This window comes from Balaenoptera borealis, assembly GCF_965194805.1.
Source record: "Balaenoptera borealis genome assembly, chromosome: 15".
NCBI lineage: Eukaryota > Metazoa > Chordata > Mammalia > Artiodactyla > Balaenopteridae > Balaenoptera > Balaenoptera borealis.
In genome coordinates this window covers 69,059,612-69,129,544 of record NC_138871.1, presented here as the reverse complement: position 1 = coordinate 69,129,544, position 69,933 = coordinate 69,059,612, and the positions used below count along the sequence as shown (strand labels likewise).

The 69,933-nt window shown below is 51.3% G+C and overlaps 1 protein-coding gene across 4 annotated transcripts; it reads left to right on the top strand.

The window, feature by feature from the left end:
• Window positions 1-11,995: 11,995 nt before the first annotated feature.
• TOGARAM2 (TOG array regulator of axonemal microtubules 2) lies at window positions 11,996-68,916 on the top strand. 4 transcript variants are annotated; one of them, XM_082356702.1, is made up of 21 exons: window positions 12,221-12,306; window positions 23,527-23,666; window positions 24,539-24,652; window positions 25,082-25,363; window positions 25,941-26,152; window positions 26,879-27,069; window positions 32,112-32,158; window positions 35,132-35,165; window positions 35,238-35,298; window positions 37,781-37,925; window positions 38,152-38,316; window positions 40,465-40,618; window positions 41,243-41,348; window positions 45,724-45,959; window positions 47,933-48,091; window positions 52,713-52,830; window positions 53,227-53,321; window positions 55,174-55,366; window positions 56,280-56,496; window positions 64,211-64,297; window positions 68,437-68,916. In XM_082356702.1, the coding sequence occupies exons 2-21, from the start codon at window positions 23,639-23,641 to the stop codon at window positions 68,691-68,693; spliced, it is 2,901 nt and encodes a 966-aa protein (XP_082212828.1). In that variant the 5' UTR covers window positions 12,221-12,306; window positions 23,527-23,638; the 3' UTR covers window positions 68,694-68,916. The 4 variants fall into 4 exon arrangements, with proteins under 4 accessions (XP_082212830.1, XP_082212828.1, XP_082212829.1 ...); XM_082356704.1 differs by having other exon boundaries at window positions 11,996-12,306; window positions 35,132-35,298; XM_082356703.1 differs by having other exon boundaries at window positions 35,132-35,298; window positions 56,280-56,528; window positions 68,437-68,552.
• The last annotated feature ends 1,017 nt before the right edge of the window (window positions 68,917-69,933 follow it).

The following is a 69,933-nucleotide window of genomic DNA, read 5'->3' as shown; positions in this document are numbered from 1 at the left end:
GAATGTGCCTCCAGGCAGAAAGCTAGGATTCCTGCCAGCCTCACTGCATCTGTTTCCTTCCTCTCAGGAATCACGGTGCTACCTGTTGTCCATTGTCTGAAAATAATTGTTTCATATATTTTATCTGGTTTTCTAATTGTTTATTGTGGGAGAGTAAATCCGGTCTATGTTATTACATCATGTCAGAAGAAGTCTCATTTAACTTTTGATTATTGATCTTTTTTATGTGGCTACACAGTCTTTATTATAGTAATTTAAAAATGCATATAAATAATCTATGTTCATAGCAGAAAACCTTGAAATATGAACTGAAGTAAAAATCATCCATAATCCCCTCCATCCTGAAGCAAGCAGAAATAATGTTTTAGCATATATCTTTCCAGACTTTTCTATGTGCATGTGTATCTATAAATACAAAAATAAGACTATACTACCCCCATCACAACGATGGTTTATAATGGCTGTCTAGTTCCCAAGAACACAGGAGAAATGGCTCCTATTTTTCGTCCACATTATGACAGTTCATGAGTTTTACAGGAGAGCCTCCTACATTTCACAGACGTTTGCAAGACTCCGGATTTGAAATTTTTCATGTGTAAAAGAAACCCATATATATATACATATATGTATGTGTGTGTGTGTATATATATATATTGAAGTCTGCAAATGTAAAATTTTGAAAGAGAAAGAATTTTATTTAACCAAAAAAAGAGAGAGGGAGAGAGAGAGAAAGAGAGAAAGAAGGAAAGAGAAAGAAAAGCGGCAGATTCAACATTACATTTTTAGGCCCCAAAAGGGCTTGTCATCAAATGCACTGTTTGAGTGGGCAAAGACAGAACATTTTTTTTATGGATTGTCAGATTTCAAGAATTTTGTCCAAGTCTGGACTGTTAATAATTTGGATCTTTTAAAGATAAAAAGAAAAAAACCAAATAGGCCACTCTGCTAAAAAATAAAAAGTACAAATTAAAGCTCTGTAGCTCTTTTCGTGACATGCCCTACACTAGCCCTGTCAGAGGTGGCCACTCATCAGCATAGAGTGTCTTTTCCTACAAGGAAACTGGGCATGGCAAAAGCTTTGGAGTTAGAGTGGTGAGGACCCCTACCACCGACTCTGTGACCTTTGGCAATTTCCTCTTCCACAAAATGAAGATAAGTGCAACTCCGAGGGTGGTTGTGAAGATGAAATAAAATAAAATTTGTAATGTGGCCAGTGACCAAAACCACACAGGTGTTCAGTAAAAAAAAACTCGGAGGTGTTACAAAGCCAGCTCCAGACCATAGAGCCAGCAGAGCACAAGTACAGTTACCTTCTCCAGCCCTCAGCACATTTATTCCCTCTATCTTCATACATTTTCCAGCTCAAGTCTCTCTTTTTTAATAGTTTAGTTGTCATTTTTTCCCATAACACTGCAAATTCTATCTGTGACCACCTTGGCTTCTACACTCAGATGTGCTCAGCTGTCATAGATATTTTCTCTCTGTCTCTCTCCCTTCCCTCCCCTCCCTGAGTCTGCACTTCTCCTCTGTGTGTCTCTTTGGTGGAGGTGAAGCCATCTTGGTCCTTTACACCTTTGTCCCCCTCCTCCAACAACAGGCACCCTAAGAAAAGCATGCACACTGGATGTGCTTCTGGGGGAAGCACCCCCGTGTCTCCCACACGGTCCTTAGAACGCCACCGCGTCTGCTGTGGTCCAATCAGCCTTTCAGAGGGCCTCCCCCTGCAGGCTCACCCTGCCTCTGGGATGGATGAGGCCGCCTCCTGGCAGCACTGTGAGCTCCAGGAAGGTCAGCATGAGAGGAATACAGGATATTCGCTCCTTGATCTCACCAGAAGAATGTGCCATCACTCTTTGAGGCAAGAATGATGAAGCGTCAGGATACTCTGTGCACAGATGGTTTTGGGGGGTTCTAGCTGGGCTACGGGAACTTCACAAGGTCTGTGGTGCAGGCCACCTCCAGGGGTTGAGATTGGCTGCGCAAACTTCAGTTGTGGTTTAGTGCCATTGAAAGGTGAGAATATTGGGTCTGTAACTGCCTGGCAGTGGGGAGGAGCCATGGGTACCTCAGAGGACTCAGAGGCAAGGTGTCTTGGCCTGGGGCAGCCACCTTCCCGAGTGCTAAAGTCAGAAACTGCAGCCTTTCTGTGAACAGTGAGGCTGGACATGCCCACACCAGTGGGGCAGAGATTAGACGATTAGGGTCCCAAGGAGACCTGGGTTATTAATGCTGATGGGTTCTTTCTGTACCCATGGCATCTTGGTGTACAAAAACAAACAGTAAAACATAAAAACCACAAGTTTTGGAACCAGATAGACCTCTGTTCAAATCCAGAGTCTTGGGCTTCCTGTCTATGAGGTCTTTGACATGTGGCTTTCCCCTTGGGTTCCTTGTCTTTCTTGCAGAATTAGAGATAAGCCATTGTAAGTAAAAATGTAACTGCATGGCACGTAGTAGATGATCACTGAAAGTTAATTTCCTTTCTTTTTTTCTTTCCTAAATTTGGATTACCTTTGACATTATTCTTATAACAGTCCTAGGACATAAGCAGGGAGAATATTTTTATTCCTATTTTAGAAATGAGAAGATGGGATTTGCATGAGGCCACAGGGACAGGGCTGGGTCTGGATCCCAGAAATTGATGCTACAGTAGAACTGCTATAGAACTAGACAAGCTGGGCTTTCATCCTGGTCCTACCACTGCTAGCTGGGTGACCTCTCTGAGCCTCATCTGTAGAGTGGGGATAATAAGAGTGTCTACCTCCAAATGTTGTTGGGAGGATAAGTGAGCTAATATTTATAAACTGCTTAGACTGGCCAGTAATAAATGGTAGCTCTGATTATTAAATGAGCCTTACAAGGCCCTTTCTCAGGGGCTTATTTTTGGACATTTTCTTGGGGCATTCCAGGAAAGTGTCCTTTAGAGTTCTGGGTGTCCTGAATGGTAATGAGCGGTAAAGGGAGTTAATCAGCATCCATCTATGTCCAGTTACTTCCCCCTGACAGGAGCGCGTGTTGCGGGGGCCCGTGCATGTGTGTCATGTTAGAAACCAGGGTGGGTTCCCCAGAGTAGGCGTCTGCTGGCGTCCACTCGGGCAGCAGACGTGAGTTCGCCGTCAGTCGCCATCTCCCTTGTGTGTCTCTGCGTGACAGTAGTTCAGGGAAAGCTCGCTCTTTATATTCAACTGGCAACTGACAGGCACCAAAAATTGATTTATATCCGTGGTAACTGTCACCCGGAGGAACAGTGAGAAACAGGAGTCTTTTCTTTCCAACCACATCAAACAGAGCCAGTGCCCAGAGACCATCCGTCCTGACTCTCCTTCTGGCCGGCCCTGGCTTGTCTCTCTGGAGAGGATGCGTGTGTCTCCTCCTCGTTTCTCCCTCCCGGGGTGCCCCGGCTGATGGCTCAAGGCTGCTGGGACCAGCAGGCCTGGGGGCAGCAGAACCGGGACCGGGACTTCCTACCTTTGAAAACTCCCCTGAAACCTGGCCCCTCAGGTGCCGTGTGGGAGGCTTGGGGAATCAGTCATATTCTGGAGGAGGCTGAATTGCTCAAAAAGCTTGCATTTGTGGTAGTTGATAGTTTTGCTAGAAGAGACTGGTGGTGGTGGAGGTGGAGAGATCCTCAACCGACTTTCTGGTGGCGGGAAGACGCTGTCCCTCTCTCTCCTCACCCAAGGCTGCTATTATATTCTTCTCTGAGGTATTTTTTTATGGGCAGGAGCTTTCTTCCTCATCTGCTTCTGATGACTTTCCTGGAGGGAAGTAATGATGTTCTGGTACCAGCTGGAAAGGGAGAGCCACATGTTGACTGATCTGGACACCTTTCTTGAGATCTGATTTGTCTTGATGGTCCCAAGAGGTAAAATATAATTTGAATTGAATTATAAATTTGTTATTCAGTTGGGCTTAAGGAACACTTAAGTGTTTTTAGTAGGATTGGTGTTGGAAGCTGGAAAGAATGAAAAGTGCCCACTGAACTGGGAGGGTATCTTGAGATGGAAAAATGAGGCAGACAGCTCCATATAAGCGATGGCTCAGTTTATTACAGGATAATTTACTCACAGGGTCAGATTGGATGGACAACTATCCAGAAGCTGCACAATTTTATAGTTAACCTAAGGTAGGGCAGTAGGTGCCTGGAAACAGGACGTGCATTCCTAAGATTTATGATGGGTGACGTGTCTCGTGGGTGCTGGGAATACATCAGCAAAGGTCTTCATCATTGTCTGGGGACTAACAGAGCATAGAGGCCACCTGGTTCTAATGATTATTAAACAACATCCATTAACTATAAAGCCCTTGCCAACAGAGAAGTGATTTCCTGCACAGTACAGTCCTGGGGAGGGTCAGTGGAAGGACAAGTGGAACTGAATGGGCCCAAGATTGTGTCATTTACGCTCCCAGCCATACAGGTTGGGGAATGGGAGCCTGGGTGGGACAGCCTGGAAGGGTGATGTCAGGCTTCTCATCACATATGCTTAGGGGTGGAGACTTCACTGCCAAAAATGGGAGCCATTTTTGACTGTTAGGAAGCTCACCTTCCTGTACATCCATAAAGTAGTGTCCCAGCCTCTGGAACTGTGGAGCCGAGCCCAGTCCACTGTGGCTTGTTATCCCGTCAGTGGCTCAGTGGAGCCCTCATGTTCCCCTCTGGCTCCTTTTCCTCTATGTCTTCTCCATTGCTTACGTAATGTGGTCAAGAGCTCCTCACCATCATGTTCCCATTCCTCGAGATGGGCTGTGTGTGGTTTGCTGATATCCTTCCCATGGTGTGGTGAGGAGAAGCAGATATGAACACAGACTGAGCATTTCCTTCTGAGCAGTGCCTGCCCCCAGTCTCTGGCCCAGAAGGGTCAAGTCTGTTCTCACCTGCTTGCCTCTCTCCTCGGGTAGCAACTCTTATGTGTTGGAGAAATATTCCTTGATTAGCCTGTCCATGCCACACAGGTCCACACTAAGGCTGTGATTTGTGTTCACGTGGGTTGAATTAGGTATCGCCCTAGTGAGGAGGGTTGGTTGAGGCTTTCTGTTTTAGTCATTACATTCTCCTCAGTACAAGGGTCTTTGGATAGGAAGCCTCAGTTGCCTTATCAGTTAGGATTCTGTCAGCTGCAAGTGATAGAAAACCCTCCTCAAAATGTCTTAAACAGTAAAGGACCTTTATAAGCACACTAGCTGGCATTCAGCAGTAGCTCAACATGCCTCAAATATACTCTTTCACTTTGTCCCTTGATAGTGCCCAATTGTGTGAGCTTTGCCTGGGGATTTCTAAGCCTTTGGGACACTCTGTTTCATCCTATGTGCCTTCCCTGCTCCAGAGAGGAAAAGAATAGCTTATTACATTTACCCATATTTTTACTCTTTCCTTGTTTTTCATTGTTCCTGACATCTCAAGTTTCCCTCTTTTATAATTTCCTTTCTGTTTGAAGAATTTCCCTTAGCCATTCTTTTACAATAGATCTGATGATGACAAATTCTCTTAGTTTCTTTTGTCTATGGATGTCTTGATTTCATCTTTATTCCCAAGGGATATTTTTGCTAGATATAGAATTCTAGGTTGATGGTTTTTTTCTTTCAAGTTTTTTTTGTTTCTCTGTCTTTAGTATTCTGAACTTTATGATACATATTGAAGTGGATTTCTTTGGGTTTATTTTGTTTGGAATCGGCTCTACAGTTTCTTGAATCTGTAGATTAACGTTTTTCACTAAATTTGGGAGGTTTTCAGCCATAATTTCTTGGAATACTTTTTTAGCCCCACACTCTTTCTCCTCTTCACCCAATAGTACACATGTTACATCTTTGGTTATAATCCCCCAGGTCCCTGAAACTCTGTTCATTTCTTTTCAGTTTATTTTCTCTCAGTCATTCACATTTGATAATTTCTATTGTTCTATCTTTAAGTTTACTGATTCTTTCCTCTGCCATAGTCATATTCACATTGAGTTGTTTATTTCAGTTGTATTTTTCAGTTCTAAATTTCCAGTTGGCTCTTCTTTATATCTTCTATTTTCTGCTGAGACTTTCTATTTTTTTATGTTTCAAGCATGTTCATAATTGCTCATCAAAGCATGTTATGATGGCTGCTAAAAAATCCTTGTTATATAATCTATATCATCTTGGTGTTACATCATTGATTGTCTTTTCTCATTTAAGTTGAGATTTTCCATGTTCTAGGTATGATGAGTAACTTTCAGTTGTATCCTGGACATCTGGGTATTATGTTGGAAGACTCTAGATCCTATTTAATCTTCTTTTTTCTGCAGGCAGTTACCCTGTTTAGGTGTAGCCCACAGATCCAGGTGGGGATGGATGTTCAGTTTCTCACTGGACCCCACTCATACCATCTCAGTAAAAGCAGGGCACTGCCTCACACTGCCATGCCTTGCCTCATTACCAATGAATAGGGGTGGAAATTCCATTCCCCACTGGACCTTGCTGGGTGGAGACTTAAAAAGAGAAACGTACATACAGAAATGTGCACATATCATCAGTATGTGACCATAAATTTTCACAAACTGGAAACATGAGAGCATTTTAAGAATTTTCTTATTTCTTTGCATGTTCTTATAAAATGTATCAAATACTTTTTCCTTGTTAGATCCTGACTTATTCACTCACCTATTGACTCTTTCCCGCCCTCTGCCCTTCATCTCTTTTTCTGTACATTCATTCTTTCATTCATTTATTTATTTATTTACTCATTCATTCACATCAGTTTCCCACCCTCCTCCCTCTCCTCCGCCTGCCTATCCACCCATCCATCCATCCATCCATCCATCTATCCATCCATCCATCTGTTGTTGAAGGAACAGATCCTCCCTCATGCCCCTTCCTGTGGCAGCATAATCAGAAGGCCTTGGTCCATGTCCTGTCATTACCACTGATTTCTGTTGTGACCCTCTGGGCCTCAGTTTCCCTCATCTGTAATAGGAAGGGCTTGGCTTGGTCCTCTCTCCGACCCTGTGGGTTGGGTTGCATATATTATTTTTGGAGTTTCCCAGGAACTTCCCAGAAGTTTGTATATTTGAACCAGGACGTCCAGATACTTTGCAACAGGAAGTGTATTCAGGGCATCTAGTCTTTTTATTGCTGGAAATAGAAGAAGTTTAATTCATTTTACAAATCGAGCCTGGGCATTCTCCTCCTAGGGTCCCCACCAGGAGGGCCTTGTCCCACATGCTCCATGTGACCTAACCTCTCTGTGTGGCTAGGACAGTGCTGGTTTTTAATGGGACAGTGCCAGCCAAGAGGTCAGAATCCCCCCGCCCCCATCCGCCCTCCAGTGTGTGGTGCCCAGACTGGTCTGTAGCCTGGAGATAACAGTCCCAATGTCTGCTCCAGGGAAGAGCAGGGAACGTTGCAGGGAAAGGGAACTCTGTGCCCCTAACCATCCCTTCTCCTTCATACTGTTACTCCCACCACGTGTACTGAGTGTCTGCTGTGCACTCTGGCTGGAGCTGGTTCTAGGGAATCTAAAGACCTGGACCCTGCCCTCAAGGAGCTCACAGCCTAGTGTGTGTGTGTGTGTCTGTGTGTGTGTGTGTGTGTGTGTGTGTGCGCGCGCATGCTGGGGGCTGGGCTGGGGTGGACAATTATGGCTCAGTGTGCTGAGTGGAGCTATGATGGGGCTAGAGAAGCAGAGGAGACCCTGGAGAGTCAGGGAGGGTTCCCCAAAGGAGAGCAGGACCTGGCCAGGGGCAATATGTGTATGTAAAGGGGTGGGAAGGGGTGTGGGAAGGACCTTCCGGGTGGAAGGAACAGCATGAGCAAAGGCCAGGAGTGAGGAAGAGCGTGGGCAGCTGCACCCATCAATGAAGTCCCTACAAAGAGTCCAGCTATGTATTTAGAAGGCTCTTTGTATATTTAAATCAGGACATCCAGATACTTTACAATGGAAAGTGTGTTCAGGACATATAGTCCTTGACATTGCTGGACACAGAAGCAGTTTAATTCATGTTACAAATCAACAAGGGCCAAGAGGAACCTCAGTGAAATTTTTATTGAGGGAATAGGGTCAACATGTAATTGTCTTCCACTGGCCAAATTTATCAGCAGGGAAAATTACAGAATATCAGTTTTTGAGATCTTCTTGAGCTGCTTTCTGGGTAGACGAGGGCAGTCCTCTGTGGATGTGGTGGGGACGACTTATCTGGTGTTTTCAAGAGCTCTCCTCCTGGCTTGTGATTCTGCACGGTCGGTTAGTCCATTTAATTCATTCATGTCAAGTATTTATTCAGTGCCTTCTGGGTGGGCTACGCCTTGTGCCCCGTGCTGGGTGTGTGTAAATAATCACTCATAGTCCTTGTTTTCAGGGAACTCGCAGAATGTGGAGGGACACAGACACGGAGTCATCGAGCTCAGCAGAGAGTCAGTGGGATGACAGGAACATGGGGACTGGCCGGAGACAGAAGCATCCTCGTATTGGGGGTGATTAGAGGAAAGCATCATGAGGGCAGGACGTGGAGAAACCACGGGGGCAGTGCAGTAGTCGGCTGGTCATGCTGGGCACCTCCATCACCCATAGGCTTGAAAGGAGTAGTTATAGGTCCTCAGAAACAAAGAGGGCTGCCTGTCAGGAGACATGACCTTCATGTGAAGAGCTGTGACCTTCAGGTGAGGGGTGCAGCCAGCCCAGCAGGACTGTGTGGAGGAAGTGGGGGGAATAAAACCCCAGTCTCTCTTCTCTCGCCTCTATTGGCCAAACCCAAGGGAGCCAGAAGGCAGGAGGGTCTGTTGATGCAGCCCAGAGAGGTGGGCCTGCATGTGCTGATCAGCACGGAGCCGGGTGATGGGAGGGAGAGCGGTCCTGGAGGGGAGCGGGAGATAGGCTGCCCTCAAACCTTTGCAGGGAGCACAAGGGAGGCTTCCTTTAGGAGAGGATGTATGAGCTCTGTGTTAGTTTCCTGGGCCTGCTGTCATAAAGCACCACATGCTGGGCGGCTCAAAACAACAGAAATGTATTGTCTCTCAGTGCGGGAGGCCATGAGTCCAAAATCAAGCTGCTGGCAGGGCTGTGCTCCCTCTGAAGGTGTTAGGGAAGGACATCTCAGCCCTCGCTCCTGGATTCCGGTAGTTGCTTGGTTGTGGCAGCATAACTCCAGTCTTCACATGGCAGTTTCCCTATGTGTGTGTGTGTGTGTCCAAATTTCCCCTTTTTATAAGGACACCAGTCATATTGGATTAGGGGGTCCACCTCTTAGTTTAGCTAATTACATCTGTAATAACCTTATTCCCAAATAAGGTTTCATTCTGTGTTACTGGGGGCTAGGACTTCAACATATGAATTTTTAGGAGATTCAGTTCATCCCATCACAAGCTGTGTCTTGAAAGATGATTAGTGGTTCACCAGGCAGACAAGCATATGTGTGTGTGTTTTGTGGGGCCGGTGCTATCCAGGTGCAGCTATTTCTTAGGCACCCAGAATCCTAAGGGCCACATGTGTGGGACCTGTGTGCACACACACTTTAAGGTGGCTTCGAAGGCCCTGTGATCTGGTCTCTCCTCCCTCCACCCCTTCCCTGCAGGCTCCCGCCCCCTGGAATTCCTCCAGAGCCTCTTTCCTTGCTAGCAGGCCTCTCTGGAGAGTCTGCCTGCTTTTGTGAGGCTTGACGCTTAAACAATTTGGGGGCTTCTTTAAGAAAGAAACTAAAATTAGATACGAAAGTGAGTGTTTAAACTGATACAGGAAATCACAACAAATCCCTGGGTCCAGGAGATTAGAGTCCCTTTCTTCCCTGTTCTCTTCAGCTGAGTCACCAGAAAGCTTCCAGATGGCACTTCTGCGTCCCCCACTCCCAACTCCCCTGGCTCACAGGGGCCCCAGGCTTGGAGATCAAGCCCTTTCGTACCCCTGCTGTCACCCGGCCAGCTCCTTACCCGTCAGGCTGTCAGGCTTCAGGTTGACGCCATACCTCATGGCCCCAGCTCACTCTCATCATCACGTTGTCACAGTGATGGTGAGCATGTGACACGGCCGAGTGCCTGCTCTATGCCAGGTGGGGCGCGGAGGGCTTCCCGTGGTCACTCACACACCCCGGGAAGCGAGGGGAGCTGCCTTCCTCCCTGCTTGGCACATGGGGCTCTGGGGGCTCTGACAGCGTGTTCCTCACCTGCAGTCTCTCGGTGGCTGCTTGGATCCAGCGTGGCCTCAGAGCTATGGTTTCCAAGGGCTGCGCAAAGGGCGCCTCCCTTATTACAGGTAACGCAGGGGTGCACAGGTGGTCACCTGTTGGGTCTCTGTCACTCAGCCCCTGAGGGCAGACTGGTCTCTCCTGTGTTTCCAGCAGGGGTCATGGTGGCGACCGAAGGGAGCAGGAAGAGATGCTTCTGAAGGATGGAGCAGGGGCCAGGTTGGAGGGGCTTGTTGGCTGTGGTATTGAGTGTGGCCTTTACCCCAAGGACACTGGGAGCCATGAGGGGTGTCCAGCTGGGCACGACCATCGGGTCTGTATTTCAGAAGCTCTGACTCTCGCTGTGATGTGAGGATGGGTTTAGGGGGAGGTACAGCCCCTCCCCCCACCCCCGGTGGAGCTGAGGGACACAGAGCCTGTCCTTGTCCTGTCCCGGTCCTGTCTGGCATTCCCGCTGATGACTTGCTCTCACTTACAAGCTGCGGGATTTGGGCAAGGGCTTACCATGCCGGGCCTCAGTTTCCCCGTCTGTAAGCCCAGGTTTCTTCATACCTGAGTTTCTTCGTACCTTCCAACCTCACAGGGGGAATCCAAAGCAAAGCACGAGGAAGCCTCTCCCCTCTCCTTGCAGCCACGGGTCCTGGTTTGGAGGAAGTGTCTCCTTTCTGGGGCCTCTGTTGGAGGGAGTTCAGGAGTTCTGTTCAACTCACCAGCTCGCCTCCTGAGGGGCTGTGGTGAAGGCATCCTCCCCGCGGGGCCCAGTGGGCTTCTGGCTTGGGGCCAGTGCCTGCCGTGGAGGATCTTGTTCCCTGCGCTCACTGCCTGGCCCTCCTCGGCCCCTCCTGGAGCTTGCTTAATGCAAACTGCTCCTCAGGAGAGGTCCCCCCTGGCCCGGCCGCAGTGGTGTCTCAGAGAAGAGGAGAGAACCCCAGGAAGGTGCTGGGGAGGCTGGCAGTGGGTTCAGTCGGCAAGCCCTGGGCATGTGTCATTCAGCCGGCCAGGCGTCCTGGATGTGTGAACAGCCTCAGGCCAGCTCTCTCTGCTCTGTATTTCATCGCCTGCCAATTCCTCTGTAAAGAACGTGGGGGGATCTGCCTGCAAAGATTCTTAGTATCTTTGGGCAAGTGGCTCTTTGCACAGCTGCATAAAATCAGTGAGGCCCGGCTCCCCCTGTGCCCCTTGGATGGTGAAGGTGAGAAGGGAGTAGGGTGAGGGGTGGGAGCAGTTGTCATTTGAGGTGGGAGATGCCAGCCTGAGATTTCTGTCCAAGCGCCTGGGCTCAGTGAGGAAACACACATGGGCTGCTAGGGTTCACGGTTTCCAAAAGTTGGGGCCGTGGAATCTGGTTTGGGAGGAGGCCATATAGGCTTCCTGCTATGCAAGTATTTCTGGGGAAGGACATGAACAGTGATGGAGGGCCTATGATGGGCTAGATAGAATCACAAGGTGTTACAGGCACCTATTTAATTCTTACAGCAACTCTATCAAGTCAGTACTATTACTATCCCCATTTTATAGATGAGGAAACTGAGGCTAAGGAAGGTTACGTACTGGCCAGAGGTCACACAGCTGGAAGATGCAGGATCAGGACTCAAACCCAGCTCTGCCTGCTGCCAAGGCCTGGATGTTTATACTACCTGCCCTTCAGCCTCTAGAAGTAGCTTGAGAGCTGAACCAGAATCGGACCCAGAGGCCAACTGCAGCAAAACCAGGGGTTACGTGCCAGTGGCATCCCTGCCCAAGCCTGCTGCGCTGGCCCTGGCTTTGTTTGCCAGGCGTTCTCTCTCTCTGGCAGCGCACAGGACAGGCTGGCCACTTGGGAGGGCCCAGCCCTGGGTGAGCCCTGGAGGAAGCGAGGCCGTGGGGAAACGTCTCCTGGCTCCCTCCCTCCCCCACACAGGGAGCGGTGGTTGCTACGCAGCTTTGTTTGTTCAAGGATAGCCTGGCGGTGAGCAGGAGCGTGCCAGCAGCAGGGCCAGTGGTCGCCCCCAGCAACCGCCCAGACAGGAGGCCTGCAGCCCAGGGCTGCGAGGCTGGGCCGGGGCCAGGGCAGGCCAGGAGTGGGGCCGCCCCGTCTTTGCTTCCCTGGACCCACAGGCAGCATCGTCTGTGGAGAGACCATGGAACCTGGATTCCTCCGGTGACAGGGCTTTGGCCGCTGGATGGAGAGGTGAGAGGTGATGCGTCCACAAGGCTGTTGGTGCGTGGATGGGGTGGGAAGGTGAGTCAGCACGCCTGAAGTCCTTGGAGGGGTGTCCAGGAGCTGGTCTGGAGCGAGGACCGAGGTGCGGTGAGGGCAGGGACGTCAAGCCATGATGGAGGCTGAGTCGCTGCCAGGAGGCCCCTTTCCCTCTCTGGGCCTTGCTGTGCCAGCTCTGGAAGGGGTGGTGGGACTGCTGCTCTCTGAGCGGAGAGCCGCGGAAGGAGGGGCTGTCCTGGGCTGTCCGCTCCCCGGCCACGGCCTCTGTCAGAGCTCTCCGTTTGGGGTAAATGCCACATGGCTCAGGTGCCCACCCAGCCGAGGCTCCCTGGTGGGGGACACGGGTGGACGTGCGGGCCGTGGGGAAGGCTGAGGGGGGCGGGGAACTCGTGTGAAAAGCAGGCCTTGGAGGGGCTCTGCTCTGGGTTTGAATTCTGGCTCCACCTCTTCCCTGCTGTGTGGACTTGAGCTCTTTCCTCCCTGAGCCTGTGTCCTCACCTGTGAAGTGGGGGGTTAAATAATGCCTCCCTTGGGGCTGCGTGTGAGGAGTGGAGCACACAGAGTGCCAGGCCCAGATGGGTGGGCAGGGGCAAGTAATTGGGCTGGCCCTGAGCCCGGCAAGCGGCCCCCTGCTCTCCACCACGTCCTGGCAGGATGGGGCCTGCAGCCTTTCCCACCCCAGGCTGACTGCTTCCCAGGACTGGCTCTGTTTCAGCCCCTGGAGCCTTGGTCTAGCAGATTTGAAGAAAGAGGATGCGGCAGAAGCAAGGGATGGGGAGACGTCAAGCTGAGCTCCGGGGAGTCCTACCTCTGAAGGTCTCCCTTTGCCCCCAGGGCCACCTCAGAGGCACCAGACTGTTCACCAGTATGCATACTTGGAAATTGATTATTTGATGCTCGACTTCTTGCAAACAGAAGATTATATAGGCCTTTCCTGGTGGCGCAGTGGTTGAGAATCTGCCTGCTAATGCAGGGGACACAGGTTCGAGCCCTGGTCTGGGAGGATCCCACATGCCACGGAGTGGCTGGGCCCGTGAGCCACAACTGCTGAGCCTGCACGACTGGAGCCTGTGCTCCGCAACAGGAGAGGCCGCGATAGTGAGAGGCCCGTGCACCGCGATGAAGAGTGGCCCCCGCTTGCCGCAACTGGAGAAAGCCCTAGCACAGAAACGAAGACCCAACATAGCAATCAATCAATCAATCAATCAATCAATAAATCTTAAAAAAAAAAAAAGAAGACTATATAAAACTCAAAAACAGTTTAAAGAAGAGCGAATGTCTGTGTAGCGACCACCACCAGGTCAAGAAATAGACACCCTGGCAGCATCCCAGAACCAACCCCATCGTGGGCCCCTTCCTTAGCACAGCTGTCTCCCTCCCCCCAGGGCCAATCGCATCCTCATTTTTCCTTGCTTTTCGATAAGGCTTTCCCACCCGTGTATGCGTTTCTAAATGCTCTGTTTAATTTTGTCTTCCTTTGAACTTTCTATAGACAGAATCACACTCTGCGGGGCCCTCTGTGTTTAAGCTTCTTTCACTAAACATTACGCTGTGGAGTCATCCGTGGTGTTGAGTAGAGCACTGGTTTGTTCGTTTCCATTGCCGTGGAATATTCCATGGCACGAATACACCATAACTTATGTCTCCATTTTCCTGTTGGGCATTGGGATTATTTCCACATTTTGTCCATATCAACAGAACTGCTATGAACGTTCTCCTACCTCTTCTTGAGTCCACACATACAAGATTTTCTCTAGGGTAGATACCTAGGGGTAGAATTGCTGGGCATTGGGTCTTTCCCAAGTGGTTAGCCCATTTACACCTCACCAGCCACACGTACTCTGCATCTTACCAACACTTGGTAGTCTATAATCTTAATTTTTGCCAACCTCTACAGACTGGTGGTAGCCTCTCATTCTGACTTTAATTTGCATTTCTGTGATGATTAGGAAATGAGCACCTACCCTCGCCTTTCTTCCTCCCCACTTTCCTTCCTTTTTGGTGCCCCCTTTCCCCTGGTCTCTTTCTTAGCCCCCTCACTCTGCTCAGTTTACTGACCTCCATTTTTCTCTCTGTCCTCCTGCCCCTCTGTCCCTACCCTCCCACTCTCCTTCTTGGGGGACCAATCACTCATCCACATTATTTCTCTGTCATTGATCTTTGAGCTGCAGACCTGGGCTCCAGAGCAGCTGTCTGGAGGTCTGAGATTTCCACTTTGTCTCTGCTTCAAAAGCTCTTGTTCTTGGCCCAACTCACATCCCTTCCTGGGCTTTGGATTTCCCTTCAATTAAACAAGGACAGAAAAAACAACAGCCTTCCACAGAAGCCGTTTCAATTTCTCAGGCAAAACCTGGCATATGCCCTGAAGAGGCAAGTGTAAGATTCTAGCTCTTGGTCAAGGAGCATTGGCCTTCTCCTGGGGCCCCTGGGAGAAGGACACAGCTGGTGCTGTGAAGTCTTCTGAGCTTCTTACAGGGAAGTTTTTTTTTTGGAGAAGGAAGATTTCTTCCTAGCCCTGTTCAGGGCCTTGCCAGCTGGTGGCTAGTATGATACCTGCAGGGATGTGGGGCCCTGGTAGGCATTGGCTCTTGACCTTCCTGGGTTTGTCATGCAGCCTCTCATGAGCCCCTCTTTTACCAGCCAGGAGGCTAGCTGACCTCCGAGATCCCTTGCACCTTGAAATTTAGTGGCAGGAGAAGCAGGTAAAGGCACATCCTGTTCCCACAATGTGAAACTTCATTAAATTACTAGCACAGATTCTGATCTCTAATTTATATTTGCGTCAACATGATGTACAAGAGTGGGGGAAGGCTCAGAAGATTTTGGGTTTTGTAGATTTATGGATATGTTACGTACCCATTGTCACTAGGGCCGCTGCTTGCTCATATGGTGATTTTGTGTGAGTTAGAAAAAGATGCCTCTCTCTTAAGACATTTTACTTTTATTCATCAGACAAGAGCTATAATAAATGTACAAATCTGCAGTGTGAATGGTGTCCCCTTAATTGTGATGCCCTTGTGCAGTGCCCAACCTGAACAATCAAACAGGGCAGCTCTGCTTCTCTCCTACCTTCGTTATTTTTCAAACACAGTTTAAATAAAACTTCCTCTCATACGTAGGCTTCTCGTATCTTTGAAACCAGTGAATTCTCATATCAGAATTCCTGGGGAGGATGTGGGAGGCTGTCCCACATGTCACAGACCCAGACATTATGCAGCTGTCCCCTTCCTCTCCCTAGTCCACCCAGCCCTCCACAACACACACTGAGATTTTACAAACTGAAGACTGCACTCCTCAGCTGTGCCGGGCATGAAAATGGTTGAGAAGCACTGCTTTGGGCTCTTGACCATGAGATCTACCCTGTCCCGGGAGGTCCCTGAGATGCAGGCCTGTCCTGCCCCAGCGTGCCTGCTGCCTCCTGCTCACCCCAGGGAACTCATGCAACGGAAGGACATCTTTGCCACCCAGCCTTAGCCAGGCCTCTTAACTTCTTACCTCAGAGACTTTCAAAAAGGACATTTCCCTCTCCTTGAACATCTGAACACATGCAGTAAAATTGTTACTAAACAAACAATATTATTAATAGCCGCTGTTTATCGAATCCTTGCTAGGGGCCAGACACAGTATTAAGTGCTTGTCATATTTTATTGAATACTCTCAATAAGTTTGTGTGATAGACAGTGTTACTTACATTACAGTTAAATGGAGGCTCAGGGGAAGTTTAGTCATGTGCTGTGTGCTCAGAGAAGTTTAGCCGTGTGAAGTCACACAGCTAGCGGGGGATGGAATTTAATCCAAGTCTGTCGACTCCTAAGTGTCCGCTCTGGAGTACTGTGTTCCAGTACCTCCGAGAGCAGAGGGCATCAGCCCTGATGTTTCCACTCAGTCGCTCTGCGGCCTTGATCTAGTTACTTAACCTCTCTGAGCCTCAGTCTTCTTATCTAGAAAATGAGGACAATAATATCTGCCTTGTTACTTGATTCAAAACTTAAGTGGCATAATATTTAGCACCACATAGCCCAGTTCCTGGTACACAGCAGCACGGAAATAAGAAATGCTAGTTTCCTTCAGTTAGTTTCTTCTCAACAAGACTGTGTGTCAAGATGTGCTTTAATTTTGCTTTCTTCATTCATTCATGCTACAAGCAGTTATTGAGAGTTATTACTACGTGCCAGGTACTGTGTTCAGCCTTCGTCTGCATTTCTTTAAATTACCATGGGCCTGCTTAGCTGACCTACACCTGATACTGTCTGGAGGACAGAAGGGTTACAGGAGTATTGATCCCACCTGATCCCATGATGGCAGGGGGGGCCAGTGGGCGTAGCTCCAGAGCTGGTTAAGCGGCCCAGGAACGGAGCAGTTACGGTGAGGGTGAGTCTCATCTGTGCACTGCCTTCCTGCTGGCCCATGTGCCAGTCACGGCTGGAGCCACTGGCAGGGAGGAGGGGTGCCCTTGGATGCCTCTCACAGAGGGTCTGGCGGGTGTGGGCATCAGTCTCCTGGTTCTGGGTGGAGGAGGCTCCTGGGACTACCAGCTCCGGGGGTGGCTGAGTCCTTATCTGGAAGTTGAGAGTCACTGTGGAAATCGGCTCTGCCTCAGGCTAACAAAGATGGACCGCCTCCGACTGGGGTGTGGGTGGGAAAAGGAACAGAATTTTTTTTTCTGGGGTCAGAATACACCATATTCCAGAGTTTCACTGCTCTCACGCTCGGTGGTCTTACCTCCTACTTCATGGATGGTATCAAAGCCCTCCTGCCCGCTCCCTCTGGATTCCCCTCGGCTGCCCCTCGGCGGCCCCCCGGCGGCCCCCCGCCTGCCTGCGGTGAACCCTGGCCCGTGCCTGTGCCCTTCCCTCCCGTCCAGTTAGCTCTGGGGTCCTGCTCCATCAGTTCCCCTGCTTCCTTCCACAGCTGCAGCCCTTCTCGTCTCCTGGCTCTTCTTCCTCCTCCTATGCAAATGCTCTAGTAGTTCCTATATTTAAAAAAGACAGAGAACAAACAAACAAGGAAACAGCACAAACTTCACCCCCCCTCACTCCTTCCCAGCTGCCACCAGCTCTCTCTCCTCTCTTCCCCATCCAGCAGCTCCAAAGAATGATCTATACCCGTTGTCTTCTTGACCTTCCACACGCTCCTCAACAGCAACTTTCTGTGACCTCCAGGTACCCCATGCACAGAAATTGCTCTCACTAACCTGGATGATTCCCTCAAGGCCACATCCAATGGGCTTTTCTCAGTCCTCACCCCTCCCAACCTCTTTGCTGTGTTGACACTTCTGCTCACTCTCTGCTTTCTTGGTTTTCCTGGTACCCACTCCCCAGCCTCCCTGACTGTCCTGCTCTAGCTCTTCTTTCCTGTGGTCAGGTCTTCCTGGTACCAGGCCCTTTCCGGTATTACCCTTTCTTAGACGGCAATACTATAGAAATGAATATTGCTTCCACAAGACTCCATTTTTTTTTTTTTTTTTTGGCCATGCTGTGCAGCTTGCGAGATCTTAGTTCCCTGACCAGGGATTGAACCTGGTCCACCGGCAGTGAAAGCGCCGAGTCCTAACCACTGGACCACCAGGGAATCCCCCCACAAGACTCTTAGGCAAGCAAAACTTTTCATTAAAAGGGATAGCTTGTGCACAAGGGAGAAGGCGGAAAAAAGGTGCCAGCTCAAGTTGCTTTGATGACAAAAGGGAGGGTCTGTCTCATGATCACTGATAATTTCTGAAATAGACTGCTTTGATCAGTCGTAGGTGGCTCCACGGTGGCTATCAGGAACAGGGGGAGTGCTTCTGTGAGGGGAAAGGGATGCATGAGAATGCTCTGCAAGAAAGCACAGGAACAGATAAGGTTGAAATTTATAGCTGAGCTTCTTGTCTTGTGGCCAGTAGTATACTAGGCCTTTGTTCTTTAGCTTGCAGGGCTTGTTTTGCCCAAGGCTGTTCCCTGGTCCTGTTTCCAAAATGGTTGCACTCCTGCCGGTCTCATTCCCACTGACAACATCTGCTCTCATGGCTTCAATCGCTGTCTGATTACCAGGGGTTTCCTGGCCGGTATCTCTAGCCCAGATCACCCTCTCTTGAGTCTCAGACCAGCGGCTTTCTGGATGCCTTCACTCGGGGGCCCTGGAGGAGCCACGAACCCACCTGACCAAACCAGGACTCAGGGGCTCTCCCAGACTGGCACCTCCTCCCGTGTTCACCCTCTTGGCAGCAGATGGCACCCCGTCCTCCAGCCCCGTCACCAGAACCCTGGACGCAGGCTAGACTCCCTCAGCTCTCCTTACCTAATCGGTCTCCCGGTCCTGTTGACATGGCTCCTGATTCTCAGATCTGCCCCCCATCCTCGTTTGAACCATCTCTGCCCCAAATCACACTCTTCTCCTCTGTCTCCAGGATTACTTTCACAACCTCCTGCCCTGTCCACCCAAACGTGTTCTCCACCTGCAGCTGCTGTGAGCTTCATTCATTGCAGTAACACTAACGCCACAGGGTACTGATTGCTTGCTAGGGGCCAGACTCAGTACTGAGTGATTTTTGTATTTTATTGAATATATTATTGAAGTAGGGTAGGCAATATCTTGATTTTTGCAATTAAAGAAACTGGGGCTCAGAGAAGTTTGGTAACATGTCTGTGGTCACACAGCTCACAGGTGTCGGAATTTAGTCTCATTTACCTTTGTATCTTAGTTCCTCACATATGGTTGAATGAGTGAGTGGATCTCAGACTTTCAGTGATAGACTGAACCCAGGAGGTCAAGTCCAATAGGTCGCCTGAGAATACCCAGAGTTTTCCCTGGAGGTCTATGGGGTGGGCTACCTCCTGTGTGGGGAGAGGAACGGGTGTGTGTGAGGAATGGAGGTGTGGGTGGGTGACTGTTTTCAGGGAGACACCTGGGGTACAGGAAGGGGTGTTCTGTCCAGTCTAAACTCTGGCAATAACTAGTGTCAAATCTTGGTTAAGTCACATGTATTTTCTGTGCTTAGTCCAGAGGCTGGGCCAGTGTCTCTATTTCGGTCCTAAAATTTTGTCAAAAACTTCCTTCTCTAGGAAAGTCTGTCCCGGGTCCCCTTGAGGGGTCTGCACGAAAACACAGGTCAGATGATGTCATTCCTCTGCTCGAAATCGTTAGAGCTCCCCTTGCCTGCAGAACAAGCCCAGACTTGACAGAGCACTGCAGGTACCGGCCCTGGTCCGCCTGCCTAGACTTGGGCCCTCCTGCCAAATCCTAAACTCGCAGGCCTGTTCGATCCTCTGTGCCTTTGCTCAGAGCCTCCTCAGCCTGGAATGCCTTTCCCCCTTCCTTGCCCATCTTGATCCTGCTTCCTTCCCGGCCCGCGAGGATGCAGCTTTTCCACGGAGGGTCTCCAGGTACCTAGTGAGACAGCACCGCAGAACACAGACCGTGTTCTCTGGGCATTGCAGCGAGCGTTCCCTGCGTGGTATAGAATCGCCGTGAGGACAGCTGGAGACCCATCTAGCCTGAGCCTCTTAACTCTATAGACACATCTGTCTCCTGCTCGTGAGGGGCGCTGGGTCACCTGGGTCTGTCTTGTAGGACTGGAGGGCTGGCCCCTGGTAACTTTAAAGGTAGTGTGGGTTTGCACGTTTGTACGTGTGTGTGAATGTGTGCGCGTGTGTGTGCATGTAGGGTGGGGGAGGAGGAGGAAGAGCTCAGACCTGACATTCGTGATTATCTACCAGCAGTGGTACTGAATTATTTTTGTACATGACTTCATTTAACCCTAACAAAGCCCTTTGTTAGGACGCTTTTTCAGATGAAGAAACCAAAGCTCAGAGGAATTAAATAACTTTCCCAAGTTAATTCAAGAGGGGCAGGGCAGGGGACTTCCCTGGTGGCGAAATGGTTAAGACTCCGTGCTCCCAATGCAGGGAACTAGATCCCACATGCATGCTGCAACTAAGAGTTCACATGCCACAACTAAGGAGCCCGCCGGCCGCAACTAAGACCCAGTGCAACCAGATAAATAAATAAATAAATATTAAAAAAAAAAAAAAAGAGGGGCACGGCAGGGTTCCAACCTAGCTGTGTCAACCTCAAAGCAGAGTTCCAGGTGTCCCGAGGTGGGCGTTCAGGGGCAGGCTGGGGCAGGGCTGTGGGGTGGGAGGGCTGCCTACACCCGGGGCCCTTCTTCAGAGAGTATTTCAGTGGGGCACATATTTCGGATTCAAACACTAGGTATGGTAACTCGGCCATCTTGCCTTCCTCTCTCTCTCTCCTTGCCTGGACACGGCACTATTGTTCCCACCAAACACATCTGAGCAGATGCGCTCTCTGACTTACTGGAACCCACACCCCAGGATTGGGAGCCGACCCCCTCCCCAGTCCCCCTGCTCTGATCTCTCCTCCCTACTCAGATGCTGGCCTCCTGCCGAGGGCTGTTCATGTGAGGACCAGACTCTGCCCAGCTCCCTTGGGAGCAAGGTGGACCCGGAGTGGGGCACTGGCTCCCTGCGGGCTGTGCAAGGCACAGGGCGGTGGGGATTTTGTCTTTGGGGCCGACATTATTTCCTGGGACAGTCCATGTTTGTTTTCTTTCCACCTGAAACCTGAGTCCCTTCTGTCGCCTTTCTTCATTCCTGTGGTGTTGGTCACCATGGAACCTCTTTAGCCATTGCTTTAGTGGAAGGAGTAGACAATGGTCAGTTACCTCGGGCCACCCCTCTCCCTGAGTGCGGGCACCAAGGCCGAGGGTGGAGGAGCCAGCCATCTTGAGCGATCCAGAACTTCTGGGGTGAGGACGGAACCCTGGTCCCCAGAACCCCCTGGTTGTTAGCCCTTTAGGTCAGGGGCTGGCTCTTCCAACAGGGGACACACTCCTTGGTGCCCAGGACAGTGCCAGGTCAAATGAGGGTTCAGTGAATTGTGTCTCAGGGGTCAGCACTAAGTACTGTCCATGCCAAACCCAAAAGCTTTGTCCACATTTGGAATGGAATTTCTGATCCTGGTTTTTATAGTTTGGACATAGATCTTTAAGTTCCCACCAGGTCCTGGGGAGGTGGCACCCACTGCTCTCACATAAGACATGGTTGTCCGTACGCAGCTGTGGGCGCCTCCCCGTGGGCAGGCACTGAGGAGGCCCTGCATGTAGACCCTGAGGGCCCGAGGGGTCAAAGGTGTGGATGCAAGTGGCGGGCAGGCCTAAAAGGGGCTCTGTCGATGGGGTTGCCTGGGCGAGCTATGGAGCGGACCCAGGTTTCCCTTCTGTACTGCTGGTGTCCCTCAGGGAACGGAGGAACCTGGGCCGTCTTGGTCCGCCAGGGAGTCTGTGGGGAGTCGGGTGGAGGGCAGGCTTGCTCAGAAGGTGCCGCTGAACCTTACGTATCTGTACTCTAAGGAGCTCCAGATCGGCTCTTTAGCCTCCTAGACGGGATCACTCTGGGGAGACGGAGCAGCAACATCCACTTTGGCAGCCTGAGGTCAGAAACAGGGCTGGCATCTTAATATAAAGAGAATCTGAACTACAGCCCAGTGGTCCTCAATCCTGTTTGAACATCAGAGTCACTCAGAAGTTAAGAAAAAAACGAAACAAAAACCCCCAAACAGATCCTTGTGGCTGCTCCCTAGAAAACTCGACTTCAGCTGGGGCCTGGGGTGAGGCCTTGGAATCTGTCATTTTAATCAGTTCCAGGAGACTCTGACCTGCGGCTGAGGTTGAGAACAAGGGCTGTAGCTAAATATCGCTTTTCCACATGTAATTTGCACAGAAAGTCTGCGCTCTGGTTAGGAATGGGCAGCAGGTGTCTGTGTGGCCTGCAGCCCTCACTGCCCCCGAAGCCTGGACTCCAGCTTGTTTGCTTTAATTCAGCCGTGGAAGGTCTGTCCCCCCAGGAATGTTCCTTCTGGGCTTTGCCCAAAGCAGCCACCTTGCCAGTGTCTTGAGTCTCTCGCTCAGTGGGGCGAGGAGTGGGGTGTTGGGAGCCGTGGAGCAGAATCTCCCTCCACGTTGCTCGGGAGAAGTGCCGTGTCCCTCAGCTATTCCTGGCAGCTTGTCACTACCATGTGGCCAAATCCCTAGCCCCGTTGTCAGCAGGCAGGGGGTTGCCTTCTCCCCTGATAGTGAGGAAAACTCTCCTCAGACAGAGAACCCGAGTGGCTTGAGGCTGTAATCAGCGAGACCAGGCAAAGGCTGGGCTGGGGCCGGGCTGGCTGGGCTGGGCTGGGCTTGAGCCACTGTTTGGCCAGGAGGGTTGCTAGGAGCTGCTCGGCCTTCTTGGGCCTGGGTGGGGACGTGGCGGGCTGACTTCCAGATGGAAGGCAGGTTTTCTCAGTCCCTGGGTTGGGATTTGTTGCTCAGCAAAAGGAAGTTGGCATTGCATCCTGCCCTGTCCCCAGATGATATCTCGAGGGACCTACTCTCGAGTAGAAATTGGGAGATTTGGGAGATGTGGCCTTTGCCCCTCATTTTATCACTGATCAGCTCTGGCCGTTCACCTCCCTGCCTGTCAGGGTGAAAATGGGTCACTATTATCTCAGCAGAGAATTTAGAAAATTGTGTGAAGTCACAGCATCTGTGGCGAGACCCTTATCACATGGAAAAAGAATGAAGTCAGGTCAAGGGCAGGAGCAGATGACTGGCCCCAGAGGGTTGAGGGAGGCTGGGAAGAGGCTTGGCGTGCTCAAGCGGTCAGTACAGGACAGTGAGATGGCTGAGAGGGTCTGAGGTTGGCTTGGTCAACAAAGTGAGAACAAGGGCCAGAAACTTGGTACAGAGGGAGACTGGTGCGCCTGAGAGAAAACTGGAGAGCTGGTCTCCGGGGAGGCCCTACTGCGTACCTGTGTGATAAGTGGGGTCACAAAGCTTGACACTCAGCGTGAGCTTCCAGGACAGCTGGCAGAGTAATGAGGAAAGTAGAAACTGATGTGGAAACAAAGTGTCAGACTCCCCCTTGATAAACTCCACCTTCCCCAAGACCCTGAGTTGTCCACGAGCAAAGACGGGTTCATGGGTTTCACTGACACTCTTCACAATGAGCTCTGCCTACAGTCATGCAGCCTGGGGACCTGGAAATTTTGAAGCATCCAAGAGAGTCCAAATGTTAAAAAAGAAGCGTCCTTTGGTTTAGTGGCAGATTTCTTCACTATAAGAATGCTTTAACTCCTGGTGGGCTTCCCGCGAAGTGGTTTAAAAAGTGTTTGTGATTTGTACTGACTTCTTTCTGCCTCTCCCCATCCTAGGTCCCTGGATGTTACAGGTTGGGGCCGTCTGTATGCCTGAGGATTGTACTCACGGCCCAGAAAGTAGCTGCTCCCTCCAGACAACCTCCCAGGTGTCTTCTCCACCCAGGGCATGGGCACCCGTGACGCTGTCCCCCCAGGTAAGGGTCACCTAGGGAAGTCATGAGGGGGCGGGGATCTTCCTCGGATACTCAGAGGGTCTCATCCTGGGGGATGTAGCTGGGCTGCCGTGCTTTTCCATCCGGGCCAGGCTGTCCGTGGGCCCTCCCCGCTCAGCCGTCCGTCAGGGGGCTCCCTGGCCTGGCTCTGGCGTCCTCAGCCTGAGCCTTGCCTCCACTCTCTGGGCTGGTGGGCTGACTGAGGGGCTGACTGTGGTCTTCTGTGGTGGGAAGATGGAGATGGGCAGAGGATACAGGAGTGGGGCCTCCAGGAGCACCGGCTGGCCCCGTTTCCTCAGCTGACAGGGCAGGAGAGTGGGAACAGTGTGGCCAGCTCTGTGGCGGGAGACTGGGTCCCAGGCCTGGTGCTGCCACTGGGAGCCGGCTGCGTGGGCCTCAGTCTCCTCTGCAGAGTGAGGGGATCAGAGGTCCTGCCCTGGAGAGAATGGGTGCTTGTGAGGTGGAGGGCCACTTCTCCCCGGAGGGCTTGGAGCAGGGGCCTGGTGACCCCTTGGGAGGAGTGTGGAGACTCGGGAATGCCTGAGCAGCTCAGGAAACAGGCCGCGGTACTCAGGGCAGAGCACCTGGGGAGCCCATGAAGGAGGCTGAGAAGGTGTGATGGGGGAAGGGGTTGGGAACCAAGCTGGGGGGAGAAGTCAGGCCGAGAGGGCGGGGAAGAGTGGGCTCTGGTGGGGATCATGGTGCCCTGGCTGGCTGGAGTTGGGATGGCAAGCCCCCATCCGAGGGCCAGGCTCTGCTTTGGGGGAGGGGCTGCAGAGAGCCTGGGGCAGCTGTCCTCAGTCCTGGCCGCAGTGGGCTCTAAGATGCCGCTCTCCCTGTGCTTCTGTCCCCAGCCAAGGTTCTGGCTCCGGTGGCCGTGAACTGTGGGAGCATCCCTTGGACCAGTGCTGGGCCCCGTACACTTCCGGGGGGAAGCAGCAACTCCAGCCCAAAGACTTTTGGAAAAGGTGAGACTGGGGCACTGGGCCTAGTGACTTGGTCACATCAAATGGCCTTCGAGTGCCCGGGGCAGCCTCTCTGGGGCCTTTGGGCAGAGATGGGGGATTCCACCTGACAGCTGCCCAGTCAGGGCCAGTGACCACGGAGCAGAGCTTGGGCCTCGTCCTGGAGGGAGGAGACGGGTGTGTTTAGATGCCCGGCTGTGTCCTCAAGCTACTGGCAGATATTATTTTTACTTTGGTCCCTACTGAAAATGCCCTTGGGTTTTAGGTGGGTCCTTTCAATCCTGTGCCTCAGGGGATGGAGTTGTACGGAGGGGACCCGCAGGAACAGGGAGGGGGGGCTCTCCTAGGAGCCCCGGGAAGGCAGGGCTGTGGTCCCTGGCTTCAGGGCCTGGGCTCCTCCAGCACCGCAGCTCTGGACTCCGCTTCCCTCAGCCTCCCTCCAGCCAGTGCTGAGTGTCCTGCTAGAGAAGCCGTCGCAGCTCTTGAGTGGACGTGGGGACCCCGGCAGCCTCAAGCTGGAGGCTTCCCTGGAGGGCTGGCAGGCCAGGAATGGCCATCCCAGGAAGCTCGGGGCCCTGTCACTGGGCCCCCAGCCCCTGGTGCCACTTCCTGCGCTGGAGTCGGAGGCCAACCGTGTGGCCCGGGACGCCGCTCAGATTAAGGACAAGCTCAAGACGAGGAGACTCGTGGAGGGCTTGGCAGCATCTCCCCGAGGTGAGCCCTGGGCCTGTCCCCCGGCCACCTGGGCTGTGAGGATCGGCAGGTGTCCAGCTGGCAGCTGGGCTAGTCAGGGGGCACCCGCCAAGCACCCTCTCTCTACACCCTCCACCGGGGCCTCTGCAGTAGCTCCCAACCTGCCTCCCCATTCTCACCCTCGCCCCCTTCTAGTCTTCGCTGCAGAGGAGTTCTTTTTGAACACAAATCTGACTATATTCTTCCTCCCACTCCCACCGGCTATGCTGAACGCCACCCAGTGGCTTTCAGAGGGACACAAGGACTAGCACCTGCCGTCCTCGCTCCTAATTCAGTACTGACTTCGTTTCCCTTTCTACCCAACCTGCCTCTGAATTTTAGATAGGTAACTTTGATTGACACTTTCTACCAAATGTTACAGGAGTGGGAAAGGACACTCCGCAGAGTCTAGTGGTGCGGGTAGAGCTGGGGGCGGATCTGCCCCCTCATCTCTCCATCTCAGCTGCCCCAGGACATAAAGCCCTGTTGCCAGCATCTCAGTTAACCCTAGTCCCCGCACTCCTGGGACTAACCTACTCCCCGTCCCCACCCCGTACAGCCTCTCTGGATCCTGGGGGAGCCCCCAAAGGAGTTCCCCTGAGGACCGCCGTCCCCCGGGCCGCCTCTCAGAGGCTGCTGAGGGTGCCCAGGCCGATGCCTCCCGTCCAGAGCACCCCCACCACCCCGGAGGCCTGCGGAGCCAAGGACAAAGGCCTGCACCCACCCAGGAGCCATCAGGGGCCCCAGGAGCTGAGACCCAGTGCCCAGGAGGTAAGGTGGTTGGACTGCTCTGAGTCTTGCTTCCCTGCCCTTCTGTTTTTCTTTCTATCCTTTACCAACCCCTGTTCCCAAGCCCTGAGCTTCTCTGGAGGCGTCTTCTCTGGCTTGGGGGTTGCCCCAGAGGTACCGAGCCCAGTCCTCCTGCGCAGAGGCTGTGTGACCACCTGTCTTACACTTGGTCGTTCCCAAGCCATCTCTGATCTAAATGTTCCAGAATTCCTCATGCTTCTGACCCTCCCCATTTTCGGCAAGGAACTGTGGCAGAGGGGAAAGAACGCTGGGCTGGGACTCTGGAGATTTGGGTTCTGGTTTTCACTCTGCCCCTCACTGGTTGTGTGACCTTGGGCAAGTCACTCCCCTCTCTGGGCCCCAGTTTGCACTAAAAAGAGGGAATTGGACCAGATGTTTCTGAGGATCCCTTTCAGCCCTGACGTTCTAGGATTTTCTGAAATGAGAACAGAAAAACAAATAATAATAATAACAAAAGGGGTTGGAGTAGGAATGAGGGGATTCCCTTCTTGCCTAAAATGGTAAGGAAACAATGAACCTGGGGGTCCCAGGGTTGTGTGGCTGGAAAGAGAAACAGAGGATACTTGCCAGCACTTCTGCCCAGGTGGCTGCTGATAGAAGGGACCGCTCTGTGTGAGGTGCCTGCGAGGTGAGCATCCAGAGTGGAATGTTTCATGGACCAGACCCCTCCTCCACCTTCACTCCCAGGTGCAGGTCTCCCAGCAGTACCTGCACTGCAGTGACGAGAAGACACACAAGTCCCAGGGGGGCATTGTGATCCCGCCCATCCCAAAGGACAGGGTGCCCACCGGGACCTCCTCCTGCACGCCTGGCTCCCTTCCCAGCCTCTTGCCTCCGGGCCAGGACGTCCTCATGGGCCTGAGGCCTGCCACCACACGGTAAGCAGCGCTAAGTCAAAAGTACCTTGCAGTCCTCTCTCCTCTACCCCCCAAGATCCGCTTGGGCTCCCTATGGCTAAGCCTCCACGCCAGGGCAGAACTCTGGGGGCCAGGCGTGTGAGGGGCAAGGTCCTCCACTGAGAGCCTCAGACCTGGCGTGGTCACAGCTCTGACCCTTGACTCCAGCAGGAGGGGTGTATGGGCTTAATTAACAATGTCTCGGCCTCTGTCTTCTACCAGTGTCCTGATGTGTGTGGTTGCTGCAGTGATGAATAAAATACAAATTATTTTAAAGCTCTATTGAATTCATGGTAGCTCTTTGTGATGACGTATTGATATTTTCTTAATTAATGGACACTAAAAATACAAGTATTATCGTGTCTGTGTATATGGGGGGGAGTCCACAAAACTTTTGGACTTAAAAAGGGGTCTTCATACCCCCAAAAGGCTGGGAATCAGCGGGTAGAGGATCTCTGTGTTGTAATGAATCTGGCTTTATGGCTTGTAAGTGGGACAGAGGGTCCTCTCCACATGGCCAAAGACATCCCTGTGGTCAGGCCAGATGGCTGGAGTGACTGTGTGTGTGTGTGTGAGAGAGAGAGAGAGAGAGAGAGAGAGCGTGTGCTTTATTTGGGGTCGGCTGTACCTATTTCTTTCAAGCTTCTCCTCTCCCTCTGTCTCCCACGCTGTCTTCCCTTCTGACTGTAGGCGTGTCCACATCTTTCCCACCCCTGGTGGAGTGTGGGAACCCATTGTGGACCCGCTCCTGGGTTTGAGCTCTCTGCCTGATTTCGCCGTCGACCTCCCTCCTCCCCATCGACACTGCCTCCTCCTTTCCTGCTCAGACACCCTCCTCTCCCTCCCCTCTGAGAGTTCTTGGTGGCTCTCATGACTCTCTGGCCCCAGATAAGTGACCCTCCCTCCCATCCCACTGCTCTTGACTTTTTTGCACCGTCTGAGCTGTTGATGCCCTTGGACTCTTCTTCCTCACCTTCCTGACTTTAAACCTGCTTCTCGACCTTCCAGGCAGCCTCCTGTGCACCTTCTTTCATCATTTCTTAAATTTGTTCCAGAGCCCTTTGCCCCCCACCTCCTTGTTCTCCCCTGGGATCTTATCTGTACAGTGGCTTCCAAGATCATGGGGGATGGGTGACTTCCGCGTCCCCTGCTCTTACCCTGAGGTCTCCCCGGAGTCACGCTCTGTGCTTCCAGCCTCCTGTTGAGCATCCTCAGGGTCCTCATGGCTGATGCAGATCCAGTGTCAGAGGCAGGGAGGGAGGATGTGCCACCGTCACGGCATCACGGACAGAGCACCTCATGTTTCCCCAAACTGCCTCCCTCCTACAACCTCCCGATTTCCACCAAGGTGCAGGTGTTCCCTTTGATCTTCCAATTTCAGCATCATCTTTGACTTTTGCTCCTACTTTCTCCTGTTCCCAACAGATTGCCACATCCCATTAGGTCTTTCTTGAACAGTAAGAGAAAATACAAAAGCTACCACCCCCGTCTTGCCCCTGCCTTTCCTCTCAGCTTGTACTTACTGGCTCCCTTTTGACCTCCCCCCATAGCTCCCACCCGGCCTCCTTGCAGCCCTGGGCTCTCCATCCTAATCTCGTGTTTTCATCCACCCCCTGAATACACCTCTTCCACGCATCTCACCTTTATGGACTTCCTGGTGCCAGCAGCTTAAAGATGAGTCTCCCTGGCCAGACATTCAGCCTGTCCCAGCCCACCGCTCCACACTTCCTCCTGTGCTGCTCTACAGGCTCCTACCCACCCTCCCCAACGCCTGTGCCGAGCCCTGGGTGGCACCTCTCTGCAGCCCCAACATGAGCCTTTCCCCCTTGGCCCGCCGATCAGTTCCTACGTTTTTCAAGCCCCAGCTCCACATCTTTCCCCGCTCTCAGGTCTTCCCTGGCCTCCGCAGGGGAGCGGGGAAGGGAAGTGCCTTCTCAGCACCGTCCACAAGCATCCAGCCTGTGCTCTGCCTGACTGCCTCCCGCCCGCTGATTTGCTCAACGTTTATTTCAACCTCATTTCTTTCTTTCTTTCTTTATTTTTGGCTGTGTTGGGTCTTCGTTTCTGTGCGAGGGCTTTCTCCAGTTGTGGCAAGCGGGGGCCACTCTTCATCGCGGTGCGTGGGCCTCTCACTATCGCGGCCTCTCTTGTTGCAGAGCACAGGCTCCAGACGCGCAGGCTCAGTAGTTGTGGCGCACGGGCTTAGTTGCTCCGCGGCATGTGGGATCTTCCCAGACCAGGGCTCGAACCCGTGTCCCCTGCATTGGTAGGCAGATTCTCAACCACTGCGCCACCAGGGAAGCCCTAAACCTCATTTCTATTCTTTAACTTGGAGCACTACAAGGCAGGGGCCATATCTGGAAATCTCTGTGGCTCCCACGGTGTCAAGCTTGGTACCTGCCGTGGATTAGTCACACAATAAGTATCTGCCCATTTGCTGTCTGGTTGCGACATGGCTTTCTCCCCATTGCCTCTGTGAGGCTAACAGATGGCTGGGGGGGGGCCTCCATTTCCATTTCATCCATCCTTCCATCCAGCCACGCATCCGTGCATCCACTTACTCCCTTAAAAGCTATTGAGCGCCACTCTGTGTCAGGCATTGTGCCAGGTGCTGTGAAAGCAAAGCCAAACAGGACAGTCTCTGTGTTCCAGGAGCTCACGAGAGGTAGTTACTAGTAAACCGTTGACTCGAAGTCCAGTGAGGTAAGTGCTAAGATAGAAGGCTGCCCCTCGTTCTGGGGAGCGCAGGGGAAAATGATCTCCATCAGGCTGGAGGAGGCGAGGCCTGAGCTGAGTTTTGAAGGCTGAGGGAGAGTTTGTGAGCTGGAGAAAAGGGAGAGTCAGGAAGGAGGAGTGACTGAGGCATTCAGGGAGCTGCCAGGAGTTTTCCAGCAGCATCTGCATCTGTGTGTGACAGGTGGGTGAGGTAAGCAGGGCTGAAGGGCCCGTGTGCTACACTGAGGAGGATGAGCTTTATCCTGAAGCAGTGAGGTGCCACCGCAGGCTTTGTGGTATGGAAGTGACATCAGATCTGATTTAGGAAGACCACTCTGGCAACCGCAGAGTGGCATGGGCTGTACCTGCTGATTCGGGGGCTGCTGCAGGGATCTGAGGGAGGAGACATGGGCACCTGAGCAGGACGGAGGCCGTGGTCCCAGGTGGTTAGCGTGCAGAGGGGCTCGACAGGTGAAGGAGTGGGGCGTGCCTGGTGACTGGCTTGCTGTGGGACCACGGGCACGGGGAGCCGAGGACCACGCCAGAGCTACTGGCTTCAACAGCTGGACAGCTGGTGGCACCTTCACGGGGACAGGGAATTGGGAGGAGAGGCAGGTTTGGGGTGGTGGCGTGGCCACTCGTGGATGGGCTCAGCTTGTGTTGCCCAGGGACACTGGCGGATGCTTAAACGTCCGGCCTGGCACAGGGAGGGGCTCTTGCTGCAGGTAGAGCTTTGCTGTTCCCCCTCTTCTCGTGGGGCCTGGTGGGTCTACCTCAGCCGGTGGTGGGGTTTCCGTGGATTCGGAAGACGGGGGAGGAGCTGGAACGCCGTGTGGAGAAAGGCAGAGGCTCTGGTGGGTGTGGGCAGCCTTGGCCTCTGTCCTTTCTGCTGATGGGTCTCTAGAGAAGGGAAGGCGAGAGGTTTCCCAAGGTCCATGGCTTGAAGGAGGCAAAGCCACGTGCTCTGAGGCCACATCCTCTGCTCAGAGGGGGAGGAAAAGCAGCCTCCAGCTTGAGGCCAAAGGGGCAAAGCTGTGGGCCAGGAGCAGGATGCGGCCAGGCCTGTGGGAAGGAAGCAGCCCCAGGGTTTCGGTGCCCCGTGCCCACCTCAGGCAGCCAGGGGCAACCACAGGGGTTTCCCAGCTCCACCTCTGCCCCCCAAACCTGTTAGTGCTCCTGGGCAGTGGTGGGTTCCAATGGCGAAGACGCAGTGGATGAGCTCCCTAGGCTGGATGCCCTGGGGTGTTTGCCTACTGGCTCCAAAACACACAGCCCCTCCGTGTAGGTCTAGATCCAAGAGGCTGTGCGTGTTACAGGGAGCAACTCTGAGTCTTGGCTGGTCCAGGCCCACCCTGAAGCTCTGCCCCTCCTGTAGACCTCGGGTCCCCTGACCTCCACAGACCCCTCGGATAGGGGCCCCTGGATCTGGGCAGGCACGGAAATGGGCTCTCCTACTGCCCGTCCTCTAGCCACCCCGGCCTGGGTCATTCCGCTGAGTGAATCCTCTGAGGCCAGAGCACAGGATGTTGTGTTCCAGTACTTTCGTTGTGGCCTGTGACCCTGTCGGCCCCCCAGGGGGTTCTGCTGTCTATGCATTTCCCCGTGAGAGGAGAAAAATCCATGTTGGATGATGTATAGCTGGTCTTCACGGGAATGTAAGCCCCATGAAGGCAGGGATTGCCATCTGTCTTAGTGATGCTGTATTCCCGCTAAAACCAGTGCCGGGAATGCCCCATCTTCCTTTCCTGTGCTTAGTTTGGGATTGAACCTCTGTTACAAAACAGTGGTGATTTCCCATCAGCAGCAAAGGGGGTCAATCCCTCTAGACCCTGAGGGGCAAGGGTGGGGGGATCACCGAGCTCTCATGGAGTGGGGGCAGTTTGGAGGACTTGAACTCAGTCTGCTCTGAGCTGGAAGGAGATTTATCCTCATCTGCTCCAGCCGCTCTCCTGCGGACAGAGCAGGGCACGGGGCTCCCTTTTGGACTGGGCAGTTTCATGTAGAGGCTGGCTTCCTGGGGAGTGGATGGGCCGTGCCTCTGGAAAATAGGGCTCAGAGCTGTGTCCGGACACTGAGGCTGGCCTGGCCTGGCCTGCCGGTCGGCCTGCCCTCAAGTTTGCGGAAGGGACTGCATCTCCTGCGGCTTTGAAGCCCTGGCCAGGAGCCTCTTTACAGGGCCACCCATGGCTCCCTCGGCTGTGTTCCCCCCTCGGCCCTTGCCCACTCCTGGAGCTAGCCTGGGTTCCTCACAGCAGGAGCTCTTGCTTGCCATCTCTCATGGGTGCTTTTTTCTCCCCCATTCTTTTAAGATTGGTTCGGGAGAGTGGGCCTCGGGAGAAGACCGCCAGATCTCTGGGTATGTACTCGCCATGCACACCCCCATGTGTTTTTTGACTCTCTGGTTCCTGGGCTGGATCATGGGATCAGAATTAGGGCCAGAGGAGACCTGGGTGCTGTCAGACTCAAGTCCCTCATTTCACAGACGGGGAAGCAGAAGTCACCCTGGTGCCACGGACGGTGGCCCCTGCTCCGTGCCGCCCTCCACCAGCGCAAGTCGCTTCATGAACACCCAGCTGAGAGAGACGGCGCTGTCCCCATTTGACAGAGGAAGGGGTTGAACTGAAGCTGGACCTTCTCCCTGGCCTCAGGGCACAGAAAGCAGCCTTGATACATTTGCACGCAGGTCTTCACGGCTCCAATTTGGCGCTTCTGACCCATCGTGTGTCTGCTGCCCCTGTGCGGTTCTAAGTGAATAGAGGATTCCTCACCAGACAGAGTGAGAAGTTAAACCACATCCCACAACGCCTTAGTCAGCCCATCCTGAGAGGTTTCAGCATCAGGGGAATAGAGTGAACCCGGGCTGGCAGTGAGGCAGGTGGCCGAGGCCCAGGGAGGCTCTCCAGCCTGATGACCTAGTTTGTGGAGAGGATGGAAAGTTGGGGGAGGGGACCTGGGCGGAGCACCCTGAGCCTGGGCCGCAGGCGTCGGGGGGCTAGAGGCAGCTGCTGTGCTGACCGGCAGGAGGGGGTGGACTCTTGTCTAGCTTCCCAGCAGGTTACTCTGTAATCAGCTCAGCAGGTGGGTCAGCTGGCCAGCGGGAGGCTGCTGCCCAAGAGGCCCCAGGGTTAAGATGCTCAGCTGGGCCCGAGAGGCAGGCCTGGCACAGAAACCTCTGTGGCGGCTGCATCCCCCCCTCTCCCCGGCTGGGCTGCTGCGGGGTAGCTGGGGCAGTCTGGTGTGGCGCACACTGGCACCCAGTGTCCCTTAAGAGTTACCCTGAGAGCACCGGAATGGGGCTTTGGGCCAGGGGACACGAGCCTGTAGCTACTCCCTTGTCTGCCTCACCAGCTTGCTGCTTGAGAACCAGGTCCCCAGGGGGCAGGGGCCAGGCTGCTTGGACAAGGCTTTCTAGGGTGTCTCTTGGAGGCATAGGTGAGAAGGGGCTACAAAGTGGCAAAGTCCTTAAGGGGCCCTCTGACCCTCCAGCTGTCGGCTGGGAACAACATTGCCCAATTTGGGGACCACGTCTGGCACGTAGTAGGGGCTCACATGGTATTGTCTGAAGCTGAGGGCTTCCCCCAATCTTGTGGCTTTTCCACAGTCCCTGCCCTGGTCAGCTGGCACCTGGACACCTGGACCCTCGGTCCTACTTTACTTCTGGGCAGATGGAGGCTTCGCCCCTCCTCCCCCTCAGCCCTGGATCCTTCTCCCAGGAGGGATCTTTGGAAGAAGGTGTGGGCTGGGCAGAGATCTGGGGTGACCCGGGAGCCCTGCCAGATCCCCAGACTCAACACACCCTTTCTGGGACTTCCCTGGTGGTCCAGTGGTTAAGAATCCACCTTCCAATGCAGGGGACAGGGGCTTGATCCCTGGTCAGGGAACTAAGATGCCACATGTCGTGGGGCAACTAAGCCCACGTGCCACAACTACTGAGCCCATGTTCTTTGGAGCCCAGATGCCAGAACTAGAGAGCCCTCGCGTCGCAACTACTGAGCCTGCGCACCACAACTAGAGAGAAGCCCACGTGCCACAAGGAGGATCCCGCGTGCCGCAACTAAGACCAGATGTGGCCAAATAAATAAATAAATATTAAAAAAAAAAGAAAAGAAAAAAAAAACATACCCTTTTCAGCCTCAGGCAGCCCCAGATGGTGACCCCCATTCCAGAGGACCCCTGATTTGCAAGTTCACTCAAGGACAGTGAACTCCAAACTTTGTGAGCATGAGAACCTGGTTTACATTTCTTTCATTAAAAGAAAACGAATGGGGCTTCCCTGGTGGCGCAGTGGTTGAGAATCCGCCTGCCTATGCAGGGGACACAGGTTCGGGCCCTGGTCCGGGAAGATCCCACATGCCGTGGAGCAGCTAAGCCCGTGCACCACAAGTACTGAGGCTGTGCTCTAGAGCCCGTGAGCCACAACTACTGAGCCTGCGTGTCTGGAGCCTGTGCTCCACGATGGGAGAGGCCGCGACAGTGAGAGGCCCGCGCACCGCGATGAAGAGTGGCCTCCACTCGCCACAACTGGAGAAAGCCCTTGCACAGAAACAAAGACCCAACACAGCCAAAAATAAATAAATAAATAAATAAATTAAAAAAAAAGAAAAGAAAACAAATGAACCTACCCGCACACTGCCTCTATTACCAGAAATGTGCTCTTTGAAGCCATTAATTGGGAAAATATAGAATGACAAAGAGATACTATGGATTTGATGTCGTTTGGAAATGAATTTGTATTTTATCAATCGTAAGAACGCCTGAAGGTCACTGGGTCTCAGCTTTCCTGTCTGTAAAATGAGAGCCCTGGGCTGGCATTAGTTCTCTGGGCCCTTCATGCTTTGTCATGGTCTCAGATAGGAGCATGGTGGTATTTAACAGTCAGTGGGCTCATTTTATTTTTCCTCTTTCTGAAGTACACACCTCCCAGTTAAAACAGACTTATATTCTCAGGAAATATCTTAAAACTCTTAGATAACCGATCTGCCCCTATTTCCTGCCCAGCCTCCTCCCTCCTCCCTCCCCGCATCCCCCCACCCCCAGTCTTAGAATAAGGTGTGCAATACTAGTTGAATGAATGGATAGAGGGATGAAAGGAGGAGGGTGTTGGTCCTCGGGCAGCCTGTTCTATACGTGCCAGTGCCGCCCTGTAGAGTAGATTTAACCTGTGTCTTTCTCCAGCAAGGAAGCGTTGGGCAGAAGAACCGAGGGTGAGGGGCTTAGGCAGGAAAATGTCACACCATCCACAGGGTCATAGAGCCTCAGCCCCAAAGGGATGGCTGCTGCTCCTGGGTGCTGGGCGTCCTCAGCTCCATTCTTGTTCTCTACTCCTCAGAGCCAAAACCTTTGGTCCTGCCCGTCAGAGACAGGTCTGCTGCCCCTGAGAAGCCTGCCCTGCCTTCATCTAAGTCTGCTCCTACTCTGACAGCCTTCTCCTTCAGCCATGCCAAAGAAACCCAACCCTTGCTAAAAGAAGAGGACGAGAAGGAGAGTAGCACCAAGGTACCTGGAAAGCGAGGGGAAGAGGAAGCTGGGGTCAGAGTGGACCACTGGCTGAACACACACATGTTTCTGAAATATGTAAGTGTGGGACCAGCTTGAGGAAAGCAAGGAAGAGCCCCGAGGCAGCTGCCCCTAGTACTTGAGGCCAGAACCTGTAGATGGGTTTGAGGTGAAGGCTGGAGAAAAGAAGAGAAAGAAGAGAGGAGAAGAAGGATGGAGGTGAGGGAGACTAGGTGAAGGGAAGAGTTCAGTGGGGAGATGAGGGGTGGGGATGAGGGAAGAAGGGAGGGCAGAAGGAGGTCACACATGGTTCAGATGCAAGTAGGATATGGGGGAGAGTGCAGAGGGGCTTAGGTGAACCAAGCCTAGTAATTTGAACCAACACCCAAGATAGCAACCCAGAGGCAGCTGACTCAGAGGCAGATCAGCCAAAGGCCTGTGCTTGACAGGCTGACAAATACCTTGGACTTCTAAGGTGACCTTGATCCAGATGATTCATCCAGATTCCTGTCTGGATGAATTTAGTGAAACGTGGAGAGTCACTGTTATGGTCTTTTTTTGAAACAGAGGTATAAGAGTGCAATAAACACATCTTGAAAGCCTGCTATATGCATATACTATGGGATCCAGTGAAGCTGATAAAGTCCAGGCACCACATCCTCCCACTCCAGCGAGGGCGACGGACCATGAGACAAAGGAAGAACAATTCAGGGCCATGAAATGATCTCATCCTCCACCCCACCTTAGCCACTCACTCCCATGGTCATACTGTAGACCTTGGCACTGCAAACAACTTCACCACCGTCACTTCTCAAATTCAAGCACCCCATTCACACACCACCTTCTCCTACTGTTCTAGCTCAATCCATCTAATATTCCAGCTCCAGCACTTGTCCTTCTCCTGCATCAGCAATGTTCTTCTTGAAGTTGGATCATTCCCACCAGCATCCTAGCTCTCTGTTTCCTCTCTCGTCTTAAAACCAAACCAAACCAAAGAAAACTATTGCCTTGTCTCTCTACTCCTCCTCTCCTGAGTGCAGGCCAGTTGGGCTTAGTCCCCGCCAGCCCCGCTGAAACTGCCCCCGTTGAGGCATCAATGAGACCACCTTCCCATGTGCAGCACATCTCAGTGCTCTTCCAGCTTGACCCATCGCCAGCTTTTGTGGCTCATCCTTCTTGAATTCCCCACTGAGGGACGGAGGTGAGGGATGGCTTCTTTCTTGCTTCTCTGACTACATCAAAGTTAGCTCCTTCCTGGTCCTTCTTTGCTGCTGCCTTCTCATCTTCCTGACCTCTACGTGCTGGAGCCCCCAGGGCTCAGACCTCTAGCATCTTATCTATTTATACTGACCCCTGTGACTTGATCCAGCCCATGGCATTAGGTACCACCTCTATGCTGAGGACTCCCAAATCTCCCTCTCCAGCCCAGACTTTCCCCAGTCTCCAGTAGCTGTTACATTATATGACTATGTTTATATAGAACTGATACTCAACGTCTCTGTTTAGGTCTCTAATTATATCTCAAACTTACCTTGTCCAAGACTTAACTGTTGAACTCTTACCCCCGCAAAACCTCCTTTTCCCAGTGTCCCCTCTCCACGAATGGCAGTAAAAGGCAACTCCAGCCTTCCAGCTGCTCCGGCCCCAAATCTTGGGCCCATCCCTGCCTTCTGTCTTTCTCTCTCATCCCACACCTCATATATCAGCCAAAGCTGTGGGCTCTACTTTTGAAACATGCCCAGAATCTAGCCATTCTACCATCTTTATTCCTGCTATCCTAGTCCAAGTCCCACCTCATGGGAACCCTTTGTTCTATTTGTGCAACTCCTTGTGAGTCTTAAATTATTTCAAAATAAAAAGTTATTAAAAACAACACTTAGAGAATACCCCCCCATCCGGCCAAAAAAAGAAAAAGAAAAAAAAACATCAGATCACGTCACTCTTCTGCTCAGAACCTCCAGTGGCTTGCTGTGTCCTCCAGAGGAAAAGCCCAAGTCCCCACCGTGGACCACAGGGCCCGGTGCACTGTGGCTCCTGCCCCATCCCTGCCACCTGCGACCTGTGTCCTGCCTCTCCTCTGACTCAGGGCGCTCCTGCCTGTGTCCTCCTCAGGACTCCCAGCCACGCCCACTTCAGCCTCAGGGCCTGTTCCTCACTTCCTTTCTGTCTCTGCTTCAATTTCACCGCCTCTGGGAGTCCCTCTGGGTCTCCCTACCCGAAACAGAGGCCCCGTCACCCTGTGTCCCTTACTTGCCTTCCGGTGCATGTTGCCTGATATTAGAGGCTGTCTGTTTGCTGTCATCTCCCCACTCCACGTGGCTCATGGGGAGCAAGGCCTTTGACCTTTTGTTCATTCTCGGAACAGCAATCAGCACACAGGAGCCACTCACATTCCTGATGATGGAATGAATGAAGAAGGTATAGAAAGCACAGTTGGGTCCCCAAGGTGATGGAGTTTGCCTTGATCTTGTACCGGATCCAGGTCACCATTGCCAGGTCTGCCCAGGAGAAGATGCGGCTGAAGCAGACGAAGGAGATGGAGTTGGTCCGGAGAGTGAAGGAGCCGGAGAGGGAGAGGGAGCTCGCTTCCCAGAGCCTGGGCTCCCGGAGGACCTTGATGAAGGAAGGTACTGGGTGCTTGGGAAGGCTCCCGCAGGCTGGGGAGACTTCTTGGCCAACACCTGGGTCAAAAGAGAGGCTGTCCACGCCTCCCACCCTCTCCGTCCTGAGACGGTACAGAGAGCCACATCTGCTGTCTTGTAGCTCACTGATGGGCCCATTTCCAAAGGGGGACTCTGGGGCCGGGGGACAGGCGGGACCAGCTCTGTCCTCGGACTTTCTCTGCCTCCACAGGCCTCCTTACCCTCGGGGGCAGTGGGACCCTCTCTGTGCCCACTGGGCTGAGCGGCCCCTGCAGAAACAACATCGGCGTCATCCCGAAGAAGCGGGCCAACCGGGCCTCACTGTCCAGCATCCCGGTCAGCAAGCAGGAGCTCAGCTTTGCCCGCCATGCTTCAGGTGGGACCTAGACCAATTGGTTGGGGGGGCACGTGTCCCCCTCGCTATGCTGTCTTGGGGTGCTTTGGGGTGTGGCGAGGGTGACTTCTGCTGCTCTGCTTCTGCCAGTTGCCCGTGTCAGAGGAGGGGGCAGCCTGGGGTGATCACCTTGCCAGAGAGAGGAACAGTGTCTGGAAGTCAAAAGTATCTGTGGGCCAGGCTGGGGGCCCAGGGTGTTGTAACGGGAATTGTGGGTGGCTGGACAGGTGTGCCCAGCCTGCGTGACATGTCCTAGAGGACTCACCAGTGCACCAGGACCACAGATGCCGGGAAGCAGCCCCCATGGAAGTAGCTGGCAACACCAGGAAGAGGAAAAAAGTCTTCTGGGAAGACCCTGGGTTCTTGCTTGTCGCCTCATAAAATGTCAGGGCTGGACAGGGCTGGTGGCAGACTGGGATCTGAGGACCTGAAGGTTCTATGGGACACTCAGGAAGGTGCCAAGGGACAAGGGGAGGCCCTGTCCCCATTCTACCAGAGGAGTGTCTAGTTTGCCTCCCCTTTTTGAATACTGGGGCTCCACGTGGGATTTCATTTGAAAAGATTTTGCTAGTGAAGGACATTTGAAAACAACCAACCTGGTTCAGAGTTTCTTTAAATGTGGACATTGTTTGTAGAATAGAGCATCATTTTGGTGCTAAAAATAATATTGACTGACCTCCCTTTTCTGCTCTCTTTCTATCCTTTTGATTCCATCAAGTAAAAGTCTTAATCTGGTGCTAGTTTTTAGCACCTCTCTAAGACTTGTGAATTTCCTTTTTAAACAAAGAGATCCTTCTCCCAGCTTGAGACATCAGAAGCTGACTGTCCTTTTATAGCTGGCGTTTATAATGTTCTTTTACTGTACATATTTATCGTATACCATGACAAATAATCATTTACCAATTATGGTAGTGACATAAATTTCCCTTTAAAATAAACTTATTTAGGATTTGAAAAGTGGGTTGATTTGAAGAAAAGTACCATGTAAATAAAGTACAAGTAATTTAGAGATATAGCAAAAAAATCATGAAATTGGTAACTGAATGGTTGATACTTGGGAAATAGTGAGCTATCTAACCTAAGCCACTCATTTTATAGACAACAGAGACTCAAGGTCACCCAAGGTCTCTCAAGGTGATGGTGGCCCATAGGGGCTAAGACTTTGGCTAATGAATCTTGATCCAATGGCAACGCTGAGAGGAGAATCCAGGAATGAGTTCTTTTTTTTTTCTTGGTTTTAAATAAAGGACTGCCCCAATTCAGATTTACCCAGGACCTCCTAGAGAGGCCATAGTGAAAGTCATGTAAAGATGAACCTCTGAAGAAAACTAGGCAAGAAGTGAGAGCTCTGGATTCCAGTTCAGGCTCTGTTGATGGAGGAACTGAGGCACTGTGGGCATCCCCAGCCTCTGTGGACCTCTGGTGCCTCAGCTCTGTGATTTGAGCATTGGACCAGATGGAAGCCTCCAAACGTCCTTCCTGTTCTAGAATCTTATGATTCTGGCATCTGTCCCCAAGGAAGGAGAGCCTAGAAAACGTGATCTGATTTTTAAACAACATCCCTGCTTATTGTCAGTCCCTGCAAGTGTGGCCACATCTTGACCACTCAAGTATCAGCTAATTGTCTCATAGGTGCCTTCACTGTCCCCTGCTTCCTCCCGCCGGCTGCCTTTGGGCCACTTCCCTGTCTTGGGTGGCTTCACAAAAGGATGGAGAGTCGGAGGGAAGGAGGAGGAGGAGAAGCCGTAACACAGGCTCCTGGGTGGGGATGAGGTTAGAGCAGGGGAGTCATTCCTTGACAGACTTGCTGGCCTCACCTCGAGCCACAGACAGGGCAGGATTGTGGGTGGGTCACCAGCGTGGTGGGCTCGGTCACATGACATCAAGAGCCTATCACAGGCCAGTTTGTTTATAAGAATCAGATTGGCGATGGTAGGGATAGAAACTGTCAACCAGGGGTAGGAGTTAGGTGGTGTCTGTGGCTCCCCTGGGAGTGCAGCCCAGGCCCTGGCTTCTCACCCTCGCGGGTCCCTTCTCCCTGCGTGCCGCCCTAAGGTGGGCTCGGCGCTGGGCAGGTCGCGGATCCTCTCGGTAACACCTGCCTGCTCCTTTCCTTCTCTGTGAGTGCAGCTCACTCCTTACCTGTGGTGCTTACTCTGGGGTCTCCTGAGTGGGAAGAAGAGGAGGAGGAGACGGATCTTCGGGCTTTTAAGGAGTTAAGGCCTTTCTCGAACCCGGAGCTGGGGCTGGTGGATGCCCTGCTGTGCCTGGGCCGCAGCGACTGGTGAGGAAACACTCCCTGTGCTCCCGCCGCCGCCCCCCGCCTCCCCCACTGCAGGCCCTGGTCCCCTGGAGGAGGCGTGAGGGGGAGTGCCTGTGGGTCTGGCCGCCTGCGCCTGCCCTGTGCACTGCTCTATGACGCACCAGAGCCGGCCCTAGAAAGTACGATCTGACTCCGTGGCGCTTTCGTGGGGGCCTGAGGAAGGTCACAGCCCTTCATTTTTCTAAGTCAAGTTCATTCTGCTCCCATGTTCCTCCCACACACAGTCTTAGTTGTGAGCAGAGCGATGACTTGGGGTCCAGAACGTTTGCAGGAAGGCCTCCTTGTCTTCAGTCCTCATGTGCAAGTGCCTTCTCTTGAAGGTGCTGGCTTTGCGTCTGGCGTAGGCCCGGGCTCTGGGGTGGGCTTCTATCCTGGGTGGGGATGGGTCACGGGCCCCGTAGAATGGCTTGCACGGGACGGTTAGGATTTCAGCCTGGGTGTTACACCAGGACACCCGGCCACCGAGGCCACTGAATCCCTCCGCACTGCGGTGGAGGTGCTGGGGACGTGGATGCCCTGGTCTGCAGAGGGAGGGGGCTCCTCCCACCCCCACTGCCTGTGACAGGGCCTGGACTTGCTTCTCAGGCAGATGAAGGAGAAGGGCCTGGTGAGCATCCAGCGCCTGGCGGCCTGCCACCTGGAGGTCCTCGCTGGGAGGCTGCACGAAGTGTCCTTGGCCGTGACTGGAGAGGTGAGGCCTCCTGTGTCCTGTGTACTCTGCTTGACCCCCAGCCAGTCCCCCTTCCCTGGTGCTGTTGCTCAGTGTGGGTCACACAGCAGCCACGGAGGGGCCCACGGCTCCCTGGAACATGGGCATCCCTGCCTATTTCTCAGCCCTCAGCCACTGGAGCAGGAGCTAGCCACCCATTTCTCAGATTGGAAAACTGAGGCCTGGGGTTTCCTTATTTCTAATCTCTGGGTATTGAAACAGTCAGAATCTTATGTGCCCATCTGTCACAGCCCTGCATTGTCCTCTGTACTTAGGATGCCTCAGAGGGATGGAGTGTTCTGGGCCAGGTCTCTAACTTCTGGGCAATTGTAACACTTCCCAAATTCTTTCTCCTGTGGGGCTAGAGCTTGGCCTAGGCTGGGCTCAGAGGGGCAGTAAGGTGTATCTTATCACAAGTGGAGGCCATGACCCGTGCCCTTGGGAACAGACTGTTCCAGTGGGGGGCCTTGTGAAGGTCCAATTAAATAATTGTGTTTTCAAGACTTAGTGTTGCACAAATTTCAGATGATAATGATAATAATAGAATTGATAATTATGATGATAGCAACAGTAATAGTGTTTCTTTTTTCTTTTTTTTTTTTAAACATCTTTATTGAAGTATAATTGCCTTACAATGGTGTGTTAGCTTCTGCTTTATAACAAAGTGAATCTGTTATACGTATACAATATGTTCCCATTTCTCTTCCCTCTTGCATCTCCCTCCCTCCCACCCTCCCCATCCCACCCCTCTAGGTGGTCACAAAGCACCAAGCTGATCTCCCTGTGCTATGCGGCTGCTTCCCACTAGCTATCTATTTTACATTTGGTAGTGTATATATGTCCATGACACTCTCTTACCCTGTCACATCTCACCCCACCCCCTCCCCATATCCTCAAGTCCATTCTCTGGTAGGTCTGTGTCTTTATTCCCGTCTTGCCACTAGGTTCTTCATGGCCTTTTTTTTTTTTTTTTTTCCTTAGATTCCGTATATATGTGTTAGCATACTGTATTTATTTTTCTCTTTCTGACTTACTTCACTCTGTATGACAGACTCTAACTCCATCCACCTCATTACAAATACCTCCATTTCATTTCTTTTTATGGCTGAGTAATATTCCATTGTATATATGTGCCACATCTTCTTTATCCATTCATCTGTCAATGGACATTTAGGTTGCTTCCATGTCCTGGCTATTGTAAATAGAGCTGCAATGAACATTTTGGTACATGACTCTTTTTGACCTATGGTTTTCTCAGGGTATATGCCCAGTAGTGGGATTGCTGGGTCGTATGGTAGTTCTATTTGTAGTTTTTTAAGGAACCTCCATACTGTTCTCCATAGTGGCTGTATCAATTTACATTCCCACCAACAGTGCAAGAGTGTTCCCTTTCCTCCACACCCTCTCCAGCATTTATTGTTTCTAGATTTTTTGATGATGGCCATTCTGACCGGTGTGAGATGATATCTCATTGTAGTTTTGATTTGCATTTCTCTAATGATTAATGATGTTGAGCATTCTTTCATGTGTCTGTAGGCCATCTGTATATCTTCTTTGGAGAAATGTCTATTTAGGTCTTCTGCCCATTTTTGGATTGGGTTGTTCGTTTTTTTGTTATTGAGCTGCATGAGCTGCTTGTAAATCTTGGAGATTAATCCTTTGTCAGTTGCTTCATTTGCAAATATTTTCTCCCATTCTGATGGTTGTCTTTTGGTCTTGTTTATGGTTTCCTTTGCTGTGCAAAAGCTTTTAAGTTTCATTAGGTCCCATGTGTTTATTTGTGTTCTTATTTCCATTTCTCTGGGAGCTGGGTCAAAAAGAATCTTGCTGTGATGTATGTCATAGAGTGTTCTGCCTATGTTTTCCTCTAAGAGTTTGATAGTGTCTGCCCTTACACTTAGGTCTTTAATCCATTTTGAGTTTATTTTTGTGCATGGTGTCAGGGAGTGTTCTAATTTCATACTTTTACATGTATCTGTCCAATTTTCCCAGCACCACTTATTGAAGAGGCTGTCTTTTCTCCACTGTATATGCTTGCCTCCTTTATCAAAGATAAGGTGACCATATGTGCGTGGGTTTATCTCTGGGCTTTCTATCCTGTTCCATTGATATATATTTCTCTTTTTGTGCCAGTACCAAACTGTCTTGATTACTGTAGCTTTGTAATATAGTCTGAAGTCAGGGAGCCTGATTCCCCCAGCTCCATTTTTCGTTCTCAAGATTGCTTTGGCTATTCGGGGTCTTTTGTGTTTCCATACAAATTGTGAAATTTTTTGTTCTAGTTCTGTGAAAAATGCCAGTGGTAGTTTGATAGGGATTGCATTGAATCTGTAGATTGCTTTGGGTAGTAGAGTCATTTTCACAATGTTGATTCTTCCAATCCAGGAACATGGTATATCTTTCCATCTATTTGTATCATCTTTAATTTCTTTCATCAGTGTCTTATAATTTTCTGTATACAGGTCTTTTGTCTCCTTAGGTAGGTTTATTCCTAGATATTTTATTCTTTTTGTTGCAATGGTAAATGGGAGTGTTTTCTTAATTTCACTTTCAGATTTTTCGTCATTAGTGTATAGAAATGCAAGAGATTTCTGTGCATTAATTTTGTATCCTGCTACTTTACCAAATTCATTGATTAGCTCTAGGAGTTTTCTGGTAGCATCTTTAGGATTCTCTATGTATAGTATCATGTCATCTGCAAATAGTGACAGCTTTACTTCTTCTTTTCCGATTTGGATTCCTTTTATTTCTTTGTCTTCTCTGATTGCTGTGGCTAACACTTCCAAAACTATGTTGAATAATAGTGGTGAGAGTGGGCAACCTTGTCTTGTTCCTGATCTTAGTGGAAATGGTTTCAGTTTTTCACCATTGAGGACAATGTTGGCTGTGGGTTTGTCATATATGGCCTTTATTATGTTGCGGAAAGTTCCCTCTATTCCTACTTTCTGCAGGGCTTTTATCATAAATGGGTGTTGAATTTTGTCGAAAGCTTTCTCTGCATCTATTGAGAAGATCATATGGTTTTTCTCCTTCAATTTGTTAATATGGTGTATCACATTGATTGATTTGTGTATGTTGAAGAATCCTTGCATTCCTGGGATAAACCCCACTTGATCATGGTGTATGATCCTTTTAATGTGCTGTTGGATTCTGTTTGCGAGTATTTTGTTGAGGATTTTTGCATCTATGTTCATCAGTGATATTGGCCTGTAGTTTTCTTTCTTTGTGACATCTTTGTCTGGTTTTGGTATCAGGGTGATGGTGGCCTCGTAGAATGAGTTTGGGAGTGTTCCTCCCTCTGCAAGATTTTGGAAGAGTTTGAGAAGGATAGGTGTTAGCTCTTCTCTAAATGTTTGATAGAATTCGCCTGTGAAGCCATCTGGTCCTGGGCTTTTGTTTGTTGGAAGGTTTTTAATCACAGTTTCAATTTCAGTGCTTGTGATTGGTCTGTTCATATTTTCTATTTCTTCCTGGTTCAGTCTCGGCAGTTTGTGCATTTCTAAGAATCTGTCCATTTCTTCCAGGTTGTCCATTTTATTGGCATAGAGTTGCTTGTAGTAATCTCTCATGATCGTTTGTATTTCTGCACTGTCAGTGGTTACTTCTCCTTTTTCATTTCTAATTCTATTGATTTGAGTCTTCTCCCTTTTTCTCTTGATGAGTCTGGCTAATGGTTTATCAATTTTGTTTATCTTCTCAAAGAACCAGCTTTTAGTTTCATTGATTTTTGCTATTGTTTCCTTCATTTCTTTTTCATTTATTTCTGACCTAATCTTTATGATTTCTTTCCTTCTGCTGGCTTTGGGGGTTTTTTGTTCTTCTTTCTCTAATTGCTTTAGGTGCAAGGTTAGGTTGTTTATTCGAGATGTTTCCTGTTTCTTGAGGTAGGCTTGTATTGCTATAAACTTCCCTCTTAGCACTGCTTTTGCTGCGTCGCATAGGTTTTGGGTCATTGTATCTCCATTGTCATTTGTTTCTAGGTATTTTTTGATTTCCCCTTTGATTTCTTCAGTGATCACTTTGTTATTAAGTAGTGTATTGTGTAGCCTCCATGTGTTTGTATTTTTTACAGATCTTTTCCTGTAATTGATATCTAGTCTCATAGCGTTGTGGTCGGAAAAGATACTTGATACGATTTCAATTTTCTTAAATTTACCAAGGCTTAATAGTGTTTCTTTAAAACGGGAATGTTTTGCCCAGAGCAGCTGCAGGGTTTCTGTTTCTAGCCTGGCGAGGCCTAGGCCCGGGTGAAGGTGAGGGCTGCGGGAGGGTGGTGCAGGGCTCCTTCTTCGTATGTGCTGGAGCCCTTGGCAGGGCCCAGCAGTCTTGCAGGGTCCCCCTCCCATTTCTCTCCAAGGTCACCAACCTCCGTTCCAAGGTGTCCCGCCTGGCCATCAGCACCCTGGGAGAACTCTTCCGGGCCTTGAAGAAGAATATGGACCAGGAGGCTGAAGAGATCGCCCGCTGCCTGCTCCAGAAGATGGGGAACACCAGCAAGTTCATCCAGAGGGCGGCCAGCCGGTCCCTGGGGGCCATGGTGGAGCACGTGACCCCCACCCGCTCCCTGGTGGCCCTCACCTCGGCGGGCATCTAGTATGTGGGGGCCTGTTGTCTGGGGGGGGCGCGGTGGCCTGGGAAGGTGACGCAAAGGGGAGAGGCGCTGGGGTGGGGGAGGAGCAGGGAGATGGTGCAGGCGCCTCACGTATTTACCTGGGCGAGGAAGACCCCTGCTCCCTGGTGGGCTTCTCTCCCACCTCTCCTGGACCAGCCTGTGGGTAATGAGGGGAGCTCAGGGCAGCCCCGGGTCCCAGCTGGGAAGGGACAGGTGCTATTGTCTGCTCAACACTGGGGAGCCCATAGTGGCTGTGGTAATGTCCCCAGAGACGGGACGGCAGAGGCAGCCTTTGGCCTGTGCCTGAGGAGCCCCTGCCACTCTCCCAGGGGAAGGGTGCTTCCTTCTGATGAAATCTGGGCGACGAGGAGAGCAAGGCACAAGATCTCCAGCTGGCACCACTTGGCCCTCTGGGGAGGAGGAGGGGGCTGGCAGCTATTGGAGCCTTTCTGCAGCCAGATCTGCTTTCTCTTTATGTAAAAACCAAACCCAACAGCAAAACCAGAAGCATTTCCCAAGCCCTTTCTCCCACAGGGTGAAACATCTCTCAACCCCAGCAAGCCAGTCACGACACCGACCCTTACGCAGGGGGGCCTAACAGGTAGAACCCAGGGAGTGTTGGAGCAGCCAAGAGGCCTTTGCCTACAGACTCCCGAGCCATGTTGGCTGGGTTCACACCCTGGATTGTTACTAAACTTCCCCATGCCTTGGTTTCCTCATCTGTAAAAGGGGGATAATATTGGGTTGGCCAAAAAGTTCGTTCGGGTTTGTCCATAACATCTTACGACCAAACTCGAACGAACTTTTTGGCCAACCCAATGATAATACTGTTGTGAGGAGTAAAGGAATTGATTCAGGAAAGAGCACTTACAGCAGCGGCTGCCTCTACCTAACATTTATTGAATGCCCACCATGGCTACTATTAAGTTGGGAGAAATGAACTGTACTTATCTCTGGATTCCTCCCCATGCCTCCGCTTCCTCACCTGCAAGATGATGACAGTAGTAGCTTACGGAGTTGAGGAGACACTGGCTTGAAGGTGCTTAGTATGGTGCCTGGCAGGGAGGCTGTGCTCACAGCAAATTGAGACAGTTGACTGTTGTCTGCGAGAACCAGGGGAGCCTGGTACAGGGCTGTGCAGTTGAATTCCCGGGGATCTGGCTAAAATGCTGATTCTGATTCAGGGGCTAATGGTGCTGGTCCCTGGACCAGACTGAGTAGGGAGAGCCCAGAAGCCTCCCTTTGTGTTCCATTGGGATGGACCCCAGGGCCAGTGTCACCTAATGGACTGTGGGGACATTGAATTCACATTGAATAGGGTGAGAAATAAAGAGGTGACATCCTGATGGGTTCCTCCTGTAAGATTTCAGGTTCTCCCTGAAATCATCCATCAATCTCCTATCCCCCCCTCTGGCTCAATTCAGCTCAATGAATGTGCAGTAAACTCCCGCGAAGTGCTGAAGGGTTGGCATGTGCCTGGCACCAGTGGGGCATGGGGGATTCGACTGAGAGGAAGACTTGGTGGCCCCTGGGAGCCATGCGGGTACCCCTGTACTTCCCGGGGACAAGGACACTGCCACCCCCAGGGAGCACTACTTCCGCCTGGAGGGCTCAGAAGGCAGAAGTAGGTTATTCTAGGTGGAGAAGATGTGGGGAAGTGCATTTAGGCAAAGGCAGGACAGGAGCTCAGGAAGGAACGGGGACGGTAGGCACACAGTGCGTCTGGTGACGTCATGTGTCTTCACGTGCTCAGTCCACCCCGTCATCATCCTTAGTTCCAGTGTCAGGAAGGGTCTGCTCTTTCCTTGAAGATTCCCTTTAGTCTGCTTGGGACCAAATTTGGAGCCCACTGAGGCGTGAAACATGGATGCACAACTGTAGGTCCACGTGTGCCAGGCTGGGGACCCACACACCGCATTCCTTGGCTGAGCCCTTGTCCGTGATTGTGTTTCAGCCACAGAAACCCCTTAGTCCGGAAGTGCACCGCTGAGCACCTCTTGGTCGTCCTGGAGCAGATAGGCGCCGAGAAACTTCTCTCAGGCACCAGAGAGAGCACAGACATGCTGGTGCACAACCTGGTGAGGCTGGCCCAGGACTCCAACCAGGACACCAGGTAATGCAGGGCCAGAGTCCTGGGGATGGCTGACCTCGCCAGCCCAGGGCAGACAAGGCAACCAGCCAGCCTCGAGGGCCCAGGCCCAAGCAGCTCAGCTTCCCCGGGGCCACTCGGAAGGACAGTTGGTGGACGAAGCTGTGTCCTTTCCCTACAGCTGTCGTCCCACCTCTCCACACCGCCACAGCCGGGGCGATGGCTCAGGGAATGGCCGCTACCCACCTCCCCCGCCCCCGGCTCCCCTTCCTCACCTTCCACTCCCTCTCTAGCCATTGCCATCTTGCTCCAATTCCTGTCCCAGCCCAGCTCCATTCTCTATAAAGCCATCCATTCATTCAATTTTTCAAGAGATATTTGATAAGCATTCTTTTCATTACTATGAATATGACTGTGAATAAGAAAAATTAGGCCCCCGCTGTCTTGGAGATTACCTTCTAGTTGGGTAATAAGCAAGTAAATAATTATGACAGTTTTAGACACAGAGAAGGGGTAAAAGAAGATGTAGTAGAGAACGGGGTCAGGGCTACTTTAGATTGAGAGTCAGGGGAAGTCTTTCTAAGGAGTGACATTTGAGTGGAGAACTGATTGGCTAGTAGGACCCAGCTCTTTGAGGGTCTGGGATGCAAGAGTCACAGCAAAGGAAGATAGTACAGAGGCTCCCGGGTGGGATAGGCTTGCTGTTTAATGAAGAGAAAGGCGAGGCTGCGTGGAGCACAGTGAGTGAGGGCAGTGGCAGGCGATGACGTGGAGACGGCAAGACCAGGCCAGGGGGGGCCTCACAGGCCCTGGTCAGGAGCTGGGATTCCGGTCTGGGTGTGACCGGAAGCATGGAGGATTTTTCAGTAGGAGTGTGAGTCAGCGTTAGATGGTTTTAAGCAGGAGAGCGATAGGATCTGATTAACTGTCTTTAAAACCTGGCGTTGGGGTGCAGTTAATCACACTCCCCGGTTCATGGCGTGTCATCACCATGTCTGGGGCCCCCAGCACGCTCGGTACAGCTCCAGAGGGCACGTCCACACTGTGTTCTGTGTTGTGTCTGAGGCAGTGCCTTCGTGTGGGGTGTCCGTGCAGCACAACACTGGAGCGCTGCGATGCACGGGATGCCTCCCACCCTGCCCGGTGCACTCCCACGGTGCTGCACCTCAGTCCTCGTAGGGGGCCCCTGACAGCGCCCAGGAGGATGTCTTTGGGAATTTGCCCGGAGCGCGAGTGAGGTCAGGGCCGTGTTCACTCAGGCCGCCCAGGCGTCGCCGGGAGCCCTCACGCACGCGGTGCCCCTCCGCCTCCCTCCTGAGTGCCGAGGCGAATATATCCTTACAACATTGCAGTTTCTGGATTTCACATTTTTATCCATCTGATGGGGAAACGTTCTAGCTCATTGCTGTTTCAGAATACTTTTTTTCCCCTCCCTGATTACTAACAAGTTTGAGTGCTTCTTTATGTGTTTGCTAGCCTTTTGATTCAAAAAAAATCTCTTTATTCTGTTAACTCCTACAACATAATGTTAGGCTATGGGAAATTCGATGGAGAGGTAGAAGGCCTAGACAAAACAGAGCTTTTTTATACTTGGAACTTGCTGTCTCTGTAGGATCCTGTTTGGGGATTTTCTGCTTCTCCATTCTACCTCTCCAGGAATCAACCCATGAAGATAGCACAGAGAGTCTCCCTTTTGGACCCACTACTGTTGAACTATTCTCTATCTGTCCTCTTTCTTAGAGGGGGCAGCAAGAAAATTTTGGTCTTACTACAGTATTCTCCAAAATAATTTGTATATGCCTCAAACCCTTCCTATATCATTAAGGATCCAGGTTTTTGAAAATCAGGTCAGGAAGAGACAACCCCTCAACCCTAGTATCTATTGTTAAATCCCTTCCTTGACTCACTGACCAGTGAAAGGGCTGGATGACTAAGTTAAAAAAAAAAGTTGGACATTTCAGGGGAGACTAATCATGAAAATATTACCCGATGCACCAGATTTAATGATCCCCAAGCTTTCCTCCTGGTTTTCAAGCTGATGGGTGTTCTGATCTGGGGAAAGAATGATTAACAATTTTGGCAGCTTTCTCATTTTGTAGAAAATATTCCCTTTTGTTACCTCATAAACAAAAATTATTTATAAAACAAACAAACAAACAAAAAACATCTCTGACTACTTACTGGAGGGTTGATAGCGGGGGAGAGGGGCCAGGATGGAGGAGGAATGCCAGACAGATGGCTACCCCGGAGTCCTGGCAAGAGGTGCTGGAGGCTGCAGCAGGGGGAAGGGGGTGGAGTGGGGTCTATTCTGAAGGCATAGCTGATAGCAGTTGGGTGCTGAGGATTTCAAAGAGGAATCAAAGATGATGCTTAGGTTTTTAAACTGAACAACTGGGTGAATGATAGTGCCATTTACTGACAGGAAGAATATTGTCAGGGAAGTAGAAGGTTTTGGTTGGTTGGTTCTTCACTGTCGGTGGGGGGATGGGCATTAAGATGTAACATCTCTCCAGATCTAAACCCCTCTCCCTTCTGACCCTTTCTCTCACGCTGGATGGCGTTGACGGCACTTCATTTTCCTTCTTGGAACCCTATGCTTCTGGCTTGCATGGTACCACATTCCCTGGTTTTCCTGGTCCCTCTGTGCCTTTCTCCTCCGCCTGCCCACACCCCGATGCCCGTGGCTGCAGGAGTGTCTTTGTCCTCGTCCCCCTCTTGCAGCCTTCTCTGAGCGGTTCCATCACTTCCTGTGGCTCCAGCCACAGCAAACTCTGATGCTTCCCCGTGTCTCCCTCCAGGTCAGCCCTTCTCTGAGCATCTGTCCCATCTTTCTGATGCCCCCACAGGACCCATCACTGGGATGTCCCATTGTCATCGTCAGTGCAAACTGTCCCTAAATGAACTCATTGCCTTCTCTTTAAGCCTGCTTCTCTGGCTGTGTTCCCTCTCTTATTAAAGTCACTATTATTTACCAAGTCATCTAAGATGCAGAATGGGGAATTTCATACTTCATTTTCCCCCTCCACATTTTAATATCTTAGAATCCTAGGCATCTCACAGCTGCTGTTGGCCAGGCAGCAGTTATGACTTGGGTTTTACTATTTATACAGTTGCAAACTTGATCGTTGTTGCTCATCATATAAATGTTTGAATTACAGTTTGCATTGTAGGAACTACATTATGAACCTTTCTTTGCTGGTTAGCCTTTTATATTTATTTAAGAAGTCACTGTGGAGAATTGTTGAGTTTAATCGCGTTTAAAATGTCTTAGAAATATTACACTATTATTTGACATTGAAATGGAGCGTTATCGTATATGAGAAAAGGCATGGAAATAGAGCGATGGGGCATAAATTCGATATTAACGCAAACATTCATCACTGAAGGAATGACCCAAATTCCACAGTTTCTTACAAAGCAACCAACAAGTATTTTATCCAACCTAAGGAAGGAAGGACACTTCCCAGAAAAGTGTTACTTCTGTTTCTGAGATAGCATGTAAAAGGATGGCCTTCACACACGGGGCTGTGTCACTGAAGGCAGTGGAAATCACCAGTGTCTTCTTTTTCTGTTTTTCCTTAGTGGAAAATAAATTAATGGTGCATTTTACAATCAGTGGAGTTTTAGGTTGAGTGAAGTATGATAATTCTAGATGCTTTGGGCTCCCCCTCCAAGCACCTACCAAGTCCTGCAATTTCATCTTCTTTAGCAGCTCTTGAATCTGATCGTCCCTACTTACCCCTACCCTCCTGCCTATGTCAGGCCTTCATCATCTTTTGCCTGGACTATTATAGTGGCCTCCTAACAGGTCTCCCGGCCCCCACCCTTGTCCCCAAAGATCCATCCTCCACACTGCTGCCTGAGACATTTTGACTTTAGTGCAAATCTGATCATTTCTCAGCTTCCCATTGCCTGCAGACTAAAGCCCAACTCCTTCACGTCTCCCTAAATTGAGTCCTATCTTCTTCTCTAGCCTATTCTCTCCCTGAGTCCAGTCCCTGCCGGTTATTCTCCAACCAAACACCTGCAGACCTATCAGACTGTCTTATGGACCCTGGGATGTCTCCCTCCTCCACTTACTCCTTAATCCCGTCCCACTTGTGTACTCCTACTCATTTTTTGAGTCCCAACCCAAGGTCACCTCTTCAGTGAAGCCCTCCTTGATTAGCCCCCTTGCCCACCACTGTTTATCAAATAGGGTTGACCACTCCCTCCTATATTGCCCCACTGCACACTTCCTCAGACTTCTAAATGTCTCATGCTAGAAAAATGTTAATACACTTTGGTATAGTCATCTAACAGAACATTATTTAGCCATTGAAGAGGAGGACGTGGGAAGATCTTTAATGGTAAAGTGAAAAAAGCTGGGTAAATATTGCGTATATATTCTGATATCAACTAAAATGTATATATGCTTGGAAAAAAGACTACAAGAAAATATGTACACATTTAAGTGGTTTTCTCTTGGTAATGAGATTATGGTTGTTTATTCTTTCATGAATCTAGTTTTTAACTGGGTGGGGATTACTGTCATAATTAGAAAAAGTATTAAAAATTCTCTTACTATAATTAGAAAAATTATGTAAAGCAAATTTCTATTGCATTTCTGTGGTTGTTTTTCATCCTGCTCTTTGTCCAATGGCAGGTTTTATGGTCGGAAGATGGTGAATATCTTGATGTCAAACACAAGGTTTGATGCATTTCTGAAGCAGTCCCTCCCATCCCACGACTTGCAGAAGGTCATGACAGCTATTAAACAGTGGGTGAGTCAGCAGGCAGCGAGGTGCGAGCTGGTCTGGGGTGGGAATCAGAGCTGAGCCTGGCAGCCCGCAGCCCTCACGCTGGTCAGGGGAGGGGGGCACGCACTCCAGAGGCTTTAATTTCACCCACGACTCCTGACGGGTGGAATTTCCTTCCTGGTGCTCAGACCTGCATCTGCCTCTCACCGCCTGTGTCCCTTGAGCCTCCCTGGGCCTCTTTGCCTTCATCTTTTAAGTGGGGATCTTGATCCCTGACCCGATTACCTGTGCTCTGGAAGACTCCCCTGTGCCCTCCCAGGTGGAACAGGTTATTCCTCTTGTTTTGGTCTAGACTGGAGTGTCTGGCCGTTCCCCACAGGGCCACCCCTTTTGGCTCATGTTCTGTGTGTATTTTTCAAGGGGATAGAAGATGGTGATGAACTTCCATCTGCCAAAGGCCGCAAGGTGTCAAGGAGTCTGGTGGTGTGTGAGAATGGGCTGCCCGGCGAGGATGGGTACAGTAGCTCTTGTCTCCCTGGGGCTCCCCATCCAAGACTGCTGACGGCGACGTTCTGCTTGGCCCGGGGGAGGGGTGGGCATCTGGGCTGTGACTGAGACCTAGCTGGGTCAGCAGGACTCATGAGTAAATTTATGGGAAGGGTTCCCTCACCCAGATCTTGGGGAGAGCAAATGCTGGGCTCAGGAGCATCTGCTGGTAGAGACGGGTTCCTGCAGTCTTGGCCGTGGAGGTGCAGTTTAAGTGGGATGGATTGTTGGTCAGCCTTTTTGGGTGAGCTCAGAGTTTCTCCATTCACTTAGAGCAGCAGGGCCTTTCCGCATAGCCTGGGACTAATTTAGAGGCAGAGGTGGAATCAAGGCGGATGAGAAGGAATGGGCCAAAGGGCTAGAGGGTGGGCATTAGGAGGAGTTAGCAATCCAACAGGAATCTGACAGTCACTCCTGTGCCTAAAACGTGAGACCCTTCTGCGATGTCCCAGGAGGAACACGTGTGGACTCCTAAGCTGGACCCCCAGGGATGCCCCCTGCCCACCGCTTCTAGAGTAGCTTCCTGCTCTCTCTCACGCATGCGCTCTCAGCTCATGCTCCCTGCGTTCTCTCTCACTCCTGTGCCTTTCCTTACGCTGTGCCATCTGTACCGGAACATGCCTATTTTTCCTACAAGATTTGACTCACCTGTCACCTTCTCCCAGAAGCTCTCTCTGACTCTCTGCCCTCATGTCCTCCGGTCGGACTGGTTGCCCCCTCCTTCAGTCCTCTGTCTCCCATTGGTCTGTGAGCTCCTCCGGGCAAAGACCACATCTCTCATCTCATTATTCTCAGTGTCCGGCACTTCTCTTGGAACTCAGTAGGCAAAAGAGCATGGAATATAGGGATGAATGTCAGAATGATGTTGGGCTCTATTGAGTGGGACCCGTGTGTAGGGCATGAGCTCAGAGACCCAGGTCTGAGTTGGCAGTGGGAGACTGGGGTTCTGTGTGAAGCGGCTCCCATGCTGGCTGAAACAGGCCAGGGGAAATGATGGGCACGTGATCCCAACGTAAGACAACAGGGCTTCTTAACATTTCCCTAGTTTCGGAGGAGTGTGAGCAGAGCCTAGGCAGCTAGGGGTCAGGTTACAGGCTCCTGGTAAGACCTTCCCCAACTCTTAGATTAAATTGCGCCAGTCATCCTTCCGTGGATTTCCACCCCCTCAGTCCAAGCTCCCTCACCCCATTCTTTTTTTTTTAATAAATTTATTTATTTATTCATTTATTTAATTTTTGGCTGCATTGGGTCTTCACTGCTGCACGCGGGCTTTCTCTAGCTGTGGCGAGTGGGGGCTACTCTTCATTGCAGGGCGCAGGCTTCTCATTGCGGTGGCTTCTCTCGTTGCAGAGCACAGGCTCTAGGTGCGCAGGCTTCAGTAGTTGTGGCACATGGGCTTCAGTAGATGTGGCGCACGGGCTTCGTTGCTCCACGGCATGTGGGATCTTCCCGGACCAGGGCTTGAACCCGTGTCCCCTGCATTGGCAGGTGGATTCTTAACCACTGCACCACCAGGGAAGCCCCCTCACCCCATTCTTAACATAGCTTCTGGAAAGAGGAAAAAAAGGCAGGAAGAGAGAGCCCTGCCGCCTGATAAGGGGATAGAGCTCTAGGCAACCGAACTGTTGCCCCCTGAGAAAAAAGCATTTCCAGAGTTCCCAAGGCCCGTGTCCCCAGGCAGCGGGTGGAGGGGAAGCTGGGGTGGACTAAGCTGCAAGTGAAACTCTTGTTTCAGCCCCACCTGTCTTTGGGGGTTGTGCGTGGGACAAGAGATGTGTCCATCCCCCCGGGCTGCCCAGGTCAGACGCTCCTTCCATGTAGGCTCAGCTCCAGCGGCCCGCGGCTGGCAGGGCTGCGCTCCTCCATGCGGGGTGGCTTGGAGATGGTGGAGCAGCTGCGGGAGCTGACACGGCTGCTGGAGGCCAAGGAGTACCAGTCTCGGATGGAAGGCGTGGGGCGGCTCCTTGAGCACTGCAAGGCCAGGCCAGAGCTCATCACCACCAACCTGGTCCAGGTGAGTGCTGCCCCATCTCTGCCCTGTCTTTCCCTGGTGGGTGCAACTTTGGAAAACTCGGGACAGGGTTGGACATTGTGCCAGACATCCAGACATCCCTTCAGGGTAAAGGGAGCCTGACAAGCACTTGCTATCCAATTGCCACGGTAGTGCCATAAGACTATCTGGAAGTGGCCAACTGGGCAAGGGCATCGCCTCCTGCTGGGTGCGTTGGGACCACTCGGAGATGTCCTGGGCGTCTTTTGTCCTCCCAGCAGTTTTACAGGGAGGAGGGCAGAGGCGGAGGATGCTGCGGCTAAGGGCAGCTCCTGATCCAGCAACGCACGTGAGGTTTTGGGGGCAGAACATGTGGTTGGCCAGGCGACGGGGCCAGGATGGCTGGATGGGTGGGTTCAGAGTAGGCACAGGCTTTCACAGGCTGGAAATGAGGGCAGATGCCTGCTACTTCCGGAAGTGAGGCTGCTGACACTCTACATAGAAGAGTAGGTAAGACACAGGCTTTAAGTTTCTTACTAGCTGTGTGATCTGGGCAAGTCATTTAACCTTTTTCAGACTCAGTTTTTGTTTTGGTGGGGGTTTTTTTGTTTGTTTTTTAATGGTAAACTGAGGACGAGAACACGTGCCTCATGGGTCGTTAAGATCACTCCATGAGCAAGTGCAGAGTACCTAACAAGATGCTCTACACCTTACACCCTTTGCACTCATCGAGTACTCAGTATACAGTCGTTTCCCCTCTTGTCCTCCTCCCTTTTGAGAGGTGAGCTCTTCTTCATCACTGGGAATGTTCTGACATAGGCTGGATGGCCCCTGTCAGGGATGCAGGAGGAGTACCCTCTGAGGGCAGTTATTTGGGCTGTGGGACTCCCGCCCAGCCTGGGTTCCCATGGGCTCTTGGTTTCTGTTCCCTCAACAGGTCTTTGATGCTTTCACCCCAAGGCTTCAGGATTCCAACAAGAAAGTGAACCAGTGGGCGCTGGAGTCCCTCTCCAAGATGGTGCCGCTCCTGAGAGAGAGCTTACAGCCCATGCTGCTCTCCATCATCATTGCTGTAGCAGACAACCTCAACTCCAAGAACGCAGGAATTTACACTGCTGCGGCGACGGCGCTGGATGTAATGATTGAGAGTCTGGGTGAGCCTGCCCACAGCCCCTGCTTGGCTCTGGTAGGCAGCTGGCTCTCTCCCTTGTCCCTCCGTAGGGTTAGGGTTGGACATTCCCACCTTCTCTGCTTGGGAATCAGCAGATCAGTGAAAAGCATTGATTGGCTCTCAGGCCAAATATTTCCCCAGAGGTTGTGTAGGGGAGGGGTGGGCAGCCCAGGGCCTCCCAGGTTTTTGGTTGGCAGGCTTTTCCATGGGACGTCCACCTGTTAGAAGTGGAGGAGATGTGGAGAATATCTAGTCTTGCCTCCTCGTGGTACAGGTGATGGAAATGACTCACCCCAGGTCACACAGCACCACAGTGAGTGAGCCAACAGGGCACTGATGGAAAAACAGATCAGGATTGCCAAGAAGGAGTTAGGAGGAGTTGTCAAATTTTTTTAGTTGTAGAGATGGTAGCAGGGAATGTGGCTTGTATGGGGACCAGGCAGGATGCTGGTGAGACAGTAGGGCAAGCCTGTTGGAGAGGACAAAGGTGACCACCTTGATTGTCTGTCATGGGAGTCAAGCTGGGACCCATTGGCTTTTTGAGCATGGAATGAATGAGGGTTGCCTTTTAGGAAGACTGGGGCCAGGGCTTGGGGTGGGAGGGATTTGGGGTGAGGGGTGGAGAGTGAGGGTGGAGTGGAGGCTTGGGGGAGGAATGAAAAGAACAAAAAGGCGGGAGTTATGGGAGAGACATCAGGAAAGGCAGGAGTTCCTCTGTTCCTTATGTGCTTTGCAGTAGCACATCTTGGTTCTTGAACATTAGGTGGAAATTTTGGTGCATCTATTGATACTTCTGTTATCCATTCCTTTCGTAGATGATTAGATGGTGATATTTGGTGTATCTAGTACACAGACTGAAGTGCAAGTTCGAAACCTCTGGTGTGTGAGAACGTAGTACATGATAGACGTATGTCCAGACCAGTAGAACCACGAGTTTTCACAAACGAATCTTGCCTTGCTCTGAGGAAACGTATGATCTGAGAACCGCTGTTGGCCTTGTTGCCATATGTCCCGATGAACACAGAGCAACGTCCTGCCTCTAGGACGCACAGAGCATCCCCGTGGTGCGGCTGGAGACACTGCCTGGCACACCCACCCCTCCTCCCCATCCCGCACCCTGGCCTGAGTGCAGCTCCCCGGGGCTGGGACAGCAGCTGTGTCCTTGGCTGGAGCCTCCAGGAGACGTTTCAGTTACAAATCAAAGGTCTGGTCAGGCCCTTCTCCGCCTCTCGAGATCATAAATATTGTCAGTTTCCTCTCTTCATCTCAGAGGGAATTTATGATTTGCTGAGTTTGTTGCTGTAGAACAAACAAAATAAATCCAGCTCTAAATTACGGCTTGTTCTCAGCGCTGCTCTGGGTAAGTGAGATTGCTGTTGCCAACAACCAAGGCTCTTGGTAAATCACCTTGGGCCCTATATTTATTAGGAAAACCTGCACCAAGCAAAATAGTCTTTAGCTATTTGAAGAGGCTAAGCACCCTTGTCTGGCGAGAGGAGCGTTTAACTCTTCCCCCTCCAGGTGTTTTAGTTTCCCCTTTTTGCCTTTGAGTTGGCCTCCTTCTGCACGCTGGAGCCTTGGAACTTAGGGCTGCAGAATCTGGTGTCTCACGCTGTCGCAAGACTCGGATCCCCTCTACCTGGGGCCCTGCTGTTTCCGTTTGGGCTGGACGTCCTGGAAAGGGGGCCTGGGGATGGCCTGCTTCTGTGATTTGACCACCCCTTGAGGCAGGTTGCAGCAACCAGGAAGATGCCTGTACTTCTCCTTTCCTCCTGGGACAGGGTCTCCTAGGGGATGGCTGGCGATGCTCCTTCTGGCCCCTCAGCCGGAGGATTTGGTGCGGGGAGAATGGAGGCAAGTGGGAGGGGCACTGCCCTTCTCTCTACTCCTTAGGTCAGCGCTAGGCTGGAATGGAACGGGGTCAAAGGGATGGATGGAGCCCACTAACCCCCTGGCACAAGGCTCCAAAGTGTCAAGTCCACGGTCTTGGCTCCAGGTCATTTGAGCAGGCGTGGTCAAGGGCTTTGCTGTGAGCCGTACTCTCTCAGCCCAATCAGCAACGTTGGTTTTGGAAGTGTTCTTAACTGTGACGTAATGAGCCAGCTTCTAAATCCGTGAAGGTCAGAACTGGAGGGATTAGGTTGCCAGTGAGAATTCATCACCGTCAGGGAGTACCAGGGGTGGCATCAAGCTCTCCCAGGGAATGGTTCTCTTCTGCCTGGAATGGTCTAGGCCTGGCCTGCGGAGGGAAAAATGGATGCAAGTAATGAAATTTCCCACTGTCCCAGGGGATTAGGTGGTGGACACAGAGGCTGGGGCAGGTGTGACAGGAGAGAAGGGTGTACATCTTCCTTCCCATATCACCCAGGCTGAGCCCAGGCAGCTCTAGTCGACCTTTAGCATCCAGAGGCCCCTCCTGGAAGCGGCCTGGAGCCCTTTGAGCAGAGGTAGCTTTCTCCCAAGCCGGATTCTTCCTGCCCCAGGAGGGGTTCTGGGCTCCAGGCTGGAGAGGAGCTGTGAAGTGCTGTGAAATAAATGTGTGGAAAGTCACAGCATGTTACTGTTTGTTTCCTGCTCGACGGGGGCCAAGGAGGTCAAGAACACAGGTGAGGCAGGCCGTCTTCTGGCACGAAGTCCAGATCGCACAGCCAGACTGGGAGGTTGGTCTTCTTAGGTGACCTCTTTTTTTTTTTTAATTTAATTAATTAATTAATTTATTTATGTCTGTGTTGGGTCTTCGTTTCTGTGCGAGGGCTTTCTCTAGTTGCGGCAAGCGGGGGCCACTCTTCATCGCGGTGAGCGGGCCTCTCACTATCGCGGCCTCTCCTGTTGCGGAGCACAGGCTCCAGACGCGCAGGCTCAGTAATTGTGGCTCACGGGCCCGTTTGCTCCGCGGCATGTGGGATCTTCCCGGACCAGGGCTCGAACCCGTGTCCCCTGCATTGGCAGGCAGATTCTCAACCACTGCGCCACCAGGGAAGCCCTTAGGTGACCTCTTGATTCTGGAATTGGGTGATAAAGTCCACGCATCAGCCACCATATCTCTCCCAGTCCTTTCCTTTTCCCTAGGGGGAGTGGGGCGGTGATGTGCTGGTTGACAGAGCAGCTGGGATTTCTGCCCACGTCCCCTTTTGGGGACAGTAAAAAAGGAGACGTTGAGAGCCTTGTTCCCTGACCTCTGCCCTTTGTCACTGCCTGCCTTAAGGCCTCTCTGGGGCTGAGCCTGGAGTGGCACCCTTTCTACTCAGCACCAAGATGCTCTGATTTCAGGGGAGTTGTTCCAGGGATCAAGGCAGCTCCTGAGCAGACTGGCTGGTTCTGTCTTTGGGCTCTGTTACTGGGTTAGTTACAGAAGAAACGTCACTGACTAAAACATCAGGCTGCTGACAGCTCACCCCGCTCCTGGTTAGACTGAACGCCAGAAAAAGTTCTCTTAATGCAGTGCAGCCCCCGGCCAGTGCTGGAGGGAGCAGATCAAGTCAGAAATGGGCAGCTTCAGATCTACAATACTTCTGCTCTTTTGCTCTGACTTTTATTTATTTTTTATAATTATTTTTTAATAAATTTACTTATTTATTTACTTTTGGCTGCATTGGGTCTTCGTTGCTGCGCATGGGCTTCCTCTAGTTGCGGTGAGCGGGGGCTACTCTTCGTTGCGGTGCACGGGCTTCTCATTGCGGTGGCTGGTCTTTGTTGCGGAGCACGGGCTCTAGGTGCGTGGGCTTCAGTAGTTGCGGCACACGGGCTCAGTAGTTGTGGCTCATGTGGCTCATGGGCTCTAGAGCTCAGGCTCAGTAGTTGTGGCGCACGGGCTTAGTTGCTCTGTGGCATATGGGATCTTCCTGGACCAGGGCTTGAACCTGTGTCCCCTGCATTGGCAGGCGGATTCTTAACCACTGCGCCACCAGGGAAGCCCCTGTAAATACAATTTTGATTTTGCTCCTTTCATTTAACACCACCTAATTTCCCATGCTGTTATGTAGTCTTTCTGGTTAACTTAAATATATTAATATAAAGTTTATTTTCCTCCACTGTAAAAGTCGTACTTATTAATTATTGAGAAAGTGAAAAATATGAAGCCTTTGGAAGGAAAAAAACTTACAGTCCCAACTCCTAAAAGAAACCATTATTAACATTTAGCATTTTTTATGTTAGGTATTTTTTTCTGTGCATCTTTGTGTACAGTGTCATGATAATATTACACATTTAAATTTGCATCCTTCTTTAGAAAAAGCAGAGCATGAGCATTATATATAATTACACACTTGAGTCACTTTTAACAGTTCCGTCACATGCTATGGCATAGCTTGGATTTTTCCGTTTCAGTGGATCTTTCCCAGTTTTCCTTCAATGAACAGACCTAGTTTTCCTGGCCACGGAGAATTTGGCTGTGTGACATATTATAACTTACTGAGTCTTGTGCATATTGTTGGGAGCCTGGTTTGACTGCAGTGTCTTTGCTGCCACTGTTCATGTAGCATGCTTCTTATGTTTTCTTAAAAGCTCTTCTCTGGCTTCCTGGTAGCCTGGGGATGACGTGGCTCAGTGACCTTGGGGTTTGGCTGAATAGAACAGGTGAGAGGCCCGCTAGACCTCAGCCCCACTGTGGAGAGGGGAGACAAGGTCCAGGGAGGCCAAGGTGTCTGGCTTGCCAGCCTGCGGCTATTTTCTCTATATTGAAGGGCTTTGTTTGCCCCTTTGTGTGGGCAGCACCAAAGCCAGTGTGGCTTCCTTGTGGTGTGGAAGAGAAGCCTATGAAAACCCTGGGCTAGGCTGACAGAGCAGGATTTTTAAGTTTTTGAAAGTTAGATTCCAGCCTCTTAATTGGACTCCCTACCATGAAGGTTGCTGGGCTTTCAGAGGATTTTAGGTAATAATAGTAATAGTAGCCACAATAACTGATACTTGCATAGTAATTATCTGCTCAAGGCACTATCCTAAGCAGTTCTATGAGGAAGGTACTAATATTATCCCTGTTTTACAGATGGGTAAACTGTGGTTTAGGGAGGGTAAGTGACTTGTCCAGTATCACACAGTAAAACACGGAAGATCCAGGCGATCTGGACCCAGAGTCCACCCCCTTAGCCGCTGTCTCATTAAACGTGGGTGTGACCTGAAAGGTGAGCCATCACTACGGAAGTAGTCAGAGGCATAGAGGCAGCTACTCGGGGTGGTGTCTGGGGTTTATAGACCAGTTTGGGCCAACTTAGTGTCTCTGCTTCAACATTGCCTTGTTCGCCATAAGCATTTATTGGGCACCCGTTGTGTGCCAGGCACCATGGGAGCGTGGGCTGGCACAGATGTCTGCTGGATGTGCATTTTCAAGTATTCCCGAGGTTCTTCACTTCTCTCAGGCTCTGGGAGGCCATGCCAGTGGCCAGGAGAGGGGAGGTCTAGCGGCGCCCAGAGAGTGTCCTAGACTGAGTGTTGATGGGGAAGAGCAAGGAGGGAGAAGTTCTTGTTCTCAGAGGTGAGCTCATGGCTGATGATGGGGGTGGGACAAACAGAAGCACCTGGAAACAATAATGCAGGTGATATTGATATAGAAATCTCTTCTTACACATTTATAGCTTTACCAGGACACCCTGAGACCACTTCTCGCTAGCTGAAATATTCTAGAGTCAGGCCTCTCTTTTATCTCCCAGAACAAATTATTTTAAAGACTCTGGACTTATGGATGGAGCTTTTGCAAGCTGCAGAGATGTACATGATGTACATGTGTACGTTTTCTGCTCTATATTTCTTACGGGTCTCAGCAGGAGAGCAAGGGAAGCAGGAGTTAGCTCTTAACTAGAATGGTTTCCTGATGGGAAAAACAAAGCTTTGCTTGCACATCTCTGGGGACGCTGGGGCTCTGTGCTGAGGTATGGAAGGAGCTCAGAGAAGGTGGAAGCTGCCTGGAAAGACTTCCTTAGGCAGGTTGCTAATCTCTGTCCCCTGCAAAGAGAAATCTGGCCTTGAGGTGGTCAGCGGCTGGAAGTCCAGGACACACTTGCTGGGGCTGCTGTGGTAATGCACCTCGCCTCCCAGACAGGCGCAGGAGGGCCCACAGCCGCATCCCTGAGGAATGCATTTTGCTGCTCGCCCACCTCCCATGGGATTCTGCTGTGCCTGCTGTGGTTGCAGATGTTGGGAGCTGGGCATGCTGGGTGCCTCCAGGGGTCATGGAGAGGAAATCCAGGGGTAAAAGGAGATGGGTCCTGCCTTGCTGATTTTCTAGGTTAGCATCCCTTTCTTAGGTGAAGAGTCACTTTCCTCACCTTGCTTGCCCGTCTTTTGTGAGGGATGCAGGACTTCAAGCTTAATAGTTTGGGAAACCAGGAGACGTCAGCTGGAACGGGGAAGAAGGAGCAGTTTCTAAATTCAGTAGCTGTGGGATCCGGCTGGAGTTGACTTTAGAAATACAATCAAAGAACGTCAGAGAGCCTCTTTATCCCCAAACATCCCCCAGCCCATTTGCTGGGGTTTCACCATTAGTGGTTCATCTCTAATAAACACTCCTTTAAGATCCCAGTGGAGAAGAGCTCGGGCCCCAGCCTTCACCCATGGGTGTGGCTGGATAGCAGGAGAGCTGGGCTCCTGGGGCAGTGTGGCTGGAGTGCTGGGTGTAGGGGTGCTGGGAGGTTATAAATAAACTATTGAGAGATCATATGCGCTCCCCCCACCCCTAACCTGCACATTCCCTCCTCTGACCCTACCAGAGCCAGCCAGGGGCTTCTGCTCCTGACAGGGTGACCAACCATCCGGGTTTACCAGGGGTGTGGGGCTTTCGGTGCTAAAATGGGGAAGGTCCTGGACAGACTGAGACGTGTCGGTCACCCTAGCTCCAGAACCCCAGGCTCTTGCTTACATGAGCATGGAGCCTCCCACCGTGTTAGAGTTCACGTTCAAGTGTCTGTCTCCTCCGCCAAGGAGTCTCTTGAGGGGGAAGAGGAGCAGGAAGACCAGGTCTTATTTAGTTCTTAGCTCCATGCCTATTATTTAGAGGGTGTCAGTAAATGTTCAGTGCGGAAATAACCAACCATCTGGTAGTGGGTACATTCTATTGGTTAGAGCCCAAGTTCGGGCTTTGAGGAGAGCCGTGATTTCTGAATTCCGATCCTCGCCCTTTACTGACCTTTGGTATAATCGTGGCTCAGTGCCTCAGTTTCCCCTAAAACTGTATCTCTATATCCACATCTATATCTATTCATCCATCTATCTCTATATATCATTCACCTATCTGTCTGTTATCTATCATCTACAGCTATCATATGTAATACTTCATCTATCATCTACCTATTATCTATATCTATCACCTACTTGTCTGTCTACCTACCTCTCAATTATTTAGCTATTTCTCTCTCATTTATCAATCGTGCACCTGTCATCAATCATCTATATCTACCTATTGATCGATCTATCGATCTACCTACCTCTTTTGCCCCAAAGCTCACAGCAGTTTTGAGGAAGCACAGACAATATGAACCGGATCTATGGGAGTAAATGGGGCCTGTGATAGTGTAACTATCACTGTTCCCCAAACACCCCATGTACATTCACTTTTTAAAGTGGCCCCATTATAACCTGGAAAAATTAATTCAGCTTCCCAAAGCGGCTCTTCCTTATGTAGGTGCTGCGGGTACCTAGCCCTGAACAGTTGGTGCCTTCGCTCGGGCCACAGCATCACGGCCACTGACATTCTCCGTCTCTTCCAGACAACCTTGGCCTCCTACAAGCGTTTGCTGGGCGGGTGCGTTTCCTGAGTGGCCGCGCGGTGATTGATGTCACAGAACGTCTGTCCGGTGAGCATCCAGCCTTCCAGCCCATCTCTGTTCTTCTTCTCTCCTGGCATGTAGTTGAACCACCTACTTATCTTAGACCAAAAATCATCAAATAATCCCCACAGACCATTTAAAAAATTTGATAATCTGCTTTAAAAAATAATTCCTGGACTTCCCTGGTGGTCCAGCAGTTAAGACTCCATGCTCCCAATGCAGGGGGCCCCGGGTTCAATCCCTGGTCAGGGAACTAGATCCCACATGCATGCTGCAACTAAAAGGTCCTATGAGCTGCAACTAAGACCCAGGGTAGCCAAATTAAAAAAATAAAAATAAAAATAAATAATTCCCACATTGCCAGAGACAATCTTTGTTTTTGGTCAAAATGAGGCAGGTCTGTACATAGCCAAAATAGTTTTAAAGAAACTATCATGCATTTCTTCCTCTTTGCAAATGGGGCTTCCACTAGCCCCACAGGGCACCTCTGTGTGAATCAGGAAAATCCAGCCCTCAGGGTCAACACCACCTCATGGGTGCCTGGCTGGGTCCGCGGCAGCACTGTCGCTCTGACCGTGGGCAGGTTACTTAACAGGTTACTGAACTTGCCAAAAAGCCTCCTCCCCCATACTAGGAGGGTCCCATCCAGGAAGGAGGCAGAAGGACCCAATCTGTTCTCTAGACTCCAAGGAGCCCCCCTAAGATTCACATGGATCATGCCACCCCCCAGCTTACATCCTTGTATGGCTCCCAACAGTCTCCAGGATGGTGTCCAGGGTCCCCGGAGTGGCCCACAGGTCACTGCCTGGCCTTCTAGGCTCTGCCCCTTTTATTCACCCCCAATGATATGCACTGGGTCATTTACTCCTCATAACAACCCCGCAAGGAGGGTGTGGGTTCCATGGTTGTCCCTTCTGTAGAAATAAGAAACATGGAGCTAAGCAAGGTTAAGTGCCTAAGGCCCCTTGACTAGTAATCCAGGATTTGTCTCCAGGAGCTGGGCTGCAGAGCCAAGCCCTCGACCTCTGTACGGTGCTGCCGCTCCTTGGGTGGCCCCTGCCTTGGCCTCCTGGGCGCCAGCACGTTGCAGGGGCAGACCTCCCATCCTCTCCCCGTTGCCTGCCCACGGGCAAAGCCCTTCTCACTCTCCTTCCTCCACCTGGGTGGCGCCCGCTTGGTCTGGCATCGCCTCCTCTGTCTCCCTTCTCCCTGGCCCTCCGGCCTGAGTTTCGCGTGCAAGCCTCAGTCGCTGGCCCAGCCAGGGCCTCCCAGCGTTGAGCTCTCCAGGGGTGCTTGGTGCATGTCGCCTGCCCAAGGACGTCATTCCTGCTCCTCCACCGCCCCATCTCTTGCTCCTGGCCTTGCCTCTGCGCCCTGGTTCAGTCCTCCCCGTGTCCCTGGAGTGGCCCCTTACTTCCGGCCCAGGTGCCAGGCCTGCTCCAGGCAGATGGCGCGAGTGAGGCCAGGATGGGGGCTACGATGCAGCTGCAGTGCCAGGCTGTGGGTGCCCTGGGGTGAGAATGGGGTCACGTAACTGAGACCACCTCGGGTATCAGACAAGGAACTCTTCTCTGTTACTCAAAATCAGCATTCTCGATTACCTGTCCTTGTACAGGTAATTTATGGGCCCCAGAGGCGAGTGGGTATCCATTTACTGTAAATATTACCCTTCTATTTCCAAGAGACCTCAAAAACAAGAGTTTCTACATAGTTCTATTAACTCTATGTCAGCCAGGAACAGGGAAGAAAATTTCAATTGACACAAGGCGTGGACTCATAATAGCACAGCTTAACACAGGAGTAAATCTTTTGCTAATTACTTCAGCTGCCTTTTAAGCTCGATTTTAATGGGGTTTTCCTCGTGATGCCCCCCTACCAGCTCCCGGGCCACCCCGCTCCCCTCAGGCAGGTGAATGTGGACTAAGGGTGGAAGTGAGCTTCCTGGGGTCGGGGTGTAGATGCCTCACTGCGGGAGGAGAGAGTCCAGGGGTGAGGCGTCAGGGAGGAGGAGTGGGGGAGGTGTGGCAGGTTAGGGGCAGGTGAACCCCTCACCATTTGGTGGGGTCAGGGGAGCCCTGCCTGGGCCTGGCTCCTGGGATAGTTTTCACCTCCGTTTGCAGGAGAGATTCAGTGGAGGTTTAGGAAACCTTTGAGTTATAGTTGCTCAGTACAGGTGGCTAATCGGATGATTAGTTTTTTTTCTGTTCCCTCTGGCTGCCCCCCTTCCACCTCCCCTTGCTCCTCCCACCCTCCCACCACCCTTGGGGCTGACCAGGTGGCTTTAGGGTTAACTGTGCCCTCCCTTCTTAGCCTGTTTCCAGCACAGGTAATGTAACTCTCACCTCTTGGCCCCATTTTATGAAGTTGGCGCAGCTGGGTTGGCTCACTGGGTGCAGTCCTGCCTTACCCAGGAATGAGGACCGCCTTGACTTTGGAGGGCTCTGTGTCACTGGGAGCCCCTGGGGAGGCCCCCAGTGTGGGGTGCAGGAATCTTGAGGGTATGGCCAGAAAGTCAAGGTACACATTTCATGGGAAATGGCACAGTGAGAGAGTCAGGCTGAGCTGAGGGGGGCCTGGGCCACCCTCTCCGGTTCCCCACTGTCCCAGGCTGGCTCTGAAATCAGAGGGACCCTATAGGGCTCCCGCTGTAAAATATCCTGGCGGGTTGGATGAAGTTAAGTTGATGAAGGAAGAACAAATTGGGGGTTTCTCTAAAAATAAAACAAAACTCCAGACCAGCCTCTAAAACGTGGAGCTCCAAGACATTTGGGGCAGCAAGAGGTGGGGAGAACGTGGGCTTTAGAGTCAAGGAAGGCTTGGCCTCTGTCCTCTGCGCTTGTGAGCTGTGGGATCTGGGGCCAGCTCCTTGACCCCTGAGTGTTGGTTTCCTCCTCTGTGAAACAGACGAGTGTCCTGCCTCTTGGGTGAGAGTGAAACGGAGTCAGGATGCATAGCTCTGAGCCCTGGACTCAGGCTCGGGCAGTGTTAGTTTCCCGGGTGTGTCTCAGCTCACGGAACCTTCCAATTTCTTTGCCCCATAAATAAATCAAGTGCTTCTCTAAACATTGTTTGCCTTCGCCAGGACTTATCCTTTGGCAGGATGACAGTCAGTGTGCTGATTGTCAAGCAAGTATTTGCATGAACGCACTTAGGGTGATGCGGCCAAGGCTGAGGGCCAGAGCAGCCCCTCCGAAGCGGCTTGGCCTCCCTTGATGAGGCCTTGACATTGGAGGCAGCCCTGCAATTACTGTGTGATGGAGAGCTTGCTGGCAGGTTTTAGCCTGTTTCTGGGTTTTCTGGGGTCTAGAGAAGGCAGGGGGCCTGGGGTAACCAGATTTGGGGCGTTCTTCACTGGAATGAAGGGTCTGTGCAGAGCTTGATGGTTTACAAAGCACATTCATGCCTCCTGCATCACTGCTGGGCTTATCGTGAGGTATGGCATCCAAACTGGGGAGGCCATGCTGGTCTTATCTCCCATTGGCTGTTCTATGTTCCAGAATGCTTCATTTGAGAGTCTTGACCTTTCTTCCTAGTACAAGTTTTCGCCGTGTGAACTCTCCTAGGTGGTAGTGCAGATTAAAGCACTACTAGGACCAGCTACTCTTTGTCACATGCCTACTTGCATAGGCACTTCGCCTACATTTATTATCTAACCTCTAACAGTCTTAAGAGTTTGGTTCAGAATTATTATCCTTACTTTACAGATCAGGCAACAGGCTCAGAAAGGTTGGGTGGCTTTCTCAAGCTCACACAGCTAGTAAATAACAGAGGCAGGACAGCAATCCAGATGTGTCTGCCTCTTTCTTTTGCCCTGGGCTTCAGGGACCAGTTATACTGTCATATGCCCTGAGCACTTTCACCTTTGCATACCCCTTCCTCTGTAAAAAAAATGTTTAAAACTGTACTTTATGACTGGTTGGTATGAACACAAATATAAATCAGGCTGGATAGCTTCAGACTTTTTTCTTCTGATTTTAAAAGAATTTAAAACATTTCCATGGGCCCCTAAGTGTGTTATGAGCCCTAGGTAGTGTGTCTAATGGGTTAGTGGGCCCTGCTGGGTTGCCTGCCTTTTGGGGGACAGAGTTGGTGTCCCCAGAGAAGGCAGTGGGAGAGAGAGGGAGAGTGCTTGACTCAAGTAACTCTCCCTCTTTTCTGCCTGACAGTGTTGGTGGCCTCAGTTTACCCCCGAAAGCCCCAGGCCGTGGAGCGCCACGTACTTCCTGTCCTCTGGTACTTCCTGAACAACATGATCGGGAACGGCATCCTGCCCGGGCGCGGCGGGAATGTCCGCACGGCCGTCTGCCGGCTGTGCAGGAGCCTCCAGGGGCAGATGGGCTCCCGGCTGCAGGCCTTGGCCGCCAGCCAGCCAAAGCAAGTCCTCAAAATGCTCCAGGAGCTCTTAGACTCCGAATCCCTGTGAGACAGCCCCAAGGTCACTGACGGGGGAAGGCACCTGACGGCAAGACAACTGGCAGCTCACTCCCCTTTCATCGGGATTAAAGACAGATCTAGAATGAGCAATCATTATTTTTATCTTATTTTATTTTTATGATGGAATAATCTCCTGGTCTACTTTCCCATAGAGTTCCAGATGTACATAGTATATTTTGAAGTAGAAATAAAATAATTACTTATTTTTCTAAGGTTTTATTATCTTGTACTTTTTTTAACCCCACAGAATTTTCTAGTAGCTAGGTTTGCGACAAAGAAAACAAAACATGATATGGAAACAACCTATGTGCCCATTTTTGGATGAGTGGATAAAGATGATGCAGTGTGCGTGTGTGCACACACACACACACACACACACACACACGAATACTATAAGCCATAAAAAAGATGAAATCTTGTGGCAACATGGATGAAACTTGAGGGTATTATGCTAAGTGAAATAAATCAAATGGAGAAAGACAAATACCATAAGATTTCACTCATATGTGGAATATAAAAGAACAAAAGCAAAAAACAAAGAAAAAGAACAAACCAAACAGATGCAAACAAATACAGAGAACAGAGTAGCAGCTACCAACCGTAGAGGAAGGGTCATGGTTGGGGGGAGGGCAAATAGGGTAAAGGGGATTAACTGTATGGTGATGAATAGAAACTAAACCTTTGGTGGTAAGCTCACTGCAATGTATACAGAAGTCAAAATATAATATTGTACACATAAAAAATTTAAAAAAGAAAACAAAACACGACAACAGCAAAACCAGCTGCTGATGCTACTGAGACAAGGAATTAGGGAGAAAAGTATAGCACAGACCCCCACGTTGCAGACCATTTTGGGGCATAGCTCCTATCTGTGCGCAGCTGGAAAAACCCTCCTGAACCCAGAGACCCTGAGTTGGTCATTCAAATCCAGCCCATTTGTCATAAGCCTGATTTGGGGTGAACATAAGCATCTCTGGGGGACACCCTGCTTCTGCTTTACAAAATCTTCAGTGCAGCATCCTATGTCCTATGTCCTATGGGAACATTGTAACAGGATCTAAAGGCAAGGAGAGTTTGATGTTGGCATTACCGACAGCCTTCTCTGGAAGGTGGCTTCCTGGCTAGTTCTGAAGAGGACTGGATGATGACTCACATTTGAAATACCGTAAACAGAAGGACTGTGTGAAGCACGAAGCGCCATGTGTGCAGATGTCACGTGGGAGCTCTGA

Bases quoted from the DNA above. Each gene is read 5' to 3' on its own strand.
- TOGARAM2 (XM_082356704.1), top strand. From the start codon at position 23,639: ATGGGCACCCGTGACGCTGTCCCCCCAG. The intron at 35,299-37,780 runs GTACCTGGAAAG...TACCGGATCCAG, and splicing joins AGAAGGAGAGTAGCACCAAG to GTCACCATTGCCAGGTCTGC. The intron at 52,831-53,226 runs GTGAGTCAGCAG...GTATTTTTCAAG, and splicing joins TGACAGCTATTAAACAGTGG to GGGATAGAAGATGGTGATGA.